General features: G+C 45.1%; 2 protein-coding genes and 3 non-coding genes across 5 annotated transcripts in view; all 5 read right to left on the bottom strand.

Moving 5' to 3' along the window:
* Positions 1–2,861, bottom strand: part of LOC149852579 (L-amino-acid oxidase-like) — an 8,525-nt gene extending 5,664 nt beyond the window's left edge. Inside the window, exons 1-3 of the mRNA XM_090028390.1 lie at positions 2,562–2,861; positions 1,353–1,465; positions 461–662 (exon numbers count right to left, since the gene is read on the bottom strand). Coding sequence (XP_089884516.1) covers positions 461–662; positions 1,353–1,465; positions 2,562–2,861 — 615 coding nt within the window. The remainder of the gene's footprint in view (positions 1–460; positions 663–1,352; positions 1,466–2,561) is intronic.
* Positions 2,862–16,207: 13,346 nt separating this feature from the next.
* Positions 16,208–30,243, bottom strand: LOC149852578 (L-amino-acid oxidase-like). Its single transcript, XM_090030038.1, has 7 exons — positions 30,176–30,243; positions 27,870–28,084; positions 25,537–25,649; positions 24,623–24,824; positions 21,915–21,983; positions 20,360–20,496; positions 16,208–17,728 (listed from the first exon to the last, which is right to left on the bottom strand). The coding sequence occupies exons 1-7, from the start codon at positions 30,210–30,212 to the stop codon at positions 16,888–16,890; spliced, it is 1,614 nt and encodes a 537-aa protein (XP_089886164.1). The 5' UTR covers positions 30,213–30,243; the 3' UTR covers positions 16,208–16,887.
* A 15,156-nt stretch (positions 30,244–45,399) lies between these two features.
* On the bottom strand, positions 45,400–45,507 carry TRNAL-CAA (transfer RNA leucine (anticodon CAA)). The gene is made up of 2 exons: positions 45,470–45,507; positions 45,400–45,445 (listed from the first exon to the last, which is right to left on the bottom strand). It is a non-coding gene; the product is annotated as a tRNA-Leu (tRNA).
* Positions 45,508–51,919: 6,412 nt separating this feature from the next.
* TRNAE-CUC (transfer RNA glutamic acid (anticodon CUC)) lies at positions 51,920–51,991 on the bottom strand. Its single transcript has one exon. It is a non-coding gene; the product is annotated as a tRNA-Glu (tRNA).
* A 384-nt stretch (positions 51,992–52,375) lies between these two features.
* Positions 52,376–52,479, bottom strand: TRNAL-CAA (transfer RNA leucine (anticodon CAA)). Its single transcript has 2 exons — positions 52,442–52,479; positions 52,376–52,421 (listed from the first exon to the last, which is right to left on the bottom strand). It is a non-coding gene; the product is annotated as a tRNA-Leu (tRNA).
* Positions 52,480–71,743: the final 19,264 nt, after the last annotated feature.

Raw genomic sequence — 71,743 nt, 5'->3', positions numbered from 1 at the left:
ACTGGTGTTATGATGCATGTCTGACCATTCTTGGCCTATCATACACACCTCATCCTCTCTTTACAGCAGCATTCCTCAATCAGAGTGATGGGGGACCCTGGGGTGCCTCAAAATTCTTTGAAAGGCATCTCAGGAAGCAATAGGAAATAAGCAAGGTGTGAAGAAATAAGCAGCTAGGGGAAGACTTAGACTTTCCCTGCCTAGCTGCTCCCCACCCCAACTGCCTTCCCCATCTGCAAAGAGGTAAGCACTGTAATAAATACATTAGATTTTTTTTAATGGGATGCCACTCACTTCACAGAAGTTATGGAGGGGCACCTTGAGTCTGATGAGAGGTCCTTGAGCCTAAAATAGTTAAGAACCGCTGCTCTAGAGACTTCAAAGCTATTATACACCTGCTCAAGACTGACCCCCACACCAGGAAGTATCATTCCTTTCTACAACCCACCAATATACATACCACCTGCAGAATTTCCCTATAAAGTTCACTAGCAGATTTTCCCCTCTCTGAAGAACGCACAGTATAATTCAGCATGTCGGGATTTTGCTTGACTTCTTTTACTCTTGCCCTGATGCCATTAACCAAATACCAGGCATTGTCACTCATCTGAGAAAACTCATTTAGCTTCAGGTGAAATTGTCTAATAAATTCATGCACAATCCTGGAAAAGAAAAGGGGACAGACAGGAGAAAAGGAAGTCAAAATGAGAAAACAAATTACACGCTTAATTGGATATAAAAAATGGTATTGTTTGAAGTATGTCATTTGTCAAATTGAAAAAATCCCCCACTACAACTTATGTTAGGAATATTATTCATAGATAGATGAATAGATACGATGACAGAATCTGCTTCTTGCATTTTCAATTACTTCAGTGGTGTTGCCCCAGCAACAACATTTCTATGCGTGTTCTGGTCATGAACTTCAATGATGATTTCCTTTGAAATAAGAGTGTGCGTTGTGCTTTTTTGTCTTATTCTTTGATATTCCTATGATTTTGCTGTTGTTCTATACAATTAAACAGAAAAATATTCTTGTCTGGTCTAGTCTAATCTGACTTTGGTGCAGGACTTTATATACCTTCCTTCTGTTAAAGTTACTGGGAGGTTTTCTATTAATATTACATGTGTGTGGTGAGGCTCCTACAAGTTATCAGTTGCCAATCCTACCCACCAGGCTACAGAGTGTCCTGTTTACCCCCGGGCATGGTCCCACCCACACTGATGAGACGAGGAATGGTGGGAAATATTACGTCCTGCAGTCAGACTTTTGCCTCCTCCCTAATCACAGTGCATATTCTTCAAACCATCCTCCCTTCCTGAGTGTGTTGGAGAAATGGGAGGTACATTACCTGTGGCTTCGTGGTAAACGCATGGCTCCCAGCTCCACATACCAATCTTGTGTCTCATCGCGATAGGTCTTGACCCGTCCTCCTACACTACCACTGGTTTCCAGGACTATAACCTAGGAATATACACAGCACATGACTTCCAGTCACTAATGAAGTCGCTATGAAGTTCTTAGCTGCCAATGAACCACCCTCCAAACCCTGGGGCCTTAATCCTGGTCCAGGTAATTAAATGTTCTGATATCTCAAAGGTGCTCCACTGGCACCTCATCAGAGTCAACAGAAAGAAAGAAGTGCTTTGCCCCTCCAAAACTGGATGGAGGGCTGTGCAGGTGCTAAGTTTCTACTTCATTGGCAGAAACTTACCCCACCTCCACGATGCCCCTGGCTGGGAGTATCATACTAGAAAGGCAGATATTCAAACTCCCTTGGGACAGGGGGAGGGCTAAATCCTGGGTCTTTGGTTTCCTAGTCGAGTGCCCCAATCACTATACCGTCTACATGTACAGAACTACCTGCACAGGAACAAAATCCCTACATGCACATATATGCAAAAAGTGCCATGTTGACAACCAGAAAACAGCCACTTAGATAACCAGGAGGGAATGTGAGCTCCCCTGACTGTTCATGTGGTTTCTGAGTCACTCAAAACCAAGAGTTATTATGTTGGCATTTCAATCTTCACATTCTTGAATGAAAAATATAAGTCCTTTACAGATATCTGTATCCTTACAGTTGATACTTTGATTTATTCCCCTTTTAGTGGCTAGGGTTATTTTTAAATTGTAGCTTCTTCAATATTTGAACACAACTCCCTTAATTTTACTGAAGATTGAGGGAAATGCCCAGAAACAGAAATGTGAGTTAGGTCCAGGAGTGGATTCTGGGGGGCTACAGTGATGCAGCTCCAACTAGATCATTTCAGCCAGAGCTTTGTTGAGCTGGGCCTTAAAAACCTCCAAGGATGGAGATGCCACCACCTCTCTATATAACTCATTGCAGTGCTCCACCACCATCCTAGTGAGAAAGTTTTCCAAACATCCAGCCTAAACTTTACTTGCAGCAATTTGAGACCATTGCTCCTTGTTCTGTTCATTGAATTTGATTTGGCCCATTCTTCAGCCTAACCAGTTTTATTTTCAGAAAATAAAAAAGGAAAAGCATTATAAGTAGCACTGACCACGTCTGACATCTCTTTCTTCAGGTAATTACCTTATGACCCGCATCCCTGAGAAGTTTGGCAGCAGTGAGTCCACTTATTCCTGCCCCCACAATGACAATCTTCTTTGGATGGGCTGCCTTTCCCAGTCCACGTTTGGCAATCTTCACCAGATGATCATAATCAGGATCATGAAGGCAGTGTTCAGGATAGCTAGAAAAGCCTCCCGCACTTAGAGCTATCACAAGGACAAACAGCTGGGAAAGTGCTAGGGATAGGTGCACAAAGGAAAGAACAGTTCTGTTAATGACGCAAGTAATCAGCAACTTCATTCTCTGTAACCCTGAAGGCATGAGGCCTGACAACTGGCCTGCCCCCACCTACAGTAGATCTTGGGTCGAGTCTCAGTTGTATCAGAAAGCAAAGATCAGTGTTTGACTTTACCAGCAGACATGTTACTTCATCATAAGTTATGATGACTTTTGGGATGGGACTGCCATTTAATATATATTTCTCCCATGCCTTTCTGAATGCTGGGGGTGAGCCCAGGTAGGACGACTCAAGAACATAACTTGTTCTCCAGGACAATGCAGTTGAGACCCTTCACAGGTACATCATACTGAAGGTATAGGGACACAGTAACAACTTGTTCCCTCCCAGATAGGCTAATGATTTTGTGTGGCCAGACTGAGATGCCTCAACAGGACTATATTTCAAATAGCCTGATGATCAGCCTTTCCAGAAAATTTTAATATTTTTCAACATGAACACAAACACATGTCTCTTTGCAGTTTGGGTCATCTACAAGACATGGGCCTGCTGCTGGAATTGTAAAGTGAAATCCTGCAGTTTGTGTTACACTGGAGTTCAGACACAGTAGCTGTAATTGTCCCTTCTGGCCCCTAGCATCTTGGAAAAATGAAGCCACCTATAATCACCAGACATTTAAAAAAATCTCAGCCCAAAAGAGAAAAAATATCCTTGTTGCCCTAAAGGGCTTGTCACACTGGGAATATTTCCCTCAAAATATGAACTCAATTTTAAATTAAATTGATATAATTTTTAAACTCTTTAACCCTAGAATAGACCATAGATTGTTCTAGTTATGTCTGAATTGTAGTTATAACTTTCTTCATGCTGATTTTCAAATTAACTTGATTTAAAAACAACAACAATTTCACCCATGTGGAGAATGCTTTTAGTTAAGGTTAGTACTTAATTTTAAAGTCATAAAATATTTAATTTCATAGTGGGCATGTCTACATGAGACACTACATTGCCTTAGTGATAAGCTACAGTGACATAGCTTGTCGTTATGGCGACCTAGCATTGGTAGGCACAAACCGTGACACTGATGCTACATCACTGTAGCACGCCCCGTGATGATGCTATAAAGATTAGTACCTGTTGATTTATCTCCACAAGTCAATGAATTACCACATTTCTATAGTAAGACTACATGAATCCTACATAAATACTAACTGGCTGGGTCTACATAGGACGGTGACTGCACAGTAGCCCCTGACTACTGTGCAGTAAGATTGCAGGGTGATGTGATGCTACTGCGTAGTAGTCAGCAGCTACTGCATAGTCAGCATCATGAAGAAGTCATTCCTCAGCACAACTATGCAGTAACTCCAGTTACTGTGCAGTCATTTAATACTTGTTTATTCAATACTAGATTACTGTGCAGTAACAACTGTGCAGTCAGCATCTCACATGGCCACTGAATACTAATTCAGTTCTTCCTGAACAGAACCGTAGTTTCCAGTTTCTCTTTCAATTTCCAAAGACCTGCTGCAGGATAGGACTAGTTCTGTCTCTCCTTCTCCAATCGATACCAGTTTCACTCAAGAAAAGAAATGATATAAATTTCCCATGAGCAATATGGCTGGCTTTAACCACAGATGCTACAAATGTTAGTCAGATAAAAATTCCCATGAAATCATCACTTTTATTAGACTGGTACTTCTCCTGTGCAGCCTTGGGCAAGCAGAGGTATTGAAGATGGAGCCATCAGCTTACTACCATTTAGTTTTTGTCTCACAAGAGTTACATCACATGAAGAAAACATATCTATCTGCTAGATGCTGATCCTGTCTCCCATTAAGTCAATGGAGGAATGAAGAGTGTTTCAGGATCAGACCTTTAGTGGGACCAAATTTTACCTTCACTACTCATGTATGTAAATGTGCATTTTCTCAAAAAATTGCACAAGCACTACTAGTGTTTGATCCAAAGTATGATAATGCATAGGAATTTTCCCACCAACTTCAAAGGATTTAGGAGTAGTGGAGAAAAAGAAAAAGGATCACTGGGGAAGAAACAAAAAATATGCATGCAAAACAAAAAACACAGCTGGAAAGAAAAGGGGAAAAAAGTAGAAGTGTTAAAAAGAGATGGAAGCAAAACAAGAAATCAAGTTGTCAGTTAACAGGCAACACAACCCAGCCTCACATCAATGAACTTAACGTAGAAGTTTCACTTACAGAATTTGTCCATGTTATCAGCACCAGCAACTTAGCACACAGCACAGATCATCAACTGAGAACATTTATAGCCTTCACCACCCTATCACAAAAAAAAAAAAATATCCTGAACCTCCTGACAGTCAGTATTTCCAAACTAGAGATGTGATTAGTACAGTGAAGAGGAAGTCATGTTCACCAGAACCAACTTCTAGTTAACTTTCCGTGTGATGCATCTTTTGTTCTTGTATCAACCGTTTATGACAATGCACGTAATTTTTTAATGGAAAGTCCCATACACTTAGAGTTCTGGTTCACATAGCTATCTGTCTTCATCTCACTGAGGATTATATTAAGGCCTATTTCTGCTAGGCTGATATCATATCCAATGACAGAGGCAAGGATTTCTTAAGGGGATATCTTTTATTGGACCAACAGTATAGTTCAGATGGAGTTAAACAAACTTTTGAATGCACAGCACTCTTCATAAGGTCTGGAGAGCACAGGCTGCTCCTGGCTGACTGAGCACTCTTGCCATAAATCTATCAGGTACCTGTCACACTAAAGCAGCATCACTTGGGCATGTCTACACAAAGTTTACTGTGCAGTAGACTAATTAGCTGCACAGTAAATGTCTTGGCATCTACACATGCACCCCTATTATGCTGGAGTAAACTAATTTATTTCACAGCATGATAGTAATTGTAAATACAAGTACTATCCTGCTGTGGCATAAAATATGCCGCAGCAGTGCATGTGTAGACACCAGAGGGGCTGGCTTGGGTACAACAGTGCTTCAGTGCTGGGGTTGCCTGCTGGCTAGCCTCAGAGTGAAGCACCCTCTTGCCTCAGCCAGCCCCTCCACAGCACATTGAACTGGGGGAAGCATCCCCAAGTTGGCAGGAGGCCCAAGGGGCCAGTCTGCCTTTCTGGGAGGTCAACTTCCCAGGCACATGTTCAAACAGTAATAAACTCTGATGTTTATTGCTCTTGGGCACACTTCAAACAGGTCACCCAGGAGCAAAAAACTCTGGAGAAATAAACTTCAGAATTTATTACTTCACATTACTTGCATATGTAGATGTGTCCCCTATGTTGCAGCCACAAACGTGGGGATTTTGTGGTGTGACAAGGAATAGGGATATTGCTTAACTTTTGTACCACCATAAATTTTTTTACGGTGGCACAAAGGTGATGTCCATTTCTACCCTCTGATACTGGGGGGGCTGCCAAAGATTGCTGGGAATTGCTGCTCCAGTCAATACCTCTAGGGGTCACCGCCACTCCTCCACCACCTCCAGGGGTCATCCTTTCTCCTCCAAACCACCCAGGATTGCTTCTGGTCCTCTTTGGGTTGCCTATGAAACCCCAGTTCTTTTAGACCACAACCTACCTCAAAAGCAGGCTCAGGGATAATCAAATGGCTCAATTACTGTGAGTGTCATGCTTCTATCTGGCTCCATTATGGCACTTTCCCTTGAAAAGTTGATGATTCACAAAGCCATCCAGGGAATGACACCATCTCTGCACTAAAACTGAGGGCCACTCCACTGCAAGTCTCTACATAGCTCACAGTGAATGAACTTTGTGTCACTATAGCAACCGAATGCATGTGGTTATTATTATAGACGGGAACCATAACCTAACATAGAGAAATACACGTACAAGGAAGATTACACATACAAGAAAGCTGACAATGATGAGGTCATTCATACAGTGAGGCCACTAGTTCATAGTTTCATAGTTTCATAGTTGGTAGGGTCAGAAGGGACCTGAACAGATCATCAAGTTCGACCCCCTGCAATGGCAGGAAAGAGTACTGGGATCAAATGACCCCAGCAAGGTGACTGTCCAGCCTCCTCTTAAAGACCCCCAGGGTAGAAGCCAGCACCACTTTGCTTGGAAGTTGGTTCCAGATCCCAGCCACCCTGACAGTGGAGTCGCGCCTCCTGATATCTAGCCTAAATCTACCCTCTGCCAGCTTGTGACCATTATTCCTGGTCACTCCTGGCAGTGCTCGGGGGAACAGGGACTTCCCCTGTGCCTGCTGGTCCCCCCTGACTAGTTTGTAACAGGCCACTAGATCCCCCTCAGCCTTCTCTTTTGGAGGCTAAACAGGTTCAGGTCCCGTAGCCTCTCCCCGTAAGCTGCCCTGCTGCCCCCTGATCATGCGAGTGGTCTCCTCTGGACCCTCTCTATGTTGTCCACATCCCTCCTGAAGTGGGGCGCCCAGAACTGGATGCAGTACTCCAGCTGCAGCCTGACCAATGTCTCATAGAGGGGGAGGATCACCTCCTTGGACCTGCTCGAGATGCATCTGTGGATGCATGACAAGGTGTGGTTGGCCTTCCTGACTGCATCCCCACACTGCTGGCTCATGTTCATCCTGGCATCAGTGATGACTCCAAGATCCTTTTCTGCCTCTGCACTGATGAGAAGGGAGTTCCCCAGCCTGTAGGTATGCTGCTGGCTCTTCCTCCCCAGGTGCAGCACCTTGCACTTGTCAGTGTTGAATCCCATCCTGTTCTCATCCACCCACCCCCATAACCTGTCTAGGTCTGATTGTAGCCTATTCCTGCCTTCTATCATGCCCACATCTCCCCACATCTTAATGTCATCAGCAAATTTGAACAGGGTGCTTTTTACCCCCTTGTCCAAGTCGCTGATGAAGATGTTGAACAGTGCGGGCCCGAGGACCGAGCCCTGGGGGACCCCACTGCCCACATCCCTCCAGGTTGAAAATGACCCATCCACCACCACCCTCTGGGTGCGGCTCTCCAACCAGTTGGAGACCCATTTTTCTGTGTGGGTGTCATCACCACAGTCCCCCAGTTTTTTCATGAGAATGGGGTGAGAGACAGTGTCGAAGGCCTTCCGAAAGTCCAGGAAGACTATATCCACTGCTACCCCTGCATCTAAGGATTTGGTGACCCGGTTGTAGAAGGCCACCAGGTTGGTCTGACAGGACCTGCCACTAATGAACCCATGTTGGTTGCTCCTAAACATAACCTCCCCCACTGGCCCCTCGTAGACATGTGCCAGGATGATTCTCTCAAAAAGCTTACCCAGGATCAAGGTACGACTGGCTTCTCCCTCCATTTTTTTGAAGATGGGAACCACATTGGGCCTCTTCCAGTCCTCTGGCACCGCACCAGAGCACCACGAGTGCTCATAAAGCGGTGCTAGAGGTCCTGCAATGACCTCAGCTAATTCCCTCAGCACTCTGGGATGGAGATGCTTATAATCCTAAGCAAGAGGTTTTTTGCTTCCTTTGTGCTCCCCTGCTAACAATGTCTATAGTTATCTACTGTCCCATCTCCTTCACTCAGACTGTAACCTCTTTAAAGGAAGTTCCTCATCTTTTTTTTCTATGTAAGTACAGCACCTGCAGATAGAGGTCCCTGTCTATGACTAGGGATCCCATGCTGAACACCTGTACAACGGCAATATGCCATAGCTTTATGCATGTAAGTAATCCCCACTGAACTTAAGCACACGTTTAAGAGCCAGATACAATCAACTTTATAGGGTCTTTTACATGGGTGTTGGAACACTTAAAAATGTAGGTGCCTCACTTGAGGAGGTTTAGCTAAATGAATAGGGTAAGGGCCTAGGCATCTAATAGTGAGACCCATGTGCCTTCAAAGGCTGATCCAGAACACCTCGGGGCTGAGCAGGGAGATGAACCAATAGAAAATACAAAGCAAAAGGCTATTTCTGAGCTCCCAGCCTTCTCCCAGGCTGTCACTTCTCACTAGGCACTTTTACCACGTCAGGATCTTGAATGCCCAGAGGGGAGGCGTCTAATGCTCCTCAAAAGCAGCACTGATTTCTGTACAAAGTACAATTCTCCATCCCACTCTAGGTCACAAACGTGGCCACATTTACACACAACACCACAGTGGGTAGAGCACTCACCCAGAAAGTGGGATACCTGAGTTATTGTCCCTCCTCAGCATGGGGGAGGACTCAGAAACATCTCCCACCTTCATAACCAATAAGCAATAAAATAGTCTGGTTGGGGCCATCTGTTGAAACTACACCGAAGGTCAAGAAAGAATGCAAGATTCCCAGGGACCAGAAAGATAGGAAGCAGGGAAAGGTATGCCTCTATTGCCTTGACAACCTGGTGATGAGGGCAGTCTCCTGGGGTGGAGGGAAAGATTTGAGTTCCAATTGCTGCTGTTGGGATAGTTTGTCATTTCTAACAGTTTAATACACAAGGCATAAACGTTGCTCAAAACAGGACTGTAACCCAGGACTCCCCACTTGCAAGGCAGTGTGCTTCTCACTGAATCATATAATCATGTGTCTTCTTGGTTATTCTTCTGATGCTATGACTAAAGATTCATTGACCTTTCTACCCAGTGGCCCAACCTTATCAGGAGGATGGAAGGTGCTTCCTTCCCTAATCTCTACCACCACCGCATAGCAATTTATTCTGTACCCTGGTGTTCAGTATAATATGCTTGTAAAATAGAAATTGGACATGGTAGAAGCACAGCCATTAGGGAAAATGACCTCCAAGTGTCTGTTCATGGCCTCTGACCACTTCAGAGTTTCTCATTTTCACCTTGGGAAGACACATCAGTGTCATGTGCATCACTTGGGTCCACACATCAGTGAGAGAAGTAGAGGATTGTTGGGAAGGGGTGGCCTCCACCTCACCCTGAAAGAGAAGAAGCTGTTTTTGGCCAGAATGGCTGACCTACTTGACAGGGCTCTAAACTAAGATCTCTGGGGGACGGTTGGTCAATCAACAGTTCTAGCCCAGGTCATGTCAACTACAGTAGTAACAGCTTAGGTAGCTTAAGGAAAGGTCACATCCCATCACATAAGGAAGCCTAGGGCTTCCCACAGCAGACTGAACTGCTTGTACACAAATGCCAGGAGCTTCAGAACTGGCCAAGCAAGTGTGTAGCAAAGCCCGCAGTTTCTTTTTTTTATTATTGCATTCCCTCCCCTTCCCCAACCATTTCTGACTTTTTCTCTCCCTCTCTATTCCCTAGAGATAAGTATAAGTGAGCTCAAACTTAGGATAAGCTTTAAACATTTTTATTTTGGTAGCAAGTTTTTGGTTTTGGATATCCACTGTTTTATATTGAATTATTATTAGGTTTGTATTGATTTTTACTGTTGTATATTGTATTATTATCATTTTTGTATTGGTTTTTATTGTTTCATATGGATATTGTATGGTTTCGGCCTGTGTTTGTAAGTGAACCAAAGTCATGCCAAGTTTCCATTTTATATCTCAAGCCTCCATCTTCTGTCCTCTGCCTGGGCATCCCATGTTGCAACAAGAAGATTCATTGTACTGCTCCCATGTAAATTGGTTCCCGGATGAATGAGAGTGATCGGGCATGATTGAAATACAATGGTAGCAGGCCTCTACTGAATGGCCTGTAACAACTGGGCCATCACCTCGCATTGCTTCATCCAGGAACCAGGGACCTCATCCAGCAACAGAGACAAGACCAGCATTTGAAAAACAAAAGACCCTGCACAACCAGCAACTCTCCCATTGTACCCCACCATTACAGACACCTGACACTGCACATCTCTGCATGGAGCACACATGCTCAGTACACCAGGGGCTGACCCTTGCCTGGGCATGCCTCTTGTCACTAGGGTCACACAAGGTCTGCCCCTATAAAAAGGGGCAGTGAAGACAGACCCAGTGGGACGCCCTCTCCACGTGGACCAGCACCATGCCACACCACCTATCCACCCAGAGGCCCTGCTAGCGACCCCCCCCTGGACAACACCTACTGGACAAGGACCCCTTTCCAGCCTGGATAGGTAGCTATCACCCCCCACCGCCTCTTCAGCCAAGGACTTGGACTCTGCTTCTCTTCCCAACCACTGAGTCTCTTTCTCTTGCTGCCAGAGTGTGTGTGTGTGTGTGTGTGTGTGTGTGTGTGTGTGTGTGTGTGTGTGTGTGTGAACCAATAACTTCATGGGGCTGTGTAGTGTGTTGTCTGTGTAATAAAACTGTTACTTGGACCCCTAAGTTGGGTTTTGCTTTACTGTGGTTTGGCCCTGCTCCAGTCTCTGCTCCTCTAACTTCTGTCTCATTTCTCCCTCCACTGCTTCTAGCTCACTGCCACCTCCCACACCTGTCCTGAGCTCCTCTCTGCCTCCAAACCCCCTGTTTCTTTGCCACTGTTGTATCCCCACTGCCTTTTCCATTTCCCCTAAGCAACCAGGTTTCTGCCTCAGTTTCTTTCCTGGCTGTCTCCTCCTTGCCACCACATCTGCCTGCCCCCCGCCCCCGCAGTATCTCAGCTGTCTGCCTCAGTTTCCAGCCCCAGTCTACCTTAAGTAAACCCAAGTCTCAGTTCCTCAGCCAGCTTCTCTGTACTCCACTGGTTCTAATCCCAGTTCTGGTAACTTTCAGTCCTTCCACTTTGATTCTTTCTCTCTCACCTGAACCTTCTCCCAGGTACCCCAAGCACACATTTACTTACACACTACCATCCAAGTTAGGAACTTACCTGTGTGTAGGTGGGTTGTATGTGTGAACTGGTGAGTGTGTATATATATATGGCATTGTGTGCATGATATACAAATTAGTGATCTGTGTCTAGCTTTTGGGGTGTATCGTGTATGTGCTTGAATTGGTGATAGGTATGCATGTGCCTAGGCTGGGTTGGATGTGTATGTGCCTGAGCTGGTAGTGTGTGTGTGTGCACCTAATTGATTTGTGTGTTTGTATATGTGCAATTGTATCACAGCCTCCTATGTAACAGTGCAATATTGAGATCCTGAGAACAGCCTGACCCCACAGGGCAACACAACCAGCAAGCATCAGGCCTGTCAAAGACATGACAGGTCTGGGCATTCCTCAGCCAGGACTTCGTGCATGCATGTGTTAGCTGGAGGTTATAGTGCCTCCCACTCACCTTTCACAAGGGGATCACTGGTCCTGGCATTTATGGGGCTGCCACGCTGCCAGCAGCCCCACCGGGCCTCCCTCTCCTGGCAGGGTGCAGTTTTAGTGGTCATGCCCAGGACCTGGGGCCTCCTTCTTCCCCAAAGCCCCAATCCCATACCTCCAAGTTCATCCTGGCAGGGGAGAGAGCTCAGCAGGGACATATTCTTCCCCTGCTGGCTGGTGATGCAGTTAGTGCCCCCTCCAGCTGAGAGCGGGGCATTACTAGGTTTTTAAAAAACTCGAAAAAGGAAACTGGTGCAGATGGAGTGAGGAGGGCGGCTCTCAGTCTGTCTGCAGGTGGAGCTTGGGGAACACCAGCTGCACCACCAAAGCAGGATCCAGGCAGGTGCAGTGGGGTGTCACAACATCCCCAGAGATGCTGAACACCCTCGTGCTTGGAGCACTGGTTGGTGGACAGGACAGGTGTTGCCGAGCAACCATGGCCAGATCCTTCCACATCTGGCTGTGGCTTGCCCGGTAGGCTAACAGGCCACAGTCCAGTGGCTCCACATCCTCAGCGAGATAGGTAGCCACCGAAGCCTCAGCGCTACCTGCCCAAGGCTGGGGTCTGGTTTATTTGGACCCCAGCATTGAACCCATGCCCATGGCCCACATTGGCGGTGGCTGGCGTGGAGGAGATTGGCTGGTAGTGGTGCTAGTGCTGGCACTGGTGCTGGGAGTGCTGGCACAGAAAAGTGGATCCCCCTCTTCCACATCCCCTCACCTCTGCACTTTGGCCTCCCTGATTTGGTTGACCAACACACTGCGTCCAGTGATCAAGGGTTTGGGGGCTTCCAGTGCACATGCCCTCCTTCACCCTTGGGTCGGACATGCCCACCATCATGTGGACCGTACTGGACCGCAAGGGATCCAGCCATCTCCTGATGCCCTTCTTCAGCCACCTCACCAGTGCCTGCACATTTGGTGACAGCAACCTGCCCCAGCCAGGAACATAGATCCCCTGCAACTTCTCCACTTGGTTCTCCAGTTCCCTCACTAGGGGGATCACCTGGCTGAGGAGGCCATCACCAGTGCTAAGGGTCTCAGTGGCCTCGAGGAAGGGCTTGAGGACCACCAAGATTTGGGAGATGGTATCCCACTCAGCTCTGTTCAGGGGGGTGCTGATCCCTATCTCCCCAAGCAAGGCCATCTCATGGATGGCCTTCTCTTGCTCCATCAGCCTCTCGAGCATCAGGTGTGTGGAGTTCCACCAAGTCTCCACATCCTGTAAGATTCTGTGCCGTGGGAAGCTCAGCTCTGCCTGTTTCTCCCGCAGCATCAGCTCACTTGTAGCATAGTAGAGGCAGCACTGTCACTGGCAGCCCTGTCCCCCTCCAAGGCATCCCTCACTATGAGGTACAGCCTGTGTGCCACACAGCTGGCCCAGGAAAGCAGAAAAGCCAGACATTTTCTATTTTAAAAACCCACCTGGATGCAGCACAGTGGGACCAAAAAAAGGACATGTCCAGGAAAACCCAGACATATAGTAACCCCAGTTCAGGTCACCATACCACGATACGCATTGTCTAGTGCCTGTTCTAGCTCTCCTCTTGAAGCTGGCTCCATGGGCTGCAAATATAGGGAGATGTGTGGGACCAGGAAGAAGCAAATAAGCCACAGCTTACAGGGCCCATGAGATATTGTGCTGGCCTTGACAGGAAAGGTGCCTGGTTTCTCATCTGGGCTTTGATCCCAGGTCTGTTTATCCAGGGAACATTCAATGCAAGCTGTAACCGTGCTGTAGTTTCCAGTCATATTGAGAACACACACCATTTTTTTCCCTGAAGGACCACTACTTTTTATGTGGGGAATCTCCATCTCTTACTGCAAAGCAGGTCAGACTTTTGCTAGGCGTACTGCAACTTAAGCCCTGCATCCTCCCACATTGCCACTCTGATCCCCTTACCCAAGCTGCTGCTCTGCCTTCTATTCCCTGCCCTATGCCCCCTACCCAAGCTACTGATTTGCTTTCTGCTCTCTGCCCTGCCTGCCTCTGTGCTGCTTGCCCCCCACCCCCCACCCAGTATGCCACATGCCACACACAAAGTCTGCCTGTGCTGCTTGTGACATGCATGCTATGGGTTGGCCACCCCTGCCCTGCTGCAATTGAGGTGGAACCTTTTCCTTTCCCAGCATTCCAGCCTAGTCTTGCTAGGTGCTATTTGGGAGTACAAAAGTAACTCGGGGCATTGACACAAAAGATATTTTGTGGCATGATCGACCCCCTGAAGCACTCTACAGCCATACCTTTACAGAAGTGCACAGCTGCAGAGCACTTTAAAAGTGCCCGATCCCACAACAATCTGAACCCTCATTATGTGAGGGCTCAGATGAAGGTGCTGCAAAGCAGAACACCTTCAATAACTGGGTCAGCCTGTGCCAGGAGCAGAGCTCAGCTAACACAACCCAGCCCTGCTACTAGCACTGTCTGTAGTATGGGCGGGCAGGGGAAAAGTGAGGGAGGGGAGGGAGTTCTCTTGGGGGTTTGCCCAACCAGCACTGGAGAGTGAGGCAGATGGATTGGAGCCCCCCACCTCAGCTGCAGGGGAGAGGGGGCAGGGAAGGGGAGAGTGGCTGCAGACTCACAGCCGCTCTAAACTGCAGCTTAATCCCCAAACCCCCAGGCCCCAACAACAAACATTTATTGGGTCCAGGGGATTGCTGTAACTCCTGGTGCTTCCTGCACAGTGCCATGAGTTACAGTGGAGACTTGCATGTCTCTCAGCGCCCTCTGTTTCCACCATCAATAAGTATCAGTGAGGGAGAGTAAATAGCCTGAAAACCCATAGGAGGGAGACAGGTATTGACAGGAGCTGAGATCAAGCCAGTCTCCACAGGCTCTTCAGCCTCCTCCTCCACCTCCTTGACACGTGAGCTGGCAGAGGTATTCCACATTGCATCACATGACATAGGAAGGGCTGTGCCAGGAATACCTTGTTCACCTTTACAGTGCTTTGCTGTACTGCAGCAGATGGATGGAGGCACCTCCATCACATCCTGCACATGCTGAGAACTGTATCAGTTACTGATGAGGTAATTGCGCCTCATCATCATTTCAAGGTGCACTATCAGGATGAAGTGCAATGGCCAAAGGCAGTAACTTCAGTAACCTGTAGGCAGAATGGGAAACAGACATGCTTCGGTACTCCCAAAGGGAAGTTTTCTGTTGCAGGAGTTGTGTGTGGAAGTCTCCAAAGGTTGTGTCCAGCCTGTGGAAAGCATGCTGTGCTGGCACAGGCACATCCTGAGCGGGGGAGGTCAAGCGTTCAGGGTAACTCACTGAACAGCCAAACACAGAGGAACTCTTCCCTCTGGAATCAGCTGCAGAGATCAGGCCGTGACCACACACTGATGTCACGGCAGGGCTATGAAGGCAGAAGCAAACTATGTCTGATGCAGTGGAAAGGTGGAGCCAATGGAGGGATGTAAATGTGGAAGAGGAGAACAAATACTTAGCGGTGTTGATGACACATTTGCAGGCATCTCATCTAAGTACCTGCTGATAATAGTGTCCCAGTACGTAGCCATTGGTTTAGGTACTAGCCAAGATAAGAAAGGGCGGTAGAATTGAGTCAAGAAAAGCACTGTTCCATGAAAATGTCAGAAATTCATCCTTCACTTTCACAATCACACCCTTCAGTTTGGGAAGATCCTTCACATAAGCACATTTAAAGAGCCATACTGGGTCCAACCAATGGTCTATCCAGCCCCCTATTCTGTCTCCAACAGTGGTAGAAGTAGATGCTACAGAGGGAGAGCATTGGATTGGATCTCTCTACCCACCCTGGCATCCACCATTTGCTGGTTTAGAGAGGCCAGAGGAAACTTCTCCAGCTATTTTGTTTCATAACCAATAATAGTTCAATCATCCATGAATTTATCCAGTCCCTTTTTTAACCTGGCTGTGCCATCTTCCTCCACCACCTCCTGTAGCAATGAACTCTACAAGTAAATTAGGCATTGCATTAAAAAAGTACTTTCTCTTGTTAATTTTAAACCTGTCAACTATTAATTCCAGTGGGTGGCCCCTGAGCTGATGTTTGTAGAGTACTTAAAGAAACTTTTTGTCCCACAGCCCTCTACCATAGCAGTATCAGGAAGTGTTGCATTCCAGTTTTCTCAGAAAAGAAATCATCATGAGGTCTCTGAATATACTAAAGTCTTTCACTCATTCCAGGATACAAACATTTGTTTCTGCTTATGGTCCCCGAGCCCAAAGCTGCAGCACAAGCAGCAAACACTTGCATGTAGCAAGAATTATTAACTTGAGTTACAACACAGATGAGATGTCTGGTAAAGGCAGCACTTTAGATTAATACTATCAGATAATACTAAATATTACATAATTTTTTATGTAATTACAGCATTAGGGATATTCTTAGAAAAATGCAACTGACTGGAAGTGATTTGGAATTAGGATGAACATCACCCTTACCTATTCCATCATCTCTCTCTTATAAATGATCATACTTGGCAATTAATAAGCAATAGGGAAAAATATTGACAGAGAAATATTGAGTTATTTTCACATATTTTGTCACAGATAACATGCTAAACAATACATATAGAACTAACATAATATAAATAGCAATCTAAGGTGATATATGAAGTGTTCAATTTAGTTATAACTGTCTAGGCATGCACATTAAAAAGGCGAGTGTAGTACATTTGAGCAATGATCATTTTGCAGAAAGAAACCTTTGATACTAAAATTATTCCTATGGAATTTTCTCTACTCTAGTTCTATCTGCCTAATATTTGAAGGGAGAAAGAAAAAATTAATCCTATCTGAAACACAACTGGGGCCAAATTCTAAGCTGTTATGTGTCAGTGTGGTATCATTGACTTTAAGGAAACACTCTGATATCCACCAGCTGAGAACATGTGCCAGGCAAAGGTGTGTAGCAGCATAGTCATTATTTCTTCGTTTAGCGTCCAGCTCTTTTGTTTCTCCCCCAAATACCCCTGAAGACATTAAAGTTCATCTCTGAGACCCAAACTAACAGTCTCCAGCTCCTCTTTCTGCTGCAGCTGTTGCCCTGGAGGCGGGCTGCTGTCCTGATGAATGTTTCTCACTGCTCTCACAGCAGATTTCATAGAAGAATCAAGCCAGGCATGGGGCCAAGCTGTGTGCTCTCCTGCAAAATGGACCCTCCCCTCCTTCTGAAACAGGGCCTTGGAATAGTCCATGAACTGGTAGGGGGTGAAGAAGGCGAAGGCCCCCATGGAATGTCTGTCCAAGTTCCACCTTTGTATCACGTGCTTATCACAGACGTACTGGATGTAGTCCTTGGGTATGCCGTGTACTTCTGCTAGGTCGTCTAGCACTACATCGATGCACTTCTCATCACTGAGAGGAACGAAGAAGTCAGCATCATCGTTCCAAGTATAGGAAGCCAGGATCACACCCACACCACTGGAGAAGTTGTGGTTGGGGTAGTAGATGAACCTGGAGGGGCGATCAGTGATTGACTGCCCACCATGAATCCCATCCCTTTCCCAGAACCTCTCAGTGCAGGCCAAGGCAATCTTGGTGGAGCTGGAGTAGTGAACAGAGCGCAATGCATGTGCCTTCTGGCGGGAAAGCAGTGGCATAAAATTGATGAGCCTTGTGGCTTTGGCTGAGGTGGTAATAAGGACATAGTCAGCCGTCAGGACATAAGGAGCCAGCGTGTCTGGTGCACGGTAAACAACTCTAACCTTATTACCCTTTGTTATTATCTTCTCAACCGTGGAGTTAAGCTGGACAATGCCAGGCATAGAGTAATGGAAGGCAGTGGGCAACTGGTCAAAGCCCCCTGCGATTTCATCAAAGCTGAAAAAAATAAAAAAGTGAAAGTCAAACCAGACACTTAACTATTTGTAGCAGAAACATGATTGCTTCTAAGAGGTATCACAGAGAAGGGGATCCCTCTAAGCTATGGTTAGCATATAACACAACACTCATAACAAGATTCCCACCTAATGGAATATAGGTGGAGTGATTCAAACAGGCCCCAAAATTCAATAGGAACCTCCATTTTTTATGGCAAATTTCCCTAGATGTTTACACTGGGGCTTCTGAGTAACCTCAAATTGATTCTGAGCACCTAATTACTGCCTTAGATCCACTGCAATTCAAAGTGTTGCTGGGCGCACCTCAATTCTGCTTAAGTCTCTGCAGAGGTTGGTGGGGCAAAAAAGTACACATCTCATTCTCACTGACTATAGCAGAGTGATTAGAGTGCTGTTAGGGGTACCTGGTGCCTCTTGAGTCGGGGGGGGATGGGGCACAATTTGTGGGAGGGCCAAAAGCCCCATATCCACTCATATACTTCTGTGTTGTGGTTTAGTGCCTCCCCCGCAACATGCCACCGGCCCGCACAGCAAAAAAATTGCTCTGTCCTGGGCGGTGCCAAGTCAGGGACCAATCCCAGGAGGGGCACATGCCCTCCCTATCAGTCACCTGTAAACAATGTGCTGGGAAGCTGGAGGGATGCAGTTTTAGCTTCACTTTGGGTGAGAGAGGCCTAAAGCCCCAGTTATCTCTTTTTCTGGGTGAGTGCCTTAACCACTCAGCAAGGAAGGCTGAAATATGAAGACCCGTCATTTGGGCATGTCAAGTGCAATAGGTGTTGCCACAAATGAATTAGAGTTCCTGTTCCTGCCTGGTAACACAAGCTTAGGAAAAGCAGAGGCAATGTATTAGCAGTAATTTAGAATTTGAGGCCTAGCATACTGTACTTGCATATGACACACTAGGAAAAGTGACTATCCCTGGTTTAGAAATAGAAAAAGCAAGGAACAAAGGAAGCAACACTCTCCCATGCTGCCTCATGAAATCTTTAGCTGAGCCAGGAACTGAACTCACATGAGTCCCAATCCAGTGTTTTAACACTCCTTAAAAAGAAAATGACTGAGAAGGCAATAGTAAGAATTGCAGCCCACCACAGGCTTGAGCCAAAGACCTTCACTTGGAGCAGATAATCACATCAGTGACTACAAGACCCCTAGATATCTCTCAAAACACAGCATAAGATGACATGGGGCACTGTTGCTGCTATTGGCTCTCTGTGCAGAGGTAAATTTCAGCCAAAAACACAGATTGTTCTGCAAAGGTTGTTCCCTAATAACATTTCTGATTGAGCAATGAAGAGCTAGAACAGGGGCGGGCAAAATACAGCCCACAGGCTGGATCTGGCCCTCCAGACCATTCTATATGGCACACAGGGCCCCTGAAAACTTTAGAAAAGTAATATTTATCAGCTCCTGGCTGCCTGTCAAAGATGACAGGAGCCAGGGGCAGTAGGACCCAGGGGAAGCCAACAGGACCCAGGAGCAAGGCCAGCTCAGCCCCACACAGCCTCCCAGCCCCCTCCAAGCCCTCTCCCACCCCACCCAGAAGCCTCTGCCTGTGGCTGGTTCCCTGCTTCCCTGAGTGCCAACCAGACTCCAGCACCACATGGCTCCTGGCTGTATTGCCAGACTATGGGAGCACTGGGAAGAGAGAGAGAAGCATAGTGTGTGTGTGTATGTGTGTGTGTGTGTGTGTGTGTGTGTGTGTGTGTTCATAGGGTGAGTCCCACATGCACACCTCACCATCCACATTCACCCACACTCCTCCTCACACTGCCATACACACAAATCCCACCACCCACACCCTCCAGCCACCCTCCCCACCACACACTTCCCCACAAACCCCATACCCACCCACAGCCCACATATGCACACACACCCACATGTTCCCTCACCCAGCAGCCACACCTCTCACACCTAGCCACCGCCCACAAACCCACCACACACACCCACAGCCTCCCCACCCACCACATACACACCCACCCACAATATACAAGCATAAGACTTCATTTTAAGCTATTGTGCAATCACCTCTATATACAATACACAAACACATGTAAATCAGGACAAAAATATTTTTGAGGTCAAATTAATGAATCTTGTAGATGTTAGATTTTTAAAATATAATTTGGTATTTCTCTAGTTCTAAGATGGTAAAACCCCTTGCTGAAAGAAGTATTTCTGGCAGCAAAGGTCAGGGGTTAGAGGGCGGGACTTCCAATCCCAAGATTGCGACCAAGGGGTGAGGCACCTGTCAATGGGCGGGGCTACTCATACGCCCCTTGATAGTTGCTAAAACTCGATGAGTGTCCCTCCACGCAAAATAACTGCCCTCCCCTGGGCTAGAACACAGACAGCATAGTACCTGTGCTTACAAACACAGGATGCATTCTGCATATCCTAACTTCCACAAAGTAGTTTCAAGCTGAGAAGCAAGTTTCTGTTTCTTTCCCTCTCAGTTCTGCAAATAAGGATTTGTTCCTTAATTGCAGTAACATCCAGGGCCCAAAAACCAAGCACTAGGGTCCCATTTCCAAGGTCCTCATTAAATGTGTACAAAAGCTGCTGTCCACCCCAAAGAGTTTGGAATTTAAGTATGTTCCTTCCTTACCCCTCTTCATGAGAGAAGAGATCAAAATCCATGAGAGAGCTGAGAAATGACATGTAGTACCCAGAATCCTCGTTCAGCAAGTCACCAATCATCTGCACAGCCCCACGGCTTAATTTTCCTTCTTTAATCAAATACTCCTGTTGGTGAGGAGAAGAAAGTGACTAACTGGGCAACATTTGGGACCTAGTTGGATTTTTTCTGGTAGAAGAAAAAGTCACCATGCATCCTTGGTGCTAAATTACAAAACCTATATACACACCCTGGTGCCCCTGAAACAAAAGAAACAATAAATCAGGAGGCAGTTTTTGTATCTGCCTTTTCGGAAACTTCTGTCCCCAAAAGAAGTTGTGTCACTTGGTGTCTTCCCAGGACCATGCTCAGCGCTCGTACTCTCTCACTCTCCTGACTTCCTACCTTCCTCACTTAAAGAAACACACAGAGGCACAGACACATGCACATGCACACAGGTGCATGCACGCATGCACACACACACCTTGCAGCTCCTGCGTTTGCAACCAGTCTGAAGGAAATACCATCATTCTACATGGGTTAGCCTCTGGTTGGTTTTGCCGTGGAACCTATTGCATTGGGTAGTAGCTTCCTTTGTCTCAGATGTCTTATATGACAAAGGATAATAATACCACCAGTGAAGGATGGTTATTAATAAGCATGGGGAAAATACAGAATTTGGTGGTTGGTGGCAGAACCAAATTCAGAAAAGAAAATAATTCAGACAAAATGGAAACAGATTTTTCCAATATTTTGACAAAGTAAAAAACACAAACACATTCATTTGGTTTTCTTAGGATTTTTAGCTCTTATGGAAAGTCTTTTCTTACCCTTTTAAAAATGAATTTATATGGGTTTTTAAATGGAAATAATTCATAATTTAAAGCAAAAAATGTTTTAAATTGTATTACCATATGAGGTTTTGGCCTTTCCAAATGGAAATTTTTTAATTCAAAACTGTCAAAATGAACTTGTTTGACATTTTCAGCATTTGCCTTGAGTGTTCTTAGCTGAAGCTATTTACTGACTTTCACTTGATACTGTATAACCACTCTCTTGAAAACTGTTCTTCAGACAATTTTTCATGAATCCAAACATTTCTGTCTAGCACACCCATTTACTTTATCCAAGTTTGTGATGAATCTATAGCAAGACATGCTTAATCACAAATCTCAGTGCCTTCCATCAAAACAGTATTAAAATAAAAATTGAAACAAAATTGAAATTTTCAGGACATTTTTCCCCACAATCCTGACATTTCCTTATGTTTGATTAATAGAGCCATAACTCGGGAGTTAGGTTAAAATGAGGATTCTGGCCATCCAAACCCAGCCAATTCAAGTGTTCATTCAACTTCAGAATATGATTTTTCCTTTCTCCCTTTGGTTTCTGTTTTATTGCTTGTTACAAGAGATGACAAAATTGACACAAAAAATGATGTCATTAAGTTTCCTCTTTGGGGTGAATATGGGTAGCGCAGAGCAACTGTTTCAGTCTTGCTGTTAAACATTTGGATACAAAAGCACTCAACAAACATTTCCATTACCTTGGTAGAAAAAGAGTCATATTTATCCAAATATTTCTTGCAGTCTGAAATCTGGAGCTCCGACATGGCCTGTGTAGGAACCGGGGGCATATGAACAGACAGAAAAAGAAATATGCTTAGAACGAATAACAGGTGGGATGCTGACTAATTAACTGGGACCTCAGAAAAACTGGATCAAATTCTATTCTGCTAGCTAAGGCTATGGACATATCACAAATAATCATTGGGGGTAGGGTGTTAATACTCACTAGCTGTTTTATGATAGCTGTTTGTGTGCCAGCCCTTATTCCACAGTATGGGGAACTAATCCATGGAACATTAGCATGGTTTCATTCAGGACAAAAGATGTTTAGTATCTGTCTGCCAGGCAGTAAATTCATGCACATGGACATTTACCATACAGCAGCTGATGCGTGCTAAAGACCCTCAAATTTCACCCCAAGGTAGTATGTTCCTACAGCCATAGGGTTACCATACATCCAGGTTTTCCTGGACATGTCCACTTTTTGGATCCTCTGATCTCCATCTGGGTGTTCTTTTTAAAATTGAACAGATATCTTGGACTAGCAAATTGCCCATCAAGAATGACAGGGGCGGGACCCTGCATCTGTTCCCATGCCTCCCCCTCCAAGCCCCTCCCCACCACTCTGGGTGTGGCCCTGCTCTACCCCTCCCCTGTCACCCCACTTGCATGCTCCACGTCTGACCCACTCCGCCTCCCCCTCCCTGCTGCTCTGGGTCTGGCCCCCTCTACCACTCCCACGCTGCTCCGGCTCCAGCTCCAATCCCCCTCCCCCACCCCCACCCCCACCCCACCATACAGCTAGGCAGGATGGTGGGAGCAGTCCCAGCAGCTGGATGTTGGATTCCCAGGGGCTGGGGACTCTCTTGGGGAGCTGTGTGTGTGTGTGTGTGTGTGTGTGTGTGTGTGTGTATTTGGCAAGGGTGTGGGGGGGGGATGGGTGTGTTGGGGGGCTGCTGGTGCTGGGGGCTGTATGGTAAATGTACATGTGCATGCATGGAGGAAGGTGCCTGGGTGCTGGGTGCTGGGTGCTGGGGCTGGGGCTGAGGCAGGGCAGTAGGGGCAAAGGGGAGGCACCTGCCCTTCCAGTGAGAGAAGAGGCTGGGGGGGCCTTTGGGGGCAGGAGGGAGCTGTGCATCTGGGTCAGCAGCACCAGAGTCCGTGCCCATGCCCGCAGGGGCAGGATGGGCATGTGATGCTACCCAAGGGGGCTGGTGGCCAGGCTGCCTGGAGCAACATGGGAGCCCCAGCCCAGAGCAGGGGGTGCCACAGGTCTCCCCTCCTCTTCTGAGCCTTCTCCAATGCACTGGATTTACAGCACATCAGAGCAGCCTCACTGTACATCTTCATTTCCACAGAGTGAGTTAGACCTTACTTCTGGATGAGAGCATTTAAAAAAGATTACTGCATTTTAGAAAATCCACTTGACATTCACACCATTAGTTAATGAACTTTCCTCAGTGTCTCTGTACAGGCAAGACCTAAGATAAGTATCATGGCCAGATCTACCATTAGGAGCACTTCAATGAAGCAGCCGGTGCTTTCCTTGTCACTGGGGTGGCCTTAAGAAGGGACGTGTTAACAAAGTAGACAGTGAAACCAGGATAGGCCAGACCATGCCACAGTACAAGTTATAGCAATCCAAGATAATCTTTCAGTAGTCCCCAGAATAGCACAGCAAGGGAGAAAACCAATATTTTTAAATGTAAATGACTGATTGCCCTCACACTCACACTAGTGCAAATCAGGACTTTACCCCACTGAGTTATGAGAGCCGATTCCCAGAAATAAACCAGGAGTATACTCCACTGGACTCACAGTAGTGGTAAATTGGAGTACTGAATGAACTTGAAGTTCACTGAACTGGTATTATGATGAGTCTAACCTGTCATACAGACCTCATCCTATCTCTACAGGAACGATTCTCAGTCAGGGTGCTGGGGGACCCTGGGGTGCCTCAAGATCCTTTGAAGGGCATCTCAGGAAGTATAAGGACATTTATAGATTTCGTGTTTCAGGTCACATTAGCCAAATCAGTTCCAAATCATATCGATTGAGCAGAACTCTATTGTCCCAAAAAAACGTATCAACCCAGCAGGCAGAACTCAACAGTTCTAAACGCCGTGTATCACGCTACAACCGATGACCTTCCTCCATCCCAGACTCTCACGCTGGGAATTCAGATATTCTCAAATCCACTGGCTGGCATCCTACGCACAGGTCCAAGCCTGGAGGTCTTGGGGTTCAGATGCCCCAAATACTACAGGCAAGCTTCCTCCATCCCAAACTGTTTAGCCCGGGAGTTCAAATACTTCCTACACTCGGTCTTAGCTCACAAGAGGCCAAGAAGCAAAGTATGAGGAGATAAGCAAGGTGTGAAGAGATAAGCAGGTAAGGGCAGGCTCAGGCTGTCCCTGCCTAGCTGCTCCCCACCCCAACTGCCTGCCCGTTCTGCGAAGAGGTAATAAACAGTGTAATAAATATATTCTTTTTTTTTTTTTTAATGGGATGCCACTCACTTCACAGAAGTTATGGAGGGGCACCTTGAGTCTGATGAGGGGTGTTTTGAGCCTAAAATAGTTAAGAACCGCTGCTCTAGAGACTTCAAAGCTGTGATACACCTGCTCAGGACTGACACCCACACCAGGAAGTATCATTACTTTCTACAACCCACCAATATACATACCGCATGCAGAATTTCCCTATAAAGTTCACTAGCAGATTTTCCCCTCTCTGAAGAACGCACAGTATAATTCAGCACGTCTGGATTTTGCTTGACTTCTTTTACTCTTGCCCTGATGCCGTTAAGCAAATACCAGGCATTGTCATTTGTCTGAGAGAACTCATTTAGTTTCAGGTCAAATTGTCTAATAAATTCACGCACAATCCTGGAAAAGAAAAGGGGGCAGACAGGAGAAAAAAAACAGTCAAAATGAGAAAACAAATTACATGCTTAATCAGATATTAAAATGATATAGTTTAAAATATGTCATTTGTCAAATTGAAAAAAAACCCACTACAACTTAAGCTATGTTAGGAATATTATTCATAGATAGATAAATAGATAGGATGATAGAAGCTACTCCTTGCATTTTCAATTACTTCAGTGGTGTTGTGAACTAGCTTATTAGTTAGTCACAACATTTTTATCATTCTTCTGGTCATGAACTTCAATCTTCAGATGATTTCCTTTGAAATAAGAGTATGTGTTGTGCTTTTTGGTGTTATTCTTGTCATTGTTATGGTTTTGCTTTTGTTCTATACAGTTAAAAAGAAATATATTCTTGCCTGGTCTAGTCTTACCTAGTCTGATCTTTGTTTGGTGCAGGGCTTTATATACCTTCCTTTAAAGTTAATGGGAGCCTTTCTATTAATATAACATATGTGTGGTGAGGCTCCTACAATTTATCCTACAAACCAAGTGTCCTGTTTACCCCTGGGCATGGTCCCACCCACACTGATGAGATGAGGAATGGTGGGAAATATTATGTCCTGCAGTCAGACTTTGTTTTGGCATTTTGCCTCCTCCCTAATCACAGTGCATATTCTGCAAACCATTCTCCTTTCCTGAGTGTGTTGGAGAAATGGGAGGTACATTACCTGTGGCTTCGTGGTAAACGCATGGCTCCCAGCTCCACATACCAATCTTGTGTCTCATCGCGATAGGTCTTGACCCGTCCTCCTACACTACCACTGGTTTCCAGGACTGTAACCTAGGAAAAAACACAGTCCATAACTGCCAGTCACTAATGAAGTAGCCGTGAAGTTCTTAGCTACCCGTGAACCACCCTCCAAACCCTGGGGCCTTAATCCTGGTCCAGGCAATTAAATGTTCTGATATCTCAAAGGTGCTCCACTGGCACCTCATCAGAGTCAACAGAAAGGAAGAAGTGCTTTGCCCCTCCAAAACTGGATGGAGGGCTGTGCAGGTGCTAAGTTTCTGCCTCATTGAGAGCAAGGAGCCAGTCTAGAACTCAAGGCCACTATCACAAGACACCTCCATGAACTGTAAACCTTCCGGCTGGTTTGCTTCTTTTTGGCCCCATTCATCCCCTTCTCGTGGCTGTTGAGGGGGCCAATTTCCAAAGAAGTGCTAGACAAGGAGTAGATAGTGCTTGACCTGGGATTGGAGTATCATGCTAGGAAGGCAGATATTCAAACCCCCTTAGGAGGTGGGGAGAGCTAGAACCTGGTCTGTGGTTTGCTAGTCAAGCGCCCCAATCACTGTACCATCCACATGAGCAGAGCTGCCTGCATAGAAACAAAACGCCTACATGCACATAAATGTGAAAAGTGCCATGTAGACAATCCAAAAATGGTAACTTACATAATCAAGAAGAAATATGAGTTGCCCTGCCCTAACCACTCATGTGGTTTCTGAGTCAATCAAAACCGAGAGTTATTATGTTGGTATTACAATCTTCACATTCTTGAATGAAAAATATAGGTCCTTTACAGATATCTGTATCTCTACAGTTGATACTTTGATTTATTCCCCTTTTAGTGGCTAGGGTTATTTTTAAATTGTAGCTTCTTCAATACTTTTCTACTTTCTATGTGTTGTGCTCTTGAACACAACTCCCTTAACTTTACTGAAGATTGAGGGAAATGCCCAGAAACAGAAATGTGAGTTAGGTCCAGGGGTGGATTCTGGGGGGCTACAGTGATGCATTTGTACCCCCCTTTTGATTTCTGCTCCACCCAAACTTTAAAACAAATGCTTGGGAGGGGCAGAAGCATTTCTATTCAGACAGTGCTGAGAGAGTCAATTGACATCATGACACATTGTCATCTCCCTGATTCCTGTTAACTGTCCACCACTCCATGAGTGTTAAACATCCTAACTGTTTTAATCATCTTGACTTTCCACTATTCAGACTATCCTTTCTTCTGCTATCCTGCTGTCTGAAAGCCATTCCTGGTAAGGTGGTTCTTCTATTTCACAGCCATGCAGACAGCTTTTGACGCTATCTAAAAACCTTAACTCAGGTATGATAATATTAACTCAGGTGTAGAAATGATGGACATGAAAGTATTGGAGACACTATCAAGACATTCAAAAAGATTAAATTTTGTTTTATGAATATTAATCAGAGATGTATATTTAACTACAGTGATTATAGGATTAATGGGACAGTATCTTTTGACTATTTTTGCCTATTTATGTGGGTTTTTAAAATGTTAGATATACTGTAGCAACTTAGTGCACATTCCAATAGTTATATTAGTTTTTTGCTTTAATCTTCAACTGAATAATATTGTGTTAGCCCTTTAGCATATAGTAAAGCTTCTAGTTTCCCTTTAAATGGAGAAAAAATGATTGCTATGTTATATATAATGAATAATGATGCACCACAACACTTGCACCCTGCTTTTCAAAATCTTAGATTCACCCAAGGTTAGGTATCTGCTTATTTCCAAATAGAGACAATAGGGTCTGGGAACCAAATCTCATTGGTGCTTTTGGAGGTCTCTTTTGTTAGGGCATAAAAACCTACAGTAGCTTTTTCTCCTTCCTGCCTTCCACACCCTGAATAGCCATCTTAAGGTTCATAGGTTCATATAAGAGTTAGAAGAGACCTTGGGAGGTCACATCTAGTCCAACCCCCTGCTTAAAGCAGGACAAGCCCCAACTAGATCATTTCAGCCAGAGCTCTGTTGAGCTGGGACTTAAAAGCCTCCAAGGATGAAGATGCCACCACCTCTCTATATAACTCATTGCAGTGCTTCACCACCATCCTAGTGAGAAAGTTTTCTGAACATCCAGCGTAAACTTTACTTGCAGCAATTTGAGACCATTGCTCCTTGTTCTGTTCATTGAATTTGATTTGGCCCATTCTTCAGCCTAACCAGTTTTATTTTCAGAAAATAAAATGGAAAAGCATTATAAGTAGCACTGACCACGTCTGACATCTCTTTCTTCAGGTAATTACCTTATGACCCGCATCCCTGAGAAGTTTGGCAGCAGTGAGTCCACTTATTCCTGCCCCCACAATGACAATCTTCTTTGGATGGGCTGCCTTTCCCAGTCCATATTTGGCAATCTTCACCAGATGGTCATAATCAAGATCATGAAGGCAGTGTCCAGGAAAGCTAGAAAAGCCTCCCGCACTTAGAGCTATCACAAGGACAAACAGCTGGGAAAGTGCTAGGGATAGGTGCACAAAGGAAAGAACAGTTCTGTTAATGACGCAAGTAATCAGCAACTTCATTCTCTGTAACCCTGAAGGCATGAGGCCTGACAACTGGCCTGCCCCCACCTACAGTAGATCTTGGGTCGAGTCTCAGTTGTATCAGAAAGCAAAGATCAGTGTTTGACTTTACCAGCAGACATGTAACGTCATCATAGATTATGAGATCTTTTGGGGTGGGTCTATCATTTAAAATATATGTCTCCCATGCCTTTCTCAATGCTGGGGGTGAGCCCAGGTAAGATGACTCAAGAGGGTGACTTCTTCTCCAGGACAATGCAGGTGACACCCTTCACAGGTGTATTATACTCAAGGCATAGGGACACATTAGTAACTTCTCCCCTCCCAAATCTCCTAGTGATTTTGAATGACCAGACTGAGATGCCTCAACAGAGTTAATTTTCAAATAGCAGGATGATCAGCCGTTCCAGAAAAATTAAGTTTATTTTTAATATTTTTCAACATGAGCACAAACACATTTCTCTTTGCAGTTCGGGTCATCTGCAAGACATGGGCTTGCTGCTGGAATTGTAAAGTGAAATCCTGCAGTTTGTGTTACACAGGAGTTCAGACACAGTAGCTGTAACTGTTCCTTTTGGCCCTTAGCATCTTGGAAAAATGAAGCTACCCATAATCTACAGACATTTTAAAAGATCTCAGCCCAAAAGAGAAAAAATATCCTTGTTGCCCTAAAGGCCTTGTCGCACTGGGAATATTTCCCTCAAAACATCAAATCAGTTTTTAAATCAATCGATATAATTTTTAGACTCCTTAGAACCCTAAGATAGACCATAAATTGCTCTAGTTATGTCTGCATTGTAGTTGTAACTTTCCACATGTTGATTTTCAAGTTAGCTTGGTTAAAAAAACAAAACAACAGCAATGACTTCACCCATGTGGATATTGCTTTTAGTTAAGGTTACTACTTAACTTTAAAGTCATAAAATATTTACTTCCACAATGATGGTGATATAAGAACCTGTTGATTTATCTCCACAAGTCAATGAATTACCTCATTTTTATAGTAAGACTACATGAATCCTACATAAATACTAACTGGCCGCATCTACACCAGATACTGATTGCGCAGTAAGCCCCGACTACTGTGCGGTAGTGTTGCATGACAGCGTGATGTGACACTCCTATGCAATAGTCACAAGCTACTGCACAGTGAAAGCCATGAAGAAGCTATCTCAGCACAAGTGCACATTTAGTCCTTGTTTATACAATACTAAATGACCGTGCAGTAACGACTGTGCAATCAGCATCTCATGTAGATGTGGCCACTGAATACTAATTCAGTTCTTCCTGAACAGAAACGTAGTTCCCAGTTTCTCTTTCAATTTCCAAAGACCTGCTGCAGGATAGGACTAGTTCTCTTTTTCCTTCTCCAATCGATACCAGTTTCACTCAAGAAAAGAAATTACATAAATTCCCCACGAGCAATATGACTGGCTTTAACCACAGATGCTACAAACGTTATTCACATAAAAATTCCCATGAAATCATCACTTTTATTAGACTGGTACTTCTCCTGTGCAGCCTTGGGCTAGCAGAAGTATTGAAGATGGACCCATCTGCTTACTATCATTTAGTGCTTTCTCACAGTTACATCACATGAAGAAAAGAGATATATCTATTAGATGCTGATCCTGTTTCCCATTAAGTTAATGGGGAAATGCAGTGTTTCAGGATCAGACCTTTAGGGGGACCAAATTTTACCTTCGATACTCATGTATGTGAATGTGCATTTTCTCTAAAAATTGCACAACTACTGTTAGTCTTTGATCCAAAGTACGATAAAGCATAGGAGTTTTTCCACCGATTTCAATGGCTTTAGGAGTAGTGGAGAAAAAAAAAAAAAAAGGATCACTGGAGGAGAAAGAAAAATATAAGCATGCAAATCAAAAAACATGGTTGGAAAGAAGACAGAAAAAAAAGTAGAAGTGTTAGAAAGAGAGGGAAGCAAAACAGGAAAAAAGGTGTCAGTTAACAGGCAACACAACCCAGCCCCACATCAATGCACTCAGCATGGAAGTTTCACTTACAGAATTTGTCCATGTTATCAGCACCGGCGCAGATCATCAACTGAGAACTTTCTCTTTATAGCCTGCACCAGCCTATCACCGAAAGAAATGATCTTGGAGCTCCTGCCAACCAGTGTGTTCTAAATTGGAGACATGCTTAATAATGTTAAGGGGAAGTGATGGTCACTGTAAGACCAATTTCTACATACATTTCCCTCTCCCTATGATGCATCGTTTGTTCTTGTGTCAACCATTTACTGGAATGCATGCAACTTTTATTTCTGGAAACTCCTCTACACTTAGGAGTTCTGGTTCACATATCTATCTATCTTTATCTCACTGAGGATTGTATTAAGTCCCATTTCTGCTGGGGTGACATCAAATCCAGTGACCGAGGTAAGGATTTCTCAAGGAGATATATTTTATTGGACTAACTGTATAGTTGGGATAGAGTTAGACAAGCTTGTGAATGCAAGGCTCTCTTCATCAGATCTGGAGAGCACAGGCTGCTTCCTGGCTGGCTGAGCTCTCTTGCCATAAATCCAACAAGTGTCTGTCGCACTAAAGCAGCACAAATTGATACCACCTAGGCACATCTACACGAGATGTTTACTTTGCAGTGAACTAATTAGCTGCGCGGTAAATGTTTTGGCATCTACACCTGCCCATCTATTAGGCATTAGTAAACTAATTTACTCTGCAGCATGATAGTAATTGTAAACACAAGTACTATCCTGCTGTGGAGTAAAACATTCTGCTGCAGCACACTTCTGCCTGCCAGCTAGCCTCACACTGAAGTACCTTCATGCCCCAATCAGCCGCTCCACAGCACACTGAACCAGGATGATCAGCGTGGCCTGGCAGGCTGACCCCCTGGGCCTCCTGCCAGCCAGGGCTGCTCCAATGCAGGTCAACATGCTGCACTCCTGGGCACAAGTTCAAACACTCTGGAGTGTAATGCTTCTGACTTTATTGCTCCTGGGCACATGTTCAAATGGTGCACCCCAGGAGCAATGAACTCCAGAATTTATTACTCCACATTAATTGCATATGTAGACATGTCCCCTATGTTGTAGCCACAAATGTGGGGCTTCTGCGGTGCGACAAGGGATAGGGACATTGCTTAACTTTTGTGCTGCCATAAAAAATGTTATGGCGGCACAAAGGTGATGTCTATTTCTACCCTCTGATACTGAGGGGGCTGCCAAAGATTGCTGGGAATTGCTGCTCCAGTCACTGCCTCCAAGGGTTACCACCATTCCTCCACCACCTCCAGGGGTTATTGCTTCTCCTCCAAACCACCAGGGATTGCCACTGGTCTTTAGGTTGCCTATGGAACCCCAGTTCTTTTAGAAGGCAGGAGGCTGTGCCTGAGTTCCCAGCCTTCTCCAGGTCTTTCACGTCTCACTCAGAGATACACATTAAGCACCTTCATCATGTCAGAATCCAGAATGCGCAGAGGGGAGGTATCTATCACTGATCAAAAGCAGCACTGATTTCTGTACAAAGCATAACTCTCCAAGCCCACTCTAGGTCACAAACATGGCCACAGGGGGGTGACCACTTTTTGCACACAATGCCACAGTGGGTAAAGCACTCAGCCAGAAAGTGGGATACCTGAGTGATTGTCCCTTCTCAGCCTGAGGGGACTCAGAAACATCTCCCACCTTCATAACCAATAAGCGATAAAATAGTCTGGTTGTGGCCATCTGTTGAAACTACACCAAAGGTCAGGAAAGAATGCAAGATTCCCAGGGACCAGAAAGACAGAAAGCAGGGAAAGGTATGCCTCTATTGCCTTGACAATCTGGTGTTGAAGGCAATCTCCTGGGGCGGAGGGAAAGACTTGAGTTCCAGTTGCTGCTGTTGGGATAATTTGTCATTTCTAACAGTTTAATACACAAGGCATAAACATTGCTTGAAGTAGGACTTTAATCCAGGACTTCCCCTTTCAAGGCAGAGCTCTCCTTGCTGAATTATAAAATCATGTGTCTTCTTGCTTATTCTTCTGATCCTATGATGCAAGAGTCACTGACCTTTTTACCCAGTGGCCCAACCTTATCAGGAGGATGGAGAGTGTTTCCTTCCCTAATCCCCACCACCACCCCAATGGAGAGTGTTTCCTTCCCTAATCCCCACCACCACCCCATAGCAAATTATTCTGTACCCTGGTATTCAGGATAATCTGCTTGTAAATGGAAATTTGGGTTCAAATCCCCTTACCCAGGTCTCCCACAGCCTGGGTGAGTGTTCTAACTACTAGGTCACTGGACAGAAGGTAGGGAGTATCACCACTGTGGTGCGATTAAAAAGTTAAAGTGATCTTAGATGACCCCTGTGGTCATTTAACAGATTGGAGACTTAAGCAGAAGTTTGTCAAGCTCAGTCTAGAGCTAAGCAGCCCTGAACTCCATCACTTTGAACTCAATCACTTCTGAGCATGCTCCAAAGAGCTTTAGAGCACTTATCAGGATGAAATAGAAACATCTAATAATTCCAGGGATCTAAGGTTATGGACATATGTGAAGGGCTTCAAAAATACCACTCTAAGTTGAAGTGCTTCAAATTTGGAGTGCTTCAGTACTGTATGTACAGGGACCTCTCAACTGAAGTGCTTCATAATGTACTGGAGGTGATGTTATTTTTGGTGTTCTACAGCCAGTGGCCTAATTAACGGCATCCCAGCATGCCTCTTGGCCTATCACCATGATCCCCCAAGGCTTCTTAGGACAGCCAAGGGGTAGAAGCACAGCCTTTATGGAAACTGACCTCCAGGGTCATGGCCTCAGACCACTGTAGAGTTGCTCAGCTTCACATTGGGAAGACACACCAGTGTCATGTACATCGCTTTCACAGTGGAAGCATAATGGACCCATACCCAGGCATGTACAGCAGAGCCATATGAAATACTGGCTCTGCTTCCCTGCTTACAGGAGAGAGACAACCTGTTCCTGCTTTCCATCTGCTTCTATCTTGTCATGCTGTGACATCACAAATGGAAGAAAAAGGATGCTAAAACTCAAAAGGCATCTCCTTGTAGTGTACTATATGCTCACTATGTCCAGGAGCTACATTCCTGAGTATGATGAAAGGCGTCTTAAGTGGGGCTTCTTTGAGTGGTGTACTATCCATCTGGCATGGGGCCCCTCCCCTAAACTCATCTGCCACGACTTGGTGTTATTGGATAAAGGGAGGGTTCAGTGGAGATCTTCTTCCTGGGGGTTCCCCAGGGATGGTAGTACTCACAGTGCGGGCATGATTTTCCATGGAGCTCCGCCTTCCCTACACCCCATCCACTCACCAACTGGATGGGTGCCACCTGTGTTGTTTGATCATGCTCAGTCGACCCCTGTTTGCCCAGGGGTAACCTGCAACAGCGTGGGTCCTGTTGGGACCAGTCAGGCTGCCTCAAGAGGTAGCATTTCTGCTGCAGAGACTGGCAAGCTGGGCTCGAGTAGGCTGGCACCTTCTTCAGCGCCTATGGGCAGGATGCTTCTGTTTTGCTCTTTTTCTGTCAAAAAAAAAAGACTGCTGGAGAGGAGAGGGGTGTGGGATTGCCTCCTTCCTCCCAGCCTCCTACAGGGGACTCAATTGTCTCTCCTGCCCAGCAAGTAATACAGGCATTTTTGCTTTGTTTCCTGGGTAGCCATTGCAGTGGGGCGTGTTCTGTCACCACCAGGAATTCTTGTCCTATCAAGTAATACTTAAAATACTCTATTGCCCAGCAAATTGCCAGGCACTCCCCCTCGACCATGGCATACCTGGTTTTGGTGCGGTTGAGCTTATGACTGGCAAAGGCAACCAGGCACTCATCTTCCCCACATCTTTGTAGTAATACCACCTCTAGGGCATTGTCTGATGCATCTGTCTGTAATATAAAAGGGGCATCAAAATCAGGGGTTTGTACCACGACATCGCGAAGTATCACCTCCTTCAGTTCCTTGAAGCTCTCTCTCATTTCTGGCATCCATTTTAGCACCGCTGCTGGTCCCCCTTTAAGTGCATTTGTGAGGGGTGCAGAGAGGCCTGCAAAATGTGGTATGAATCGCTGGTAATAATTGATGAGTCCCAAGAAGGAGCATAGCTCATGGTTCCTGGAATCATCAGATGGCCTCGACCTTGTCTGCCAGGGGGCGTATTGCTCCCCGACCTACCCAAAACCCTAGGTACGCCATCTCTTGTCCTGCTAGCTTGCGCTTACTGAGATTGGCGGTTGAACCCACTGCTCAAAGTTCTCTCAGGATTGCCCTCAGGGCCTTAAGGTGCTGGTGCCAACTGGGAGTGAAGATGATGATGTTGTTTATATATGCTGCTGCATACAAAGTGTGCGGTGCAAGCAGGGTATCCATCAGCCTCTGAAAGGTGGCTGCTGCACCATTCGGCCCAAAGGGCATCCGTATAAACTCAAATAAGCCCCGAGGGATCCTAAAAGCAGTCTTGACGCTATCTGCGGGATGCATCAGGATTTGCCAGTACCCTTTGGCAAGGTTGAGGGTAGATATGTACCAGGCTTTGCAAATCCTCTCAATGAGGTCGGTAATATGCGGCATGGGGAAGGTGTCAAAAGTTGTTAAAGCGCTTAACTTCCTGAAGTCTATGCACAAGCACAGTGAACCATTGGGTTTGGCCACTGGTACAATGGGGCTATGCCAAGAGCTCTGGGATGGCCGTATAATTCCCTGTCTTTGCGTTTTCTCTATCTCCTGCTGTATTTCCTGTTGCCATTGTTGGGGTATAGGCCTCCACCTTTCCCTGACCAGCACACCGGGAGGGGTTCTAATTTTGTATTCAATTCCCCACACTCACCCCGGGGTTTCCTAGAACGCTGCCCAGAAGGCCTCTATTAGTTCCAACATCTCCTGTCATTGTTTGCTATCCAGATCTTCTCCCATTTGCACTGAATCCTTCATCATGGATTCACTTAACTATGGATAGAGAGGTCCCAGTTCTTCCCCCACCTCTTCTTCTTGCACCATCCAGCCCTGTGGGGTCTTCCATTCCTTAAGGAGTTCACATGATAAATTTGACACTCCCAGTGGTGTCCTGGTTGAGCACTTCGTAATCCACCAGCCCTACTTGACGGACTACTCTAAACGGGCCTTGCCACATTGTGAAGTGCTTGCTCGAGGATGGCAGAAGCAAAACCAAAATCATATCCCCTGGATAGAATGTCTGGGTTCTTTGCTTCCTATTATATTGGGCCTCTTGTTCTTGGGCGGCTCTCAAATTTTGGCCAGCGATCTGCTGTGCCTTGTTGATCTGGACCTGCAGTTCTTGCCAGTATCTTTCCACAGATGTTCCTAACCCCACCGGTCATTCCCAATATTCTTCCCTGATGACCTGTAACAGCACCCAGATGGTAACAAGGAGGAGGTCCCATCCTCCCTCACATGTGACGAATGCAAAGCTACAGTCCATGGGCTCCCCTCCCTCTGTCTCTTTTCCCCTCTCGCGGGGCAGAGTGGACACAGCTGGCCCATGGCCCAACTCACTCAGGCCCAACTCACATTCCCTGGCAATATGCCCAGTTCATCCATACTGATAGCACACAACACCACTTGATGCCCCTTTCCATATACCGGGCCACCTTTCCCTTTCACTGGCCAGGCTCTCCTTTGGGGCCTGGGGACCTTCCCATACCCCCTCTCATTTTCTGAGCTTGCAAAGGCCTCACCCAGGTGGAGGGCCTCCTCACTGGTCCAGGGTTGGTGTCTCTGTACCCACCCCTGGGTGTCTTCTTCCAGGTCCCACAGAAATTGTTCTAATAAGACCTGGTCAATGACCCCCTCTCAGTCAAACCGGCCAGCCGGTAGCCATTTGTTAAGCGTACCCCAAAGGTACTGTAGCAAGCCACAGGCCACTTAGCTTCTTTTGGCTTTCATGCTTGGACTGCATGTCTGTAACTTTCTGGGAAAATCTCTAGTCTGTAAAGGATCACTGCCTTCACAGTATCATAATCTCATGCATCCTCCCTTGACAGGGCCTGATAGGCAGCTCGGGCTTGATCAATCAGCAAGGCGCCTAACTGGTGGCCCCACTGACTGCAATCCAGCCCCATCTGGATAGCGGTCCTCTCAAATGCTTCTATATACACCTCGGGATCATCTTCCCATGTCACATACAGCTTCTTGAATAGGGTGGCATTACACTGCATCCATTCTTGCTGGTATGCCCCCTGCAGCTGTTGCACTTCCAGCACTTGCCCTATAGCCTGAATGGCCTGTGTTAGCTGGAACGACCACCGCAATTGGCTCAGCTTTTCCTCCACCTGGGGAACAGCTGATTAAACAGCCGGCATAACGTTGGCTCATGCGGCCACGGCTTCTGCTCTGGCTGAGCCCCTGGAGGTGAGTTTCCCCCATGGGGGGGCTGCTCATGTGGCTTGGGGCCTGTGGGGACTGCCCGCTCCCCTTCAGAAGCCTGTGGGGGTGTCTCGCTGCCACACTGAGGAAGAAGGAATAAGGGTCTCCACGGAGGACAACTGTCTTTGGATCCACTTGCAAACTGCATGCTGCAACCTCTGGACCAGAGACACAAGCAGTGACAAATGGAAATGGATAGGCCTGGCCTGCTGGGACAATGCAGTGGCAGCAGAGCTTCAGGATGATTAGGGCTACATTGGTGGTGATCTCTGCTAAGAAGATGACCCTATCACTCCACAGGCAAATTAGCAGCGTGAGGTGGCAAGTGACCATGGAGAACTGGTTGACAGTTGCTACCTGAAAGCTGGCAACCACCACAGCCTCTGGTCCATCATTAGCTACATAGCATGGGAAGGATGACATCCAAATCAGCAATCCAAGAGACATCCAGAATGTGCTGGCACCATGTTTCCTCTACTTCTCCATCCAGTAGGACAGCAGTGGGCAAAATACAGCCTGCGGGCCAGATGTGGCCTGCCAGCCCATTCTATCTGACCCACGGGGCCCCTAAAAATTTTTGAAAATTAATATTTATCTGCCCCTGGCTGCCTGTCATGTGGACCTCAATGGCTTGCCAAAACTCAGTAAGCGGCCCTCCGTCCAAAATGATTGCCCACTCCTGCTGTAGTAGGTTAGAAGTGGATTTTCTTAGATGGGCTTTCCACACTCCCATAAGGCCATCAATGGCACCCACATTCCCATGATACACCTACTGCACCATGGCTCAGGGTACATTAGTGGCAAGAGCTACTTCTCCATCATGCAGGAGTGGAGGATGATTCACCCCTGTGACCACTGGGTGGTGAAGCAAAGTCCACAATTCCAGAGTTTACAAGAACTCTGTTCTGGTGCCACCCAGGACAGGGAGAACATATTTTGCTCACAGTGTGAGCAGCACTGTGCTGAAGGAATTAACCATTTGTTCCCCACTTCTTGGTGACCCAACTTACTGACTACTCCCATGACTGGGGTCTGGAGATTACTGTCACAGCTGGGACTAAATGGGAAGAGTGATCTCCCAGCAGCTAATCAGGAAGCCAAACATGTCACTAGCCGGGACATAGGTCATCAGACAGATACTCAGATCAGGTGTGGCTGTCTAGGAAATTAACCCAGGTTGGGTGTTTTCCGAGAGTGGAAAATTCTCAGAACTTCCCAGAGGGTTTTTCATTGTTTCCCCTCCCCTAAAAGGCACCCCCTTCTTTACCACCTATTTGGTGTGAATGGGCTGGATGGGAGAAGTGCTAACTCCACAATCCACCTAAAGACAGTATCCCCGCAACACACTTCCTCTTCCCCTGTGACCACAGTAAGTTTGGCTAACTTTCCACAGCCCTAACATACAAAAGATGAAAAAATAGTAGCACCCCACTCCCAAGGTGCCTAGACCCCTCCCAAGGTCCCTGCCATGTCCCTGCCCTCTATTCGCCCTCTAACAGGCCCTGCAGCACTTGAGGCCTGGCCTCTGTGGGTACCAGAAATCAGCTAGTAGACACGTGTGGGTCCAGCAAACCCACAGACCTGGCTCCAAGCTAGCTTTGGCATTAGCATATTTTTTTGGCATTTTGGGAGTGTAACCCTGCTTACATATGGATGTTTGATGATGTGTTGTGATAACACAACTCAGCTCTCCTGTACATGTTCTAACATTTGGTCTGTGTGTTCAAAAGCTTAGGGACCTGTTTGGGCCTATTCCCTGACCTGTATCCTAAGAGACTAAATGTAAGGCCAGGAGAGATTCCCAAATGGAGCTACCTGTTACGGGTAATTTTGCGGAGGCTGGTAAAATTCCCTGGTTTGGAACACAGCTGGAACTATTCTGTTTGCAAAATGAAGAGCTGCAATCTCTGAGCAGCAAGCAAGCAGGGTGGGGTTTGAAGGTGTTAAACGGCCTGATCTACTGATGAAAAAGTCAGGATCAGAAGAGTTAAGGTTCCTTTGATAACCCAACAAGGAGCTGCCGTGACTCGGATTGGTGCTGTGGTACACGAGACACCAAGAAGCAGGCAGCGCAACCCCAAAAAGAGTGACAGCAGGCGGCACACCTCCTCATTGACCTTTGATGGTGCAGTGGCAGTGACCCAGGAGTGGTAGCCAGTGACATGATCTGCACCAGAGAGAGCCTAAGGAAGATACCTCTCCCTCCTGGACTGGGCAAGGTAGCAACTCCTAGGGAAAGGGCAGTTTCAGACAAAGACTGGATTAAGAGACTAAGCATGGGTGACTGGTACCTCCCAAGGGGGCACCAGATTGCCGACTATGGGGGAAGGGGGAGCCCAGCAGCCAATTGATGACCACGCGGATTCCCCCAGAGGCCAAGCGCCAACCAGCGGGAGGGGTCCCCCAGCAACCCATTGCCAAGCCAGCGGTGAAACTGGAAGTGCACTTTTGCCAGCACTTCCAGTTTTGCGGCTGGTGCTTGCAGAGGGTGCACGGCCAATCTCGCCCACGTGCACCCCTTATGTATCACCAGTGAGACTAAGGATGATTTGGGGTGTTTGACAGTTGGGGTGTTTGATATTTTGGAGTGTTTAATAAGATGTTGTTGTCCTCATTTTCCTTTAATAAACTTTTATTCTCTGTTCAATAATGGATTGCTTGTGAGTGGGGAAGTTGTTCTTTTACCAGTAGAGGTCATTTTTCCCAGGTTTGTAGGTGCGGGTTCCAACCCAAACCCCCAAATTTAAACCCAGCCCTTGTACTGCCATCCAGGGCCTGGCAGAAGTGTTACAGGAGGATGGTAACAGGCATTTGTGATGATGGAGGATAGATGGGTGAGAAGCTGCCAGGATGGCTGGGTTTCTCTCTCCAAGGTTATCGCCCTCAGTGCTGTCCTGTCCCTGCTGGTATATCTCCAGCAGGACAGTCCCATACAGGAGCAGGGGATTCACCATTTTGCTCCTGACCTTCCTGTAACTGCACAGTAGGCCAGGGCTCCTGCACAAGTTCTCCAGATCTGTCCATCACTGACATTGGGTGGCTCTGGATTAACTCCACTTTCAGCAACAAAGCAGGGCTCAGTGGAGTCATCCCCAGCAAGGATCCATGAAAGTTTATCTTATAAAAGTAGGCATGTCATTCCATGAGCACCCAAAACACGGTTGGTGTCCCATGCTGTTTTGTACTGAACCTCCAGCAACTTAGTATGGCACTGATGCCAGTCCCGGTTACGGCCACAAGCTACAATCCTCACCATGGCCCTCTTGAATATAGCCTGGTTCGCATGGCTTTCTGTGAGGTACGGTTGAGTGACTGTCTCAACCCACAGAATAAAAAGGTCTCTGACATCCACCCATCTGCAGCTGGTGGAGCACTTTGTGGATGCAGTCAATTTTCAGGCTGAGGTGGTGCTGAGTGGTTGATGAGTGTAGAAAGACAGAAGACTGGATTGATTGAGTCAAATCTGTAAGAAAATGCAAAAGTCTATGTCATGGGATTCCTGTTTTAGAATTTTATACACTAATGAATTTAGAAATATATAAACTAATGTTAGCTTCTTAGTGACAAGGCTGAGAAAATGGAGAAATTAGGCAGGGGGAGAGAGAAAGATGGAAATACCTGGTTATACATGCCCCTCTATTCAGGATTGGCCCAATCACCATACCTGGGGTCAGAAAGGAATAATTTTACTCCAGGGTCATACTGGTATGGACTGTGGGAGGGTTTCCGCTCCTCTGTAGCAGGGGGCATGGCCCCCTTCCTGAGATCTCTTGAGCATATGGTAAGACAGAAGCAGGACACTGGCTGCCATGGTCCCCCTGCTTTACCTGTGCCAGGTTAGGCCATTATGTCTTGTGTTGTGCCAGGATTCATGGTAGTTTTAGTAAGAGGTTAGATTATGGATTTGTATGGGATGGTTTGGATAGGGATGATTCTGCCTCAGGCAGGGGGTTAAACTAGATGATTTCTGGAGGTCCCTTCCAGTACTACTGCTCTATGACTCTATGAAATGTCCTTCTTGAATCCAGACAGATGCCTGTATATCTCCTAAAATTAGCAGGTAAGCTGCTGGATGGAGAGGCTGAGGAAATCAAAGCAGCCTTCTCTCCATTTTCATAGAGCTCTAGCACTGTTTAGGATTGCAGAGCCTCCAGAAGACCTTGGGAAGACTGTTAGCTCAGAAAGGTCCTTTAGTCCTGGTGCTATTAGGCAAGGATTAGAGTAGAAATATTTGCCAGTGTAGCTTTATCTGCTGGGCTGTGGCTCATTTAGCAACTGATCTGCGTCAGCATATGCCCTAGCATAGATACCTCTTACCAGCATAACTGTGCTCAGGCTGACACAGTTCATGAAAGGTCAGGGAACTGGCTTAACACCAGAACAAGGCCAGTTTTATTAACATAACTGATAAACTGGGAATTGTTTGGTGATACAGATATATATGTATAAGTCAAGCAGCCAAGGCTTCCACTGAGCGTACCCTTGGCCTTACATTACTGAGTCACCTTCCCTAAAGTGGTATGAATCAGAATGGTCTTATGGGGCCAAGAGCTAGCCTCAATGGAAATGTTTTAGCAGTTTTACCAGATGGAGATAATTTCCTGCAAGGCAAAATAGTCTAGTGCACAGTAAAGTATGCATGTGGACATGCCCTACGGGTGTAACTTTCCTGGGTAGACAAACCTTATTAGGTTTGTTCTCCAAAATATTTGCCATCTCTTCTACTCATTCCGTGATCAACAAATCTAGTAATTAAGTGAAGGGAATCATCTGCTTGCTTCACTTAAGAAGTGAAACCTTCATTTGGCATTTCCCAGGTTTCTAAATGTTCAAGATACACTGCAGTCTGAGGGAGGGTTAACCCTAAATTTCTTGCAAGGGCATGTGTTCTTAATGTGTTCGTGCAAGGACCCATGTTCTCGGAATTTCACTTGACTGGGATATTTTTATATGTTGCAATAGTGTTTATTTTTTTAGCCACAAGAAAACTTCCTACTGCAAATCCTTTCATTTTCTCTACTTCTACAAGAAATCACAGGCTCCAGTGAAGAGGTTATACTCCAGATTCTATTCTACCTGTTAGATACATAAGAAACCCAAGGGAGAAATGTATTTCTCTTTATACATCTAAGCTGAAGTTTTTGGTCAGCGCTTTACAGCAGAGATGTGCAGTGGTGCACATGGAAACTGAGCACTCACAGCAAAGCTATATACATTCCTGAGTGTAAATCCCAAATAGGTATCAGAGGGGAGACAGGATAGCTTTTTGCGTTACAGCTACCCAATAGCTGAGTAATACTCACCAAGAGACTTACATAATGGCTCCCCTCACCCAGAGGGTGTTTTTTGACCCTGTGTCTCCCTGATTTGCAGCATAGCATGCTAACCTCCAAGCCACAAGGCACAGAATACACAGATGTCCCTCTCTGGTGCTCCTTTTGAGGTTGAACTACTGATCCTTATATTTAATTAGTCATTGGCTGAAAAGTGCAAAAGATTCTGCCCAAACTAGAGCTACAGTTGAGACTAGAGCCCAAAGCCCCCTCTTTTTTAACATGATAAGTAACTCATTGAGCTAGATGAGATACCTTTAAGTACAGCTGCTCTTTCCTGGCCCTACACTTGACCCCACTCCTATTCCTCAGCTATTTGAACAAAAACATGGGAGGACCCTTCTCCTCCTCCTCCTGAGTCTAACACCCACTAGCCATGGACTTCTAGCCAGCTAAATCTTCGTGAATTAGAAATAGGTACATGTCCAGAATGGAGGCACATACATAACCATGTACATGTTAGGTCAATTCATAGCCAGCTGCATAAGTTCAGTGTATGCATGAATATTTTTACATGTCCATAATACAGGGGGACTAGCTGTGTTAATGTAAGTGTCAAAAATGCCACTTATGCAGCTGAAGAACTGCCATTTAGATGTAAAAAGGGAAATAAAATTTTGCCCTAAGTGGGATCCTATTCCATCCTGCTTAAGTTCCTGAAAAACAGTTAATGCAAAAGGTAGATAAGTCTGTTCACTTTTTGTTTACCTTCTTTGCAACTTGGTGTCAAGGCTAAAACTGCATTGGTTTACAAAACTGGATTAATTAATGGATTTGGGGAACTTGAATAGGGTGGAATAGAATCTCACTGACGTTTCTAAATACCCATAGACACCTAATAGGTGGACTTGAATCTGACCCTACATAAACTCATAACAAAAACAAATAATAATTTTCCTTATAATAATGTGGGCCTGATTCCTCAGGGTACCATGCTGCCCCTAAGAATGTCCATTTTTCATTACACCAGTGGAACATAAGCATTTGGCGTACGCCTCTTTTGTAGACACTTTCAGTTCCTCTGTAGGTTCCTCTAGCCTTCTGTTAGTAAAGACTTGTGTCTCTTAACCAGCCACAACCCCATTGAGGGATTTTCCTTTTTGTACAATTTTTTTTTTCAGATCTAAACAAAGATGTCAAGAATTTCCAACCCTGACATCATCGTGGTGAAAGTAAAATCATGTGCATCATCATGTGAGATAATCCAGAGCAACTGAAAAAATGTGTCCTGCTTTATACAGTCTTATAAACAGTGGCCATGTCTACATGAGCAGCAGACTTTGCAGTTGTTACTGTGCAGTCACTTAGTACTTGCATAAGCAGTCCACCCACATAGCTAAGACTCACCCAGTCTCTCATTATGGCTCACCTCATGTACTGCAGCTTTCTCTCTATCCTTGATAACTAGACTCCTGAACCACTCATATCCCTCCAGAAGGGTATTGCAAAAATCATTTCCCTTGAGTCTCACTTTGACCAGGTCTCTCTTCATTTTGCACCCTCCTCTACTGGCTCCCTTTTCTCTAGCACAGCAAATATAAACTACTTCTCTGCACTTTTAAAACTGATTAAATCTAGGAGAGCACATACATACAAGACATTTGTTTATCTCTTGTTAATCATAGGAATGATAGGGCACATCTACACAAGACACTGACTGTACAGTAGCCCAAGACTACTGCGCAGTCAGGGGTCACAAAAAAGCCATTTGTCAGCACTATTGCACAGTACCATGGATTAATGTGCCGTCATTTAGCACTGCTAATACAAGTACTAAATACCTGCACAGTAACAAGTGTGCAGTCAGTGTCTTATGCAGATGTGGCCATAGGAAAGTAAGGCTGGATGGGACTTCATAAGATCATCTAGTCCAGGCCTGTGCTCAACGCAGGCTCATCCCTGACTAAATAAACCTCCCCATTCAAATGTCTGTTAATACCAAGTTCTTGTAAAGACTTTCATGATATCACCAACTTTTACAATTACATCATAAGTCTCGTGTTATTTTATGCTTTCTTTCAATTCTAGATTCTAAAGCCTTGAGATTATATTAAAAATTCAATTTCTCTTTAAAAATGTCTAGCTTTTCTCAGGAAGAGAAATCCTTGGAAACTTGGCCCCGGAGAGCCTCCAAACACCAGGCACTTAAAAAGAGCCGATATTTATTCTTCTGAAACTTCTTGTGATCTCCATTATTCTGGGGCGGCATCACTGATGATTCTTGAATGGCTGATGTGGGTGGTCCTGGGTGGAGGACAGAGCACTGGATTGGTACTTAAGAAAACTTTGGTCTTTTCCTGGTTCCCTTCCTGACCTGCTAAGAGACAATGGGCAAGTCACTGCCCAAACTCTTGCATAAGAAATGGGATGCTGAATTTGAATGTAAAGCACTTTGAGATGTATTGATGAAAAGAGATGTGTAAGAGCCGCTGTATCATATACACCTGGTTAGTCTTATTTTTGCATGAAGAGTTACACCTGTTCACAGGTGCTTGCAGAATCAGACCCTAAAAAACTGAAACTGCTACCCCATTGGGTAACGTATAATTACAACTTTTTTATTACACTATTTTCTTCTCCAGCTGAATGGCCTGTGAAATACATTACTGTTTGCATCTTAAGAGCAAATATTTAATAGATTTAGGCAAAGTACCATATTTTTTTCCTTTAAAACTATGAATATGACATTTTCCCTCCCCTACCTAGAAGTCAAACAGGGGCCCTAAAAACAAGAGCAAAAAAGCCCAACTGCTTCTTTATGCTAGTTTAAGCAGACGTGCTGTAGATGGTGTGACATTTTTCTGATCTGGGAGAGGTTCTCTGTACTTCCTTGTAGAAACAGCAGAGGATGAAAAAATGGCAATGGACTTCCTCACTGCCACAAAATAAATCCTTTTCTGATATCACTGGCTTCATCCTAAATCATTAAGATTTACTGTGCTGACCAAAACCTTTATTCACTTAAAAATGAAAATCCTGAGATATGTTTCCCAGATATATCATGTCCCAAGGGAAACAAAAGTTACATGTTATTTTAACTGTAAAATTAACATTGAATGATTTACTGTTAATATTGACTTTTTAATAATACAGCCTTCTAATAATAACATTTAGTTGCATTATAGCTTATGTTAATAATACGAAGTGTTTATGGTCCTAAAACTATGTAATTATGTTATAAATAATAACAGTTGATTTAATCATACTTCGATGCACCTTCTGTTAATAACACCAAGTGTTTATGTCATAAAAGTATGGAATTACATTAGTAATAATAGCAATCGATTTAATAATACTTAGAGTGTTGTTTTAATAACTGTATCCATATATTTTTCATCAGGAAAAAATGTTGGCAATTCCTCTCCAAAACACCTCTTCCCGCAGAAAAAAAAAGAAAGAAAAGAAGCACACACAAAAAGAAGAAGAAAAGGGAGAAGAGACAAATGTAGGTCTTGTGTGTGTTCCCCTGGGTTTGCCACAGCGTAACTAATGTTTCCTTCCTGAAAGAGAAAATGGTAACGGTCTGTTTAATAAAGGGAAGAAAAAGGCATGTCAGAAGTGGGATTTGAACCCACGCCTCCATATGGAGACCAGAACACCCAGGAGAGGGAAGACAGAGCCTTGAGTCTGGCGCCTTAGACCACTCGGCCATCCTGACATGGGTGTTATATGATTCTCCCTAGACATATCTACTTTAACTTCTGTGCTGGTTGAAGAGTTGTAGATGTGTTCTAGATTAGTTCTAGTCCCCATCCCTGTGTTTGAGCTGAAAAAGAAGGCAGACTGCACAGACAAGCCAGCAGGCTGCTTCCACTGCACTGGGGAGCAACCCAGCACAGTTGGTTCAGACATACACTGCCACCTACCTGAGGCTCTGGGCTGCGCCTCCTGCCCTTGGTGTTCAAGTGCTGTGCCTGCAAGCAAAGCATGCTGGGCTCCAAATCAGGGCATTGAGCAAAAGGCAGCGGCATGCAGTGGTAGAAAGCTGCCTTCCCGGCTTGGTGCTCCTTCAAGCCTGCTGGATGCCTTGGTGATTAATCCTAGAGGGACTCCAAGTGGTCAGCTTTTGTGACAGCCTCCCAAGTCCTAGAGGCATGTGATTATAAGAATTGGTTATTTTTTAAAGGAGGAATTTCTATCTTAATGGCAGAGAAAAATTTGAAAATATGACTGAAGTATAGAGCATTTGCTCAGAAACTAAAAGGCTAAAGAAATACATGCATACACACACATAGTGCATATGTCTGCAAGCTGGTGTGTGTACGTGTATGTATATATCTATACCTATATGCAGGTATCTGAAAGGTGGTGTATATAGAGAGTTATAGATATAGATGGGGGGGGTGAGCATTTACATGTGTTTGTAGAAATTTACTAACAAGACCATAAATAATAGTGTAGAAGTTAACTATAAAGCAGACTCAGTACTTCAAGGACAGGCTGATAACGTGAATCCTAGTCGCCTTGAAGTCTGAAACAATCAAGAATGTAGCCCCCATCCCTATTAGTTAGCATGCAGCCAAAAACCAGTTTGAAACAATTAAGAGTTTTCTCACACTGACCTGATATCTTGTTTTCTTTCACAGTGGAAAATTCCCACCTACGCACGCATCTTGTCTGTAAACTATAAATCGCCTCTAACAGTTTTATTCAGGGCCTCTGAGCTTGCTCAGGGTGCCCAGCATGCTGAATAAATTTTGAGACTGACAGCGACTCTGTGTCTTTGGGAACAGCTCCGCAAGGGGTCACGAACTCCTCAACATGTTCATTTACCAAAATTACTGCAAAGCACAGATGCACATCTACGCACATATCCAGATTGCACAGTAAATATGGCAACTTATGCCAACTTGAGTGTAAATTTGATACCTGCATCATGCAGGTATTAAATTTATGCCTGATTAGTTACTGTGCAGTAACACAAGTGTAGAAACCTTACTGTGCAGTAACACTGTATACGTAGACTGACTTGGGACTAACTTTCAGTCCCAAGTCAGTCCACACACAGCATTAATGTGCTTTAACGCCTGCACATGTAGATGCCAGCCTAGTCCTGCTTACTGGGCAGTAATTTACTGGGCAGTAAATTTAAGCTGGCATAAATGCACATGTAGACACTCCCAGTGTGTATGAGAATGTGTGTGCATTCATGTGTGTATACATACACAGGCACAAACTATAAAAAAAAAAAATCTTATGCCAAACTGATGTCTATGGAGGATTTACTGGGGTGTAGAGGAAGCTGGAGTATTCTTCTTTCACCCTTTTTCATGTTTTTTTCTTTCTAGGCCTTTGAAGACTTGTGTGCAGTGACACTGCATGTCTTTCTGACACCAGAGAGAAGCTAGAATAGTTTATAATCTTTAAGGACAGGGTCACAGGTCCACCTGAGTTTAGCATCTCATTATGCTGGCATAAGGGAAAGTGTGGTCATTTCTTAAATGCTCAGAAAATAGATTACCGCCATATGAGAAAGAAAGACATACCTTACAGGAAAGTGATCATAGCATTGTGAACTCCTTAACATTTTTTCAGGGATCTCATGATTGCTAGAAATTTATTTAGAGCCCAGTGGCTGGAATGCAGTGACTGAAAAATCTCAGCTTGATTTTAAAAACCTCTTAGTCCTTAGAGTTACACAGAAAACTTTTAAAAGGTGAGGCCCAAACAGACTCTGAGCTTTTCTGCCTTGATTTGATTGTGTTTTTCACAATAATGTCTTGGTACCAGTCATTTCGCAAGCGGTTGAGTCAAAGGTGAGGAGACTGGTAACAGCTGCCCAAAAAGACTTGAACTGGAAGACAATAGGGAAGCTGAGTGGGAGAAACAAACTTATCCATCTAACACACCCCAGTCTGTGGCTGACATGTTACCGCTGCCTCTGTCTCATAGAGGAGCATAGCCCATGGTTACCCATTATGAGGTGCAAGGGTCTGCACAGCCATCATCACAGTGGGTCTAACTGGGCATTGTTCCAGCCAGCCAATCACTGGCCTCAAAGCGGGTTCCCTCATTTGAATGCCCGCCACTATATATACACAGAGCTGGGGGAAGGACAGTGGCATTTGCAGACAAGGGCTTGAGCAGAGCAGAGCAGAACTGAGCAATGGCTGCTGCCCAGAGAGGAAGGAAGAAGACCCAGAACCCACGGAGACGGAAATCCTATGGGAGGAGGCACCAGACCAAACAGGGGAAGTCCCAGCACACGCAAAGGAGCCAGATAAGACGAAAGCCAGCACTGAAGCAGAGGAGGAGCAGCCATGGGTTGAAGAGCTCCTCCAATGAGTATGACTCCAACAAGGTGCTAAAACAGCTGAAACGAGATAACAAGCTCTTATCAAACAAAGCCAAAGGGCTGATGATCAGCTTTGTGAATGACATCTACAAAAGAGTGTCCATGGAGGCCGAACGCTTGAGGAAGCAGACTCGGCGCCCCACCATCGGCCCCACACAGATGCAAGCTGCTCTGCGGGAAGTAATGCCAAAGAAACGGGTCAGGCACTCAGCCGCCCCTGTCTCTAGGAGGTCTTATTAAAGAACCATCCCTCCCCTTCCCCCAGAGCTCAGCCTGGCTGGGGTGAAAGAAAGACCAAGAGGGGAGAAGCGAGAGGAGCACAAACTAGCTACACAGATCTCTTCAAGACCTGAAACTGCCTTACAGATGACAATTATAAAGTTTACATGCTGTCCCTTTGGTGAGGGGCCTGCCTTGAAAACAGCTATTCTTCACGAGAGAGATTCCACCATGGGAGGGACTTGAATCAGGGTCTCTCACTGTAAAAGAGAAACTATCGAGACTGATTCAAAATCTGTGAATAAATGGGCTGAAAAGATTGTGAGGTGCTTTCCTGATGGAAATGAAAGTCATCTTGGCAGTCTAATAAAATACAATTTTGGCCGCATTTTGTCTGTGTTATGTGTTTCCTTTACATTAGGGAATGACAAGGGGGCGTATGGTGAATCAGAATTTAATATGGAGCTTGTGAGTTTTCAAGGATCTCGTAGTTGGGATGCAAAGGCCTTCCCAGAAATAAGCTTCCCCTTTCAGTTGGAATTGAAAGGATACACACACAATTCATGCACAGATGTTATCAACTATTGTGCAGGCAAATCCAGTACACACATAAACGGTCACTGATTTCTGCTCTGTCTAGTCAAATAACCCAGGAATTAAGTTCAATTACAAATCGAGGGCAAAAGGCCATGGTTCCCTTTTATTTATCTTGGTTGCTTCCTTCCAGTGTTACCTTACCATTGCCAATACGGATCTGTATCCAATTGGCTTTCACATACAATCCAATCTGCTCAATAAGGGCCAGGTCTCTACCCACCCTGAAGTCTTCACTAGGGTAAATAAGCCTATGAAACCTTGGCTGCCATGCTGATGATGCCTGCTCTGAAAAGAATCACAGGCTTTCCACCATCAGTGCAGCAATAATACAGGGAGCACCTCATAAAGCTCTCCCTGTAAAATGAAACTAAAGAACCAGTCAGAAAAAATAGCAGGGTTGGCACATAGGGTTGACAACCCTCCCAGATTGGCCAGAGACAACCCTACTGGAATTGGCATCGATCTCCCCGTGACTATTGAAAGCAATCCGGGAGATGGATATTGTGAACAGGTTGAACAGTTCAATTAATAACATTATGTCACGTTGGAAAAAAAATTGCCCAGAATATCTTCAGTCCAACTTGGCAACCCTATTGTCACAGCCAGTATTCTGAATGCAAAAAAATCCAATGGGAAGCAGCAAACTTCATAGGCCTAGACCTCTGTCATCCATTTCAAAGAAGTCAAAAGAGAGTGACACACCAAAGGGCACAAACACAAATACATTTTTTCCACATACCCATTACTTTCTCCAGAAGAAAGCGGTTATAAGCAGCTATTCACCTGCAGTTAAACCCTCTTCACTCCATTTTGAATGCTGTGATAAGCAGTTACTAATTGCAGGAACAGATTTCCTACCGTTTACACATCTCAGTCTGTATCTGAGTGTAGGATCTTATCCACAACCCATCGAAGACATAAAACCGATTGCAGGCCTGTGCTGAGCAAGCTGTATCCCATGTCTAGCTATATACAGGACTTTTCCCCCTGAAGAAGGGTGGCTAGGTCCCTGAACCAATTGTCAGAGAGTTGGTTAATACCCAGACCTGTCAGCAAAATCACAGCACCTCACCATGAACAAACCTTGCTTGTAGAAAGATTGCCCATCAAACACTTTGAGCATTGCTTCATTCTGTGTGTTGTCCTAGCAAATTAAGGCCATTGGGAAGATGCACAACAGCACTAAATCAGTCATTCCTTGGACAATCTGGCTTCTTAGGGCATATCTATCCTATCAAAGGACCACTATAGGGAGTACAGGGAACCATGCCCCACTCACACCACACCCTGAAATGGGAATACCATAGGCGCTTTAGCATGGTATTGGGCATGTGTCAGTGAGCTGTCCTCATACAGGCACTACTAAGGCAACTATATTACATCCATTTCAGAGTATAGCATTTGTAGAACAAGTGTGCCATGCTTCACCTGTCTTTTGTGAGCATATACCTGTCTCCACTCAGCTATCAACCTTTTTCAGGTGCAGCTCAAGGTTATTTCTGCTTCCTCAGGCCCCTCAGATGCTTGGCTATTAAGTTACGGATAGGTCCAACTATCCTACAGGTGATGAAGGTTCAGATTCAGTGGTCCTTACCACATATTCAATAGGACCTTACTCCCCAGTTTTGACCAACTGATTTCAACACAAACCTTCCTGCAGCAAAATACGGCCCCAAATATTTTGATTTTGGCTATGACGCTGAGCACCTGCTTTAGCCCAACATTTTGAGGATGTTATAGTGAAGAGACAGAAAGATTCAAGTGATCTTGTTGTTTATCCTCTCAGCCTCTTTCTCTATTCAGTAACATCAGAAATTGATGAAAATTATTCACATTTGATTCTGTGGGGCCTCCTCTGAAATATGTTATCTAATTTTACTAAAGTAAACAGAAGTATATCTAATATAAGTATATATGGTATAAGTTCTCTAATTTTACTAAAAGCATCACTAACTTTTTAGTTTTCCAAAAACACAGGCGAGTAATTTTTTCACAGAAGGAATGCGAGAGCTCCCACAGCATCACTTATACACAAAAATTACTCAGGTGTATTTTTACTTGCAGTATTGGGGCTTAAACATGTGAAATGACCTTACCTCTTTATAGCTGAGCATACATTTATTAGGGCATTTGATACTATGTTATGTAGGTACCAACCATCAGTATTATCTTCATTACTAATACTTATTAAAAGTAAAATTACTATGTGTATAATGAATTTAAAGTAATATTTAGTGTAATAATAAACAAAAAATGATGGGGACTTCCATGGGTGGATCTAGGATTTTCAAAGGGGATGGGGGATTAGCGGTAGGGTTAGGGTTGGCAGGGGTGGCATGATACATCATCACCTACAACACAAATTTTCCTCCTGTTAAACCAGAAGATTTACTAGGGGGTTACCCCTATACTATTCAAAGCAAAAATAAAGTATTGGGGTGTGAATACATTTGCTAGATTATATGCTCACTTTTAAAAATACAGCAAACTAGGCAACAATAGTCAAAAGATATTATGTTGATTGGTTTAAAAGTTTGGGTGGAGCAAGAATCAAAGGTGGGAGATGCTACTGCACCTCCTCCCTCCCCATCAGCCCCCGGGGACTTCTAAGCTATTAAAGAAGTTGCAAAGTTTTGAAGCTTGCAAAAAAAGAATTCTCCCAAGTATTTGAGCTGGTCTAATAAAGAAATATCAGATTTACACAAAGAACCTCAGCCTATGAAGCTAATGAATGCCTGTTAAACGAATTAACTTCTAGGCACCGTGTACAATCCCTTGCTTCCCCCCTCCCCATCTAAATTACAGTTGTTTGCATCTTTGCCAGGGGTGGAGGATTACTGTACCTTCCTGAAAAGAGCAACGCAACGTTGACGTCAATACCAAGCCTAATGCGCAACAGGAAAAAAGCAATGTTTTCTTATTTAAAACCTGTCCGCTTGAGCGGCAGAAGAAAAGGTGCTTCCCTGACCGGGAATCGAACCCGGGCCGCGGCGGTGAGAGCGCCGAATCCTAACCACTAGACCACCAGGGAACTTACAGCCATCCGCACAGAGAGGCCTCACCAAGCATGCGGCGCGGGCTCAGCGCTCCTTGAGTTTACAAATAGAAATGAAAGGAGCGGAGGGCAGCAGGGCGCCCCAGCAGAGGATTCCCTGCCCTCTACTGGTTCAGAAATGTCTGCTGCTCATCTACCGTTGGAGAGCAACAGAAAGCCCCCTCCGCCCCGACCTCCATTTCTATTAAATTGGGCTAACATGACAACAACTTCCAAGGGGCCGCCGGCGGCCCCCGAGCCTCAGGCAAACAACCCATCCCCCGCCGGCCTGCGACTGAGATGGGTGTCTCCCCCCGCCCCCTGCGGGGTCCCGGGGCCTGCCCGGCCTCCAAGCAGCGTGGGCGGGGCACAAAAGAGCTGTGTCAGAAGTGGGATTTGAACCCACGCCTCCATAGGGAGACCAGAACACCCGGGGGAAGGCAACGCCTTGAGTCTGGCGCCTTAGACCACTCGGCCATCCTGACACACACTAGGAGTGCACCGCCGGCCCTCATGGCGGCACCCGGGTTGGGCTCACAGAGGGAGGCCCACAGCGGGAGGCGGCAGCAGCGCCTGGCCGAGCGCAAGCGGAGCGGCAGCTCTGCTCCTTTTCCCGCTTTTCAGGCGAGCCAGCCCCATGCCCCTCGACAGCAGCCCCCCCGCTCTGATTGGTGGCTTGCGACATCATGTTTCCTGCTCGTTCAACTGGGCGCCCCTGAGGCACCGTCCACCCGCCTCCCCTCCCCTCCCCTCCCGCTGCTGGGGCAGGGAAGCAGCCGCGTGTGGAGGACCAGGAGGGGCAGCCTCGTCCCTAAGCAGCGTGTGCGCAGCTCCTCAGAAGCCAGCCCCAGGGGCAACGCCGAACTGCCAAAGCAGCCTGTGGGTCGAAGCCCTGATCCCGGGCTGCTTCATTCAGTCAGGCCTATTGATCTGGCTTGGGACATGGAAAAATTTCCTTTAAAAAAAAAAATCAGGCCTGTAACACCATGCATGCCCTGCTTTGAACTGATTTCAACTGTCCCCATTAGACCCAGTTGCAGATGTATACCTGGTCATTCACTGGGAAGTCAAAGCAGGCCGGATGGGACGCTGGTACCACGGCCACCTGGTGTGCTTTTGCCTACGACAATGGTGCATCCTAACCATGGTAGGCCCAGGTGGACCTTCCTCTGATGTATGTACAAGCAGGGAAAGTGCGAATCCCCAGAGTGATCCTTCCAGGATTGAAGCCAAGTTACTTTCCAACCTTTATCCACAAGGAGATTAAGATTAAATTAAGTTTCTGTTGCAGGGTACTGAGACGGTTGTGTCTTCTGTACCCACCTCAGGTTTTCGGCACCCAACAGTTCAAACATAGCCCTAAGTGAAATGCTTACTATTATTAACTCAGTAAGGACTTTCACTGAGAGATCAGCCTTTATTACATGCAGTCATCTGTCTCAAACTGACAAAGGCCTAGAGCAGCAAGTGTAATAATGGTAATAAACAGTCGGCCAGATTCTCAATTGGCATCACTCAGTAAAGCACCAATTAAATCAATGGTGCTGACCCAATGAATATACAGCAACAGCTAATAAAAATAAAACTAAAAAAATAAATGCAGAGGAGTGAAACTCTAGTTATTAATGGCAGAAAAATAACAATATTTGAATAAAGTCCAAGGTCCCTGAGCCTAGCAGCCTGTAGGGCTGGCATGCTTAAGGCACACCGTTTTTTGTAGCCAACAGCACTCCAGGACGGGATGTGGCCAGCAGTACCACATCCATCCATCCATCTTTGAGTCCCCAGACCAAATGATCACATGTCCATTTACAGCTGGGTCAATTAAGGACAGAGCAGAAAAGTTGTGATACCCATTAAATGCTCTCCCACCACTCTCCGTTTAAATAAGAATAGTACATTACAATTAATAATCAGCTAGGAGGCAGCAGGAATCTACTGTAGATCATAAAAATCACCCTGGCAAACTAAGACCCAAACTTTATTTCACTTCTAAGGCTCCTGAGTGGTACTTAGGCACCTAAGTGTAATCCTGTACCACCCTCTTTGAGTTCTTGAAAAACTGTTAATACAAAAAGTGCCCGGATCCTTTTCCGCACTGCTTTATATGACTTAGTTTGGAGAGTAAGACCTGTTAAGACATGTTACAAAAGTTGATGGATTACTTGGGCTTTCCTGTCCAACTTATCCTGCCAAGAGCCAAAAGACCTGAGGAATGTTACAGGGATGTACTGGGTAGCCACGTTGGTCTGAGACAAAAAAGAACTACAAAGCTCAAAAATGCTTGGTTCAGAGATGATACTTTTTATTAGACCAACTAAGAAATAGCAAAAAAAAAAAATCTTTCTTTGCAAGCTTTTGGGTACATGCACCCTATTTCGTTTTGCACAGAGGAAGCTGAAGGTGGATGTGTGTTCCTCTGGGTCCATAAGAGTTCCTGTGTGTGAGCTGCTCTTTGATGTGCAGGACAGGCAGTTTTTCTTCCCTGGTGGTGTCAGATGGCAGAAAGGCAGGGAGGTGTTGGATTTTTTCTTTCTTGTTTAGTACAACTTCCTCTATGCCCGCAGGGGACAGAACGGGTTACAGGGATCCAGTCTGAGGAGCGCCATTTCAACACAACTGAAAGGGCATTGTTCTAGCCAGCCAATCGCTGGGCACCAAGTCAGTATCTCATTTGAATATTTGCCACTTTCTGTGACTGCCACTTGTATTGAGGGCTGAGAATCGAGGGCAGAGACCAGGGTGGAACGATGGCAGCCACCCACAGAAGAAGGAAGAAGTCCCTGATTCAAAAGAAGCAGAAATCCCAGCAGCTGAAGCGTCTGCCCAAGAGGAAAACATCCCAGCTGTACCAAAGGAGGTGGAAGTCAGCACTGAAGCTAGTAAGAAGCCATGGGAAGAAACTTTCTCTCACCAGGTACATTACCACAATCATGGGCCAGCTACAGCAAGGGAACAGGCGCATGTCAGCCAAAGCCAGAGGGTTGATGAAGTCCTCCATGTGCAACCTCTATAGTGGAGTATTTACCGAGGCCAACCGCCGGAGAATGAAGAGACGTGGCTCTTTCATAGGCACCTTGGAAGTGCAAGCCGCCCTGGAGAAAGTGATGAAGGGCAACATTAATGTACCACACTGCACGACAACCTCCATCCATAGCAAGTCTAATTAGAAAAAAAAAATCCCTCCCGTTCCCCTTAGATGTACCATGGCTGGGCTTAAAAGAAAAACAACAGGGGACATAGGAGGGGATCCAACACCAGCCTCAGAGTCTCTAATGCTTACCTGATTAAAGATCTATAATTCCCTGAAAGATGATCTACAAAGCTGCCCTTTACCCCTCACTGAGTGTCCTGCCACCCAACAGCAATTCTTCATATGGGAGACTGAACAATAGGAGCAAGACAGAACCAGTACTGACATTTCCAAAACTGGAAAGGAGCAGTGGTCCTGTGGTATCCTGACCCATTAAGGCTATCGAGCATCAGTCTGGATCAGTGAAAGAGAGATTGTTCTTCACCAGAAATAAGAGAGATGGGGAATATATTAACAGCAAAGACTTTTCTCACTTGGGAGGAAAAAATCAGAAGTCATGATCCCCGAATCTATGTGAGACACTTCCCCTGGATGAACATAACAGTCTGGACCCTCTGCTCACTGGGATGTCTTTGGCTCACTGGGACATCCTTCATGGTCACAAGCTCAGCCAGTGTTTTTACAGCCTTGGAAATCAGAGATAGTTTGGGACTGGGCCAAGAGAGCTGCCATCATTCAAAACAAAAGGTTTGCCTGTGAGGTGTTAGAGAAAGGGGACACATTGAGGTCATCTTGGCATTATAATAAACAGGATTTTATCAGCATCTTCTATGATTAAGAGCTTTCTTTACACTTTTCCTTGTTTGTTTTAAAATAAAAATCCAGTCAGAGACGGTAGAGGTGTGCTAGTTAACCACTGTCATTTGGGAATACTATTATATATAAAAAGGAAGGATGAAGTAGTCTTCATCACAGAGGACAGTAATGATCATCCCCAATTCATCTTCCTACCACCCTACTTTGGTTTTGTCTGAATTAAGAACAAAGACAGACAGTTTCAGAGAAATACAAAGAGAATGAGACTGGAGAACCTGGGTCTGAATGAAAGGAGTACAAGACATGTTAGCATTAGCAAACACCGGGTGATCATCAAACTCCTGGACAGTTTTTGCAGCCCTAAATGACTTGCTGTCTCTTATATGTAGCATCTTCATGTGCACTGTACACATGATAGGTAAAAACAGGTCACACTGAGGTCCTGTAGTGGGTTAAATAGAATCCTGTTATTTTGCTAGAGTTGTTCAGGAAACTGGTTTAAAGTATATAACAAAATAATTCCTTTGCTGTTACAAGCAGCATCCACACTAAGGTGTACTGGGATTGTTGTCCCAGTAAAACCTCTGAAGAGTAAACCTAATGCAATCCTAATTCTGCATGGAGCTCCATCTGTATAAACTAATGGTTCACAACCTTTTTAGACAGAAGGCACCCCTTGGACAGTCCCAACTCTCAGTTTTTACTGATTTGTTGACTGCAGAAAAATAATAAAGCAATTTTTTAAAAATTGCATTATTATTTTTCTGTTGCAGAGAACACAGAAGGATCACAACAGGTCAAACTGTTTTTAAACACTATGGATTCCTGTTTGAAATCAGTGGGTGCATCCAGACAAGTACAGCCATATGGTATGTGGCGTCGCAAGCACGTCTGCAGCGCCACATACCATGCAGTCAGGTGTTCTCCACACTGAAAAGACACACTGCCCAGGTGTGGGTTGCTCCTTTTTTTTTTTCCATGGTTTTTTTTTGACCCCTGGATATTCTAGCTTAAATTAAATTGATATTTTTTAAGTAGGCAAAACATTTTTTCACATTTTCCCCTCATCTTCCTGTTCCCATTGGAGTTGCTCTAAGGAAGCTCCACAGACAGACCTTTTTAAACTGCAGGTCCTTCTCAGCCTTATTTCAATATAATCACTTTTAAACAAGTAGCCCCATGCATTGCTTTTTGAAAATATAACAGGATTATAGCTGATTCACCTCTCTGGGGACTCCTATATGATTAATCAGTTGTTTAAAATGCTTATTTGTGGCCTGTAAGGAGTTTAAGTGATGTACAAAATTTAAATCCTTACAAGTCAGATTAATATCACACCCAAGGAATAATTTGGACTTGATTCCAAAGTCCCTTCTAATGATATTGAGTCTAGTTATTTAAGGTATTTAGTGTTTACGGTACTTAGTGCTCATTCTAGCAGGACTCTCACTCATATGCTGAAGTTACTGCTTCCTAATTTAGATTAAAGCAAGCGCCAAAGTGTTTTGCTGCATTGTGGAACCGTGCAACCTTGCCACTGGACCAGTCTGAGATATTTTGACGGACTTGAGCAATCATGGAGGATTCAGCCCCAGGCACAGGTATTCGGGCCAGAATGGAACAACCTGATCATCCAACCTGACCTTCTGCCTAACACTAGAGGCCAAGGAGCAGTGATCTTGGGCAGGATTGTCCCTGACTGCGCAGTTGGTACTTGCTTTAGTACTAAATGACTAAGCAGTACCCGCTGGTCCTGCGCAGTCCGAGCAGCACATAGGTCATTTTTGATCCTACCACATAGTAGCAATGGAGCTATACGTGCAGCTCAGCGCCACTGCACAGTAGTGGCAGTGTCACAGTTAGTGCCTGCCAATGCCATGTCACTGTAGCGACAAGCTACATTGCCATAGAAGAACCCAGTTTCTACCAAACTTCGTAATAAAGCAATGCTCAGAGCAACCTTATGCAAGCACCTGGAAGAATAAACACCTTGCCCAACCTTTTCCTACATCGCTTGGTAAGGGCAGGGTACCTAAAGGCTCTTGGACCAGGAACCAGCTCTTTTCATCAAAATTTGTCTCTTTTTGCCCAAACTCAAACCATCCCTTTCTGGAAACGGATTCTGAGGTTGCAGTTAGCTCTTTTCAGTTATATCTAAAATATTCCTAGTACCAGGATTTGAAGCTAGATTCACAATGATATTTAGGTCTCTAAATACACAGATAGATGTCTGAGGGAGTTTTAAAAGTGACTGTATAGTTTTGCCACTGAACCCCCACCAAAAGTCAATGGAAGTTAAGTACCTGATTTATTATGCACCTATATAAAAGCCCATATATATCTTTAAGTAACTAAATGCTGCTGTAAATCTTTAATCTGACTTAAAAGCTAGGCATAGCCTAGGAATGGAATTGATATCTCTTCATAAATATTTTGATTTAACACAGAGAAGTCAAAGGACCACGCACAAGTGATTCTGTCTCTTGGTCAGGAATGACTAGGTTGGCTCTACAGTACCCGACATGAGCCAAAGGAAAGTAATTGAGAATGTTTCTCTTCTTCACAGTCTGGGAAGTCCCAAAGGATTGTAACTAACCTATCTGGGCTCCCACACAAATTCATCATCTCAGTCTTCTTGTTTAATGTGTATGACATATTAGCATTTTTAACGTGTTTATTCCCTAAGTTAAATGAAATATGTAAGACTGAAAAATGTTGCTAAAATTTTATTTTATTAGAATGCCAAGACAATTGTTTCATGTCTCTCAGGAAAGTGCCTCACATACATTTTTAATCCATCAAATCATTAATCAGCCTCAGGAGCTTGTCTTTTACAGTCAGAGATACTCAGTCCCCCCACGTGGTAGAAGCCCTCATGAAGAATGGCTGTTTGTGAAGCAAGTCCCTCAACCAAGAGGCAAGCGGGCAGGTTTTGTAACTGGCATTTTTAAGGCAATGTTAGATCTTGAATCAGGTGGATGAAGGGGTCTTTCTGGCTGGTTTGTGCTCCTTTCACTTGTTCTTTCTCTCATTCCAGCCAGGATGGGCTCTGGGGTAAGAGGGAGTGAGTGATGGCTCTCTAATTAGTCATCCTAGAGAGCATTACTTCCCGCAGAGCAGCTTGCATCTGTGTGGGGCCAATGGTGGAGCGACGGCTCTGCTTCCTCAGGCGCTCAGCCTCCACGGACACTCTTTTGTAGATGTCATTCATGAAGTTGATCATCAGCCCTTTGGCTCTGGATGACAAGCTCCGGTTGCCCCACCTCAGCTGTTTCAGCGTCTTGGAGGAACGTGAATTGAAGGAGCTTTTCTTCCCATGGCTGCTTTTCTTTAATGCTGGCTTCCTCCTTGTGTGTCTGTTCTGCTTATGTTGGGACCTCTGCTTGGCAGGAGATCTCCTCCCACGGGGACTTGTTTCCTGCTGATGCTGGGTCTTCTTCCTTCTTCTTTGGGCAGCAGCCATTGTTGCTCTGCTTGGTTCTGCTCCGCTTTGCTCTGCTCTGTTGGGCTCAGCTCAACCCCACCCCCTTGCTTACAAATACCATTGAACGTCCCCTGCTTCACTTATATATAGAGGCAGGCATTTACATGAGGTAACCAACATCTGAGACCCCCCATGATTGGCTGGCTGGAACAATGCTCCAGAGAAGCCCACTGTGATGATGGCTGTACAGGTGCATGTGCTTCATAATAGCTAAACATGAGCCTGGAAATTAAAGGGATAATTGGCAATTAGAATGATGTGGTAAACTGGATTTTAATATAATCCATTAGCACCTTAGATGACTAGAACCACTGTTTAATTCTTATTTTTCTGTCCTTATTTTATTACATTAGCCTTTATTATTTTAATTATTTTATTTATCTGGTTTTATTTTCATTTGCATTTTTAGCATACGTATTTACCTTTCAGTGGGCGTGTCTACGCATGCATTTATACCGGCTTAAATTTACTACACAGTAAGCAGGAATAGACAGGCATCTTACATGTGGAGGTGGTCAGGGACCACATGTAGTCCCAGGTCAGAGCAGCTTGCCATGTGCCTTTGTAACCACCAGGGGAAGATCTGACCACATGGCTGCCAGCACTTGGGACTAACTTTAGACACCAAGTTGAAGCCAGAGGCAGCTGCCAGCATTTGGGATTAACTAAGAAAACTTAGCTATACACTGCCTCCTCCCCATGCCCTTCGTCCTCCCCCTACTTCCCCCCCCCCCCAGCAAAATGCCAAAACTTGCAATTATGCAGCTATGTATGGGTGCCATTTAAGCACATAAAGTGAAATACCACTTAGCCTGATATGACTCTGTAATTAAAGGGAGGGCACAAGGGGTCAAGTTATGGTAGCACAGACAATGGGTAATTCAGGCATCTCCCAATTTCCAAGGGCTTGGTTTTGCAACCTAATCAATATGCTTTTATTGTGGTATGGGTGACTGGTGCCTCTTGAGTCTGGAGGGGTACCAGATTGCTGACACAGGGGAGGGAGGGAAGGGAAGAAGATCACCCCAGTGGGATCACCAAGTCAGCAGCAAAAATAGCAAAACAGGAAGTGTACTTCCGCCGGCACTTCTGGTTTCACGGCTGGCACTTCCAGCGGGTGCACAGCTGATCTCAGAGGGTGCAGATGCACCCACATGCACCCCCTATACGTCGCCAATATATTGTGGGTTGCTGAATGGGGGGTATTATAATTGTAATTTCTATGGTGTTCATTTTAATGGAAAGGATAATAATAAATCCTATTATACACAACTGTCACAAACTCCTCAGTATGCATCCATAGCAGGTTGAATTCTTCATCTTGCAGTATACTCTGGTATCACTCAAGTTACTACACCATCTCTATAAAGTGGCAGGATTCAGAGGTCGGTATGCCAGAGAGGGATACCAGTAGAGTCCAGTTCCTGAATTTCAGGTCGTAATCATGTGGGGCAGAAGAATCCCGCCCAGCCCAACCCAGGCCAGGGTTTTTGCCCAACCCAGCAAGTTTTTGCTATTCCCCTCATTTGCATGACACAAGGAACTGGCCACAGTCACATATGGTGTCACAATGGGGACCCTGGTCAAGATGCAGCTGCCTGGAGTGACAGCCCAGCTGCCCAATCAGCAGGCACATAGCAAGCTCCTCATTTGCATGCCAGCTCCTTTATTTGGCCAGCACGAGGGACAGGCAGCTGGCAATTACTGGCAGGGAGCTAAGCGGAGTGCACCCATGGTTTCTGCCCAGACACAAAAGATGGTCCAGCTACTGAGGAGACTGAAGCCCCAGAAGAATAAGCCACAGGCCGCCCCCAAGAAGAGACTCCTGCCCCAGCTGGGCCACCCAGGGAAGCACAAGCCAGTGGTGAAGCTGTTGAGCAGCCAGGAGAAGAGGCGCCACAGGAGGAATGGCCGTCCCACCCTCTATGCTTCCAAGATGCTGCGGCAGATGCAGAAGGTGCGCATGTCGGCCACTGCCAAGGGGCTCATGAAATCTTTCATGGCCAGTCTCTACAGCCAGGTCTCCATCACAGCTGAAGACCTGAGGAAGAAGAAACAGCTCCCCAGCATCCGCTCCTCGGAGGTGCATGCTGCCTTGAAGCAGGTGATGCCAAGGGAGGTGGCCAAACACTCCACCACCCCCACCAAGCCCAAGTCTACATAGAAGAACACCCCTCCCTCTCTCCTGGGTGCCGCGCTGGAAGAGAGGAGGGAGACACGCAAGCACCAGCCAAAGAGAGATCCCAGCACCTGCCAGATTAAGATGTTGCCTGAAGGATAAAGAGTTGGGTTTCCTGAGCTGCTAACCTCACACACAATTCCTCGTGCAAGTGACTGAGCTGTAGGGGAGACTTTTAGCTCTGAGCAACACTTCCTGCTGCTGCAAACACCAAACCAGCATGCTGGCTGCAGCCCAAAGAGAGGGAACAGCGACTAGATGCAAAGATTTGTCCTTGCCGGAAATGAGGGGATTGCATGTGGTGTGTTTTATCCGAGGGCCAATAGAAAATATCATCTTGCCTTTATAATAAAGCAGCTTTTCAGCAGCACCCTTTGTTCTCCTTGGTGTCTTTTCTCATGGGGGAGCGGGGCCGAAAAATTAATTTAACATGTCAATAGCAATGCAGTGTTCTCCTATGTTAAATAATAGAAGCAAAAGGCTGGATGGAGCCCCCTCAAACAATCTCTGTTTCCTCCTGTTTTAAACTTGACTATCTACCCCTCCATGCTAAAAGCAATAGTAAAAGCCAGCAGGTTAGGAGCTGAGGATTCCTGAAGCTTTCCATAAGTTCCCATAAGATTTTAAAAAGCCAGTAAGATTTTAAGGGCCTCACATCAAGGACAGGCACCCACCTGAATTGGGAGAAAAGTCACAGTCCTCCCAATTTATTACTCTTTACACTTTACCCTTCATCTAGGCCGGCAGTAGAAGTGTGTTTTTGTTTTCCCCCAGAGCTGGGTTCCAGGGCTTGCATCTGCTGAATACCGAACCTAAGGGCAGAATCCTATTTCACCATGCATGCCTAACTGTCCCATGCACAGCCACATAACTTTTCAGTTTGGGGTATTTACACTCATTTTGGGTTTCCACGTTAGCCCGCAAGGTACCGGAATTGCTTTGCACACAGACTTTTGGGAAGTAAAATGGGGAAAGACCCTTCCATGTTTCAGTTCAAAAGCCTTGTGAATTGAGCACTAGCCCAGGGAACCAAAGACCTAGATTTGGCTCCCGCCAGCCAAGCCAGCGTTGGAATCTGCAGCTACTGCTTCTCAGCAAGCCACTGATGATTGATTAGGCATTATCCAGGCTTGTCTTTAGCCCTGCTTCAGCTCACCAAGTGCATATTGACACGGAAACCCCTCCACAAATGCTATAAACCTCTTAGAGTTACTTTGTTAAGCCACGCAGAAGCTCCTGAAGAGGATGGGGTCCTCACTACCATGTGGGAAATTCCAGACAGTAAACCTCTCAGACAGAAGCCAAACAAGAGGAAAGAGAAAAAGATCCAAAGCTGGGGCTGCTTGCAGGAGAGGGAGCCAAGGGCCATGGGAGAAAGGAGGCAGTTGGAGATTCCAGTCCATGGGACTGTCCATGCAAAAAGCAGTAGCACAAGCACTGAAAGAGAAGGGTGATTGTATGTGGTGTGTTTTAGCTATAGGCAAATAGAAAATATCATCTTGCCTTTATAATAAAGCAGGATTTTTAGCAGCAGCTTTTGTCCTCGTTGTTCCTTTGGGGAAGGGTGGATTGGAGGTAAAATGTTAATAAAAACCATTACTTTCTGGTGAATAAGGAAGATAAATATCATATATCCTTTAGTCCTTTTTTTTGGCTAATGTTTAAAAACAGATTTCTTCCCAAACGCACTGAGAGTGAGCAAATAGAGCATCATTGCCCAACAGAGGGTCAGTAGTAGTTTTAGGCCATTCAGAGCAAGAAACTTCTATTGATTTTTCCATCAATATGAATGTAACTCCTAGATTCCTCTGCATATATTCCTTTCCACACTCTTGCCAGCTGGGTGTTGACTGATTTTTTTATTGGAAGTCCTACTTTTGCTAGAGAATCAGAGGGCGAGGAGGAGACACAATCTGGGGTTGATAGGAAAGAGATTTGGGTATCTTCAATACCTTAATAGCATGTCCTGCTCAAAACACTTCACAACCTTAGCTCCACTCCATCCTCTCCACACACATAATAAAACTGTAAGAGCTGCATAGTCACATTTTTAGGACTCTTGAAGAAGATAAGCCATAGACAGCACAGGGAGGCCTTCTAGAAAGTAAAGCATGTAACTGTGGAAAAGGCCCTTCTGTTCTATACTGCCGAGTCCCACACATGCATTAAAACATATCATATTCAGTATTTCAGGGACTGATGACAGGTCATGGGCAGCTGAGCTCCATGCTTCTCCAGAAGGAGGTCATGAACTAGAGAGATCTCTACAAGGCTTATATCCTTTCTCACCATAAAGCCAGATCACTTAGAAGCCCAGAAATAATAGAATAGTCATCATCAACAGGGATGGCAATCCCTCGATTCGAGGATAATCTCTACCATGGCTCATTAATCGGTCTTGAGGTGACGTAAGAGTCCAATCCTTGATCCATACTGTTCACTTCCACCCTCCCAACAAGACTTTCCAAAAAAGCAGAGTTTAAGAAAGGTGACTTTTTCAGCTGGAGCTAAATTGCCATTTGTTTCAGGGTATTAGGTAAGTGCTCTCCCATGGGGCCTGCTATCATTTCCGATCAGTAACAGCTATGGATTCACAGTAGCTGTAATGAATAGACGTTTTGCAAGTGGCTGAGGAGAGCTTATCCTGAGGGCTGTGAATCTAGGCTGAAAATGTGGGCCCCTTTTGAAGAAGTCTAGGATGTGCTACATTTATCTCACAGCCAATCTAAGACCATTGGGAATCATTTGTGCTGAAAGATGGCCTGTTCTTGTCTTTGTGCTAAGGCAGAAATGACAGTTTCCTTGGTATTATAATAAAGTAGCATTTTATCACTTTGTGTTGTTGTTTAGGGCATTTTTATGCCTTGGGGACTAATAATGGGTGGGGGTCATATCTTTAGTCTCTAAAACACAACTCCTTTGAGTTCCTTAAGGCAGGGACTGTTTCTTCCCCTTGTTTCTTGTCTTTTTGTCACAGTACCTAAGGGAAGAGATGGAGAGGAGGCAACTTGGTACCACTACAATAAAAATAATAAACAGTTACTGGCTTTAATTCAATCTACCCCAGGGAAAAAAAAAAGACTTTTAGGGCTGTTCATATCTAGTGTCCTAAACGCAGTGGGGCTTTTAAACATTCACTTCGGTTCTCTTCCCTTTTTTTGTCAGTGATTAGAAGTAATATCCAGTCAAAGATGTCAAATACACTGAAGGCCTCCACTGACCTTTGGAGTCCTGAAAAGCAAAGAGGCAAGTTTCCAGCATTTCTATAGTTAGGTGTGAATTTTGAACTAGTTTAGTTATGACAGTACAAAAACCACTGTGGACTCTCTTACTTCTGTTTAAACTAAGCTGATTTCAAATTAGTTGATGTGGTATGAAGAATTTTAAAACAAAGCAAGGTCTACACTACAAAGTTTTGCAGGTACAGCTATGTCAGCTGGGGAAATGAAAAGACCACAGTTATGCCAACAACTTCCGCGGCTCACATTTTGTAGCTGTGACAAAAGAAAAGGTTTTGCACATGTGAAAAGCAAGGGTTTTGGGGGTGACTTTTTTTATTGGAGTAAGCGCATCATTGGGAGAAATGTTAGACAAGCTTTTGGGCACGAAGGTGTAAAATCCCTCTGGACTATACAACTGGTCCAATAAAAGACATAAACAAAAAAACAAAAAACAAACACACACACAAAATAAAAAAGAAGCCTTGCTTCTCCCATATTTCCTGGACCATCATGACTACCACAATACTCCAACCCCACAGTAGGCTTAGAATAGTCCCATGATTTTCAACCAGAGTGCCTTGCGATCCTTTCAAGAGTGCTGTGGGGTGCCATGTAACTTTACCATGACTCATGTGCAGGCATAATTCACAAGATAAACCCAGAGATTTCATATAGGAATCCAGTGTTAAAAGCATACTGACCTGTTGTGGTCAAAAATCTTTGCAAAAGAAGAATTGCTCTATTTTTCTGCAGTCAACAAATGAGTGAAAACTAAGAGCTGACATTTTCCAAGGAGGCTTCAGGTCTATCAAGGAGTGCCTTGAGTCTAAAAAGCTTAAAAACCACAGCCATAGTCATTTGGAAAGGTGTCTGCCAGCAGAAAAACACCCATTTTCCAGTATTTGGTATATGTCCACTAGCAAGCTCCGCCAGTACTGGCACAGGATGGGCTTTGTGATACGAAAGAGCTCTTCAGTCAAAATGAGTTGCTATGAAACCAAACTAAGAGTGTTTGAGGTCTTCACAGTCTTAAACAACTGGCTGAACTAAAAAACCGTACGTGCAAAGGCCTTAATCAAGTTAAAAATCTCAAATCCAGAGCTTGCCTAACCATACTGAGGGCCAGTCACACTACAGTCTTATCCAGTGGTTCATAGTGTTTTTAGATTGATGATCTCCTATCTGTATAGAGTACATTTATTCTTAGAGCAGCCTTTGGTGTGGAGGATCTGAAGTTACTAAGACTAATTTCTGGTGCTCTGTTAGGGTCATATTAATGGCAACTCTTTTATTTTTTTCATGGGATCCTGCATGGAGCCATCTTCTGTTGTCCCCTTATTTGATGTGTACGTAAAGATATTAAGAGAAACCAGGAGATGTTTTGGGTTAGACAAGCCATCAGGTTTTCATCAGATTCAGATGTCCCATTTCCCAATGTTCTCTCAGGGCTGGATTTTTAACTGGGATGTGTCAGCGTATGATCACTGACTATAATGGAGTCATACCAGTTTACAACAGGAGAGGGCATGGCCCTTGCTGTACAGAAGTGATGGGAGTTGAGCCAGATTTAGCTTGATGGAAGCAAGACTTAGGTACATTTTAATAGCAATGGAGATCAGAATGGAGTAACTACAGAGAAATGTGGCTGTTCATTCCACATAGTGGCAGTCCCTTATTTGTGAGTGATTTAAAATGTAGAGCCAAACAATTAGCTAACCATCAACTGCTAGGTGACACTGGTGGTCTAACAATTTATTTGACTTTTAATCTGTGAAGAGAAATGAGGTGCAAAGATAAGATGGGACCCTTTTTTTCCAAGAAATAAAGACCCCAGAACACCTGGTAATTTTAAATAAATGTTGCCCTAAAATTGATACCAACACTATTTCCTGTGATAAAAGAAACACATAACACAATATATGTTGCTAAATTTCTACTTTATTTGAATGCCAAGATGACTGTTTCATTTCCCTCAGGAAAGCAGCTCACATCCAATCCTTTCAGTCCATTTACTTGCAGATCTTTAATTAATCTCAATAGTTTCTCTTTTACGATCACATGGTGGATTCTCTCTTGTGAAGAATGGCTGCTTGCAAGACAGTTCCCTCAACCAAGGGGCAGCATGTAAAGTGGCATCTTTAGGGCAAACTTAGGTCTTGAATCACATGGGTAAAGAGGTTTTTCTGGCTGGTTTGTGCTCCTCTCTCTTCTCTCTTATTGTTCTTTTTTTAATCCCAGCCAGGATGGGTTTTGGGAGAAGAGGGAGGGGTGGTTCTTTAATGCGATCTCTTAGAGACAGGGGTGACTGAGCACTTAACTCGCTTCTCAGGCATCACCTGCTGCATGGCAGCTTTCACCTGTGAGGTGGTCACAGTTTGGCAGCGACTCTGTCTTCTCAGGCGTTCGGCCTCAGTAGATACCTTTGTGTAGATGTCATTCATGAAGTTGATCATCAGCCCTTTGGCCTGGTTTGATAAGTGCCTGTTGCCCCGTTTCAGTTGTTTCAGCATCTTGGAGTCATATGAGTTGGGGGAGCTCTTCTTTTCATGGCTGCTCCTCCCACGTTTCCGCACTGGCCTTCCCCTTGCTTGCCTCTTCTGTTTTTGCTGGGAGCTCCTCCCGTAGGAGTTCTGCCTCCCTCGACTTTGGGTCTTCTTTCTTCCTCTCTGTGAAGCTGCCATTGCTCTATTCTGCTGAGCTCTGCTTTGCTCTGCTCAGTTCAACCCCTTTGCCTGCAAATGCCACTGTCTTTCCCCCAGCCCTATTTATTTATAGTGGCAGATATTCAAATGAGGGAACCCGCTCTGGGGGCAATGATTGGCTGTCTGAAACAATGGCCCAGCAAGGCCCATTGTGATGATGGCTGACCAGAGCATGTGCCTCATAACAGGTTACCACGGCCTATTTCCCTTTTTATGGAAATGAAGAGACTGGCAATATCCTGCCTCCTCTTGGCCACTGGCAGAATGACTCTTAAAATAAGGCTCATATGGCAAATTTAGGGCATTACAATACATTGTGACTGAACCTGTGGTCACATATAAATGATTGTTTATTGTTAGTTAATATTACTTACGGTGAATCTCACAATGTTCTTTTTTAATATACCACTGCTACCATCATTTGTAATATTGTAATTTCATTATTATTATTGATATCGCTATGCTTTATGTTTTTATTATTGTTTATGTTCAATATATAATGCTATAAGACATTGTGCCTATATTTAAAATTTGAGGTTGAGATGTTCAGATCCTTATAGGATATAGATGCCTCATTCCCATTCATTTTAATGAGACTTGTCTGCTCACATCCTTCAGTTTCAAAATCTCAGCCTACGTTAGTATCTGAACCAAGTGTATTATTTAAAGAGAATGTGTAATGACTCATCCGTCGAAACAACTAGCCCTGAAAATGGATGATGCTGGAATGTGGGGCCATAGCTGACTGTTGCTAAGGGCACATATTTTTTTTCTTGCACCCAAAAGTCTTCTAAAAGATATTAGGTGACATAGCAAGTGAGTTAACAAAATAGCAGGATGGGGATCTGGTTTGGTTAGACAAAATACACCTGTAAATATATTTAATAGATATAAGTTGTTACCATCACACCTGTCTCCAGAAGTAGATTTTAGAGCCATAACTCCACAATGGGCATGTCTAGACGTGCATTTATGCTGGTTTAAATTTACTGCACAGTAAGCAGGAAAAGGCTGGCATCTACACGTGCAGGCATTAAAGTGCATTAACACTGTGTGTGGACTAATTTGGAACTAAAGTTAGTCTCAAGTCAGTCCACACACACAATGTTACTGCTCAGTAAGGTGTCTACATATTTGTTACTGCACAGTAACCGATTAGGTGTAAATTTGATACCTGCATGATGCAGGTATCAAATTTACACTCCAGTCAGTATAAGTTGCCATATTTACTGTGCAGTTAGGGTGTGCACATGTAGACGCATGCCCATACTGTGCAGTAATTTTGGTTACTGCGCAGTAAATGCGCATGTGTAGACATGCCCAGTGAGCAGACAACTGATCAAATGTTTAATTCTGGATTCAAGCTAAATTTGTTTCTTATTCCTCCCCCAGAAACAAATAACTGCAGGTTATGTGAAAAATCACTGTTGCAACAAACTGAAGGAAGTTTGTGTCAGTTTTAACAACATAGTTCTCTTGGTTCTCTGTTCTTCAAACATAACCTACTGCAGATGGCACTAACTCCCAGGAAAACTTCCTTGAACTCATTGGGTTTGATCACAGCTGCAAGTTCCATAATGAACAAAAGATATTTGAAAAAATGTACCATTCACAAATGTGTGAATCTATGAATGAATAAAAATGTAATTAAGCCTTTTTCAGGCAGACTGAAAGTAAAGAAATCGGTGCTTAGCAGGCTCCCAGAAATATATAAGATATTTTATTTCCTCCAAAGACAACACATGACATGACTGTCACTGAAGTCAATGTGTAACATGGGCTGCAGTAGGCCCTGTTTCAGGGCAAGTCATTATATTAATATTTTGATTCAGCTGCAAGCGTACGTTGGACCTTTCATCAGCCTCTGGAATGGCTTAACATCTGGTACTGTCCCCCACCTGTGGAGCTTATTCAAGTTTATTATGGACATGCCTAAGGACTGATTGAGCATAGGGTCATTTTATACTGGTCACTGTACAAACACAGGGCAATGACAAGCCCTGCTCCCCACAAATTTACAATATAAATAGAACAGACAGACTCACTGGGCATGTCTACACAAGATGCTACATTGCCATAGTAATACGCTACAGAAACATAGCATTGGCGGTCATGAACTATGATGCCACAGCTATGTTGCTGTAGTGACGTGCTCCCCCGTTATACTGCATTGCTACAGTCATTGGTGATGCTTGAGATAGGTCATGCACCCATTCCAAAAAGAAGTCCTAAATGACAGTGCAGTAACAACAGCACTATACAGCCACATGAGGAAACATCCAGTGTTGGGGAAGGGAGGGCAGTTTTAACCCTCTTATCTTTCAGTGCTGCTTGAGATGCTGCCTTTCCCATGGACAGTCCCATGAACTGGAATATCCAGCTGTCTCCCTTCTGCGGGTCCTTTCTCCCTTGGCCACAGGGCAGGGAGGGGTACGATGCACCAGCTGCTTCCTCGTGCTTTTCATTCCCTCCTCTCCTGCAAGCAGCCCCAGCTTTGGATCTTTTTCTCCTTCCTGTTGTTTGGCTTCTGTCTTGAGAGCTTTACTGTCTGGAATTTCCCACATGGTAGTGAGGACCCCATCCTCTTCAGGAGCTTCTGCATGGCTTAACAAAGTAACTCTAAGAGGTTTATAGCATTTGTGGAGGGGTTTCCGTGTCAATATGCACTTGGTGAGCTGAAGCAGGGCTAAAGACAAGCCTGGATAAAGCCTAATCAATCATCAGTGGCTTGCTGAGAAGCAGTAGCTGCAGATTCCAACGCTGGCTTGGCTGGCGGGAGCCAAATCTAGGTCTTTGGTTCCCTGGGCTAGTGCTCAATTCACAAGGCTTTTGAACTGAAACATGGAAGGGTCTTTCCCCATTTTACTTCCCAAAAGTCTGTGTGCAAAGCAATTCCGGTACCTTGCGGGATAACGTGGAAACCCAAAATGAGTGTAAATACCCCAAACTGAAAAGTTATGTGGCTGTGCATGGGACAGTTAGGCATGCATGGTGAAATAGGATTCTGCCCTTAGGTTCGGTATTCAGCAGATGCAAGCCCTGGAACCCAGCTCTGGGGGAAAACAAAAACACACTTCTACTGCCGGCCTAGATGAAGGGTAAAGTGTAAAGAGTAATAAATTGGGAGGACTGTGACTTTTCTCCCAATTCAGGTGGGTGCCTGTCCTTGATGTGAGGCCCTTAAAATCTTACTGGCTTTTTAAAATCTTATGGGAACTTATGGAAAGCTTCAGGAATCCTCAGCTCCTAACCTGCTGGCTTTTACTATTGCTTTTAGCATGGAGGGGTAGATAGTCAAGTTTAAAACAGGAGGAAACAGAGATTGTTTGAGGGGGCTCCATCCAGCCTTTTGCTTCTATTATTTAACATAGGAGAACACTGCATTGCTATTGACATGTTAAATTAATTTTTCGGCCCCGCTCCCCCATGAGAAAAGACACCAAGGAGAACAAAGGGTGCTGCTGAAAAGCTGCTTTATTATAAAGGCAAGATGATATTTTCTATTGGCCCTCGGATAAAACACACCACATGCAATCCCCTCATTTCCGGCAAGGACAAATCTTTGCATCTAGTCGCTGTTCCCTCTCTTTGGGCTGCAGCCAGCATGCTGGTTTGGTGTTTGCAGCAGCAGGAAGTGTTGCTCAGAGCTAAAAGTCTCCCCTACAGCTCAGTCACTTGCATGAGGAATTGTGTGTGAGGTTAGCAGCTCAGGAAACCCAACTCTTTATCCTTCAGGCAACATCTTAATCTGGCAGGTGCTGGGATCTCTCTTTGGCTGGTGCTTGCGTGTCTCCCTCCTCTCTTCCAGCGCGGCACCCAGGAGAGAGGGAGGGGTGTTCTTCTATGTAGACTTGGGCTTGGTGGGGGTGGTGGAGTGTTTGGCCACCTCCCTTGGCATCACCTGCTTCAAGGCAGCATGCACCTCCGAGGAGCGGATGCTGGGGAGCTGTTTCTTCTTCCTCAGGTCTTCAGCTGTGATGGAGACCTGGCTGTAGAGACTGGCCATGAAAGATTTCATGAGCCCCTTGGCAGTGGCCGACATGCGCACCTTCTGCATCTGCCGCAGCATCTTGGAAGCATAGAGGGTGGGACGGCCATTCCTCCTGTGGCGCCTCTTCTCCTGGCTGCTCAACAGCTTCACCACTGGCTTGTGCTTCCCTGGGTGGCCCGGCTGGGGCAGGAGTCTCTTCTTGGGGGCGGCCTGTGGCTTATTCTTCTGGGGCTTCAGTCTCCTCAGTAGCTGGACCATCTTTTGTGTCTGGGCAGAAACCATGGGTGCACTCTGCTTAGCTCCCTGCCAGTAATTGCCAGCT

Source organism: Crocodylus siamensis, chromosome 15, assembly GCF_052110815.1.
Source record: "Crocodylus siamensis isolate JL-2025a chromosome 15, ASM5211081v1, whole genome shotgun sequence".
In the NCBI taxonomy this organism is placed as follows: Eukaryota; Metazoa; Chordata; order Crocodylia; family Crocodylidae; genus Crocodylus; species Crocodylus siamensis.
The sequence above is the reverse complement of the archived record's forward strand: the minus strand, read 5'-3'. Positions and strand labels throughout refer to the sequence as shown.

Bases quoted from the DNA above. Each gene is read 5' to 3' on its own strand.
- LOC149852578 (XM_090030038.1), bottom strand. From the start codon at position 30,212: ATGATCTGCGCCGGTGCTGATAACATGGACAAATTCT. The intron at 28,085-30,175 runs GTAAGTGAAACT...ACCTATCCCTAG, and splicing joins TGATAACATGGACAAATTCT to CACTTTCCCAGCTGTTTGTC. The intron at 20,497-21,914 runs GTAATGGAAATG...CCTCACCAACAG, and splicing joins ATGACTCTTTTTCTACCAAG to GAGTATTTGATTAAAGAAGG.